Raw genomic sequence first — 72,089 nt, 5'->3', positions numbered from 1 at the left:
TCCCAAGGGGGTAAAATTGAAAGAAGTTTAAAAAAAAATTTTTTTGAACCTAGTCTTTTTTCTGGCATTTATCAGACTTTCAGATAGGGGAAATGTCAGTGAGTATTCCGATTTCAGTTCCAGAGCGTTTCGCCCAATGAGTCCTTGATATTTAGTCGTTTTCAGCCAATTTTCTGGATTTTTGAAAATTTCACTTTTTTGTGAAAATATCCACTAAATGAGGGAATAATATGTGTGAGGGTACCCCAGGAGAGTTACAAATGTGTGTGGGTATAATATATATCCCATGGGGGTAAAATTGAAAGAAGTTGAAAAAAATTTTTTTTTGGACTTAGTCATTTTTCTGCCATTTATCAGACTTTCAGATAGGGGAAATGTCAGTGAGCGTTCCTATTTCAGTTCCAGAGCGATTCGCCCAATGAGTCCTTGATATTTAGTCGTTTTCAGCCAATTTTCTGGATTTTTGAAAATTTCACTTTTTTGTGAAAATATCCACTAAATGAGGGAATAATATGTGTGAGGGTACCCCAGGAGAGTTCCAAATGTGAGTGGGAAGAATATATATCCCACGGGGGTAAAATTGAAAAAAGTTAAAAAATATTTTTTTTGTACTTAGTCATTTTTCTGCCATTTATCAGACTTTCAGATAGGGTAAATGTCAGTGAGCGTTCCGATTTCAGTTCCAGAGCGATTCGCCCAATGCGTCCTTGAAATGTAGTCGTTTTCAGCCAATTTTCGGGATTTTTGAAAATTTCACTTTTTTGTGAAAATATCCACTAAATGAGGGAATAATATCTGTGAGGGTACGCCAGGAGAGTTCCAAATGTGTGTGGGAAGAATATATATCCCACGGGGGTAAAATTTAAAAAAGTTGAACATTTTTTTTTTTGGACTTAATCATTTTTCCAGCGTTTATCAGACTTTCAGATTGGGCAAATGTCAGTGAGCGTTCCGATTTCAGTTCCAGAGCGATTCGCCCAATGAGACCTTGATATTTAGTCGATTTCGGCCAATTTTCTGGATTTTTGAAAATTTCACTTTTTTCATGAAAATATCCACTAAATGAGGGAATAATATGTGTGAGGGTACCCCAGGAGAGTTACAAATGTGTGTGGGTATAATATATATCCCACGGGGGTAAAATTGAAAGAAGTTTAAAAAAAAAATTTTTTGAACCTAGTCTTTTTTCTGGCATTTATCAGACTTTCAGATAGCGGAAATGTCAGTGAGCATTCCGATTTCAGTTCCAGAGCGTTTCGCCCAATGAGTCCTTGATATTTAGTCGTTTTCAGCCAATTTTCTGGATTTTTGAAAATTTCACTTTTTTGTGAAAATATCCACTAAATGAGGGAATAATATGTGTGAGGGTACCCCAGGAGAGTTACAAATGTGTGTGGGTATAATATATATCCCATGGGGGTAAAATTGAAAGAAGTTGAAAAAAAATTTTTTTTGGACTTAGTCATTTTTCTGCCATTTATCAGACTTTCAGATAGGGGAAATGTCAGTGAGCGTTCTGATTTCAGTTCCAGAGCGATTCGCCCAATGCGTCCTTGAAATGTAGTCGTTTTCAGCCAATTTTCGGGATTTTTGAAAATTTCACTTTTTTGTGAAAATATCCACTAAATGAGGGAATAATATGTGTGAGGGTACCCCAGGAGAGTTACAAATGTGTGTGGGTATAATATATATCCCACGGGGGTAAAACTGAAAGAAGTTGAAAAAAAAATTTTTTTTTGGACTTGGTCATTTTTCTGGCATTTATCAGACTTTCAGATAGGGGAAATGTCAGTGAGCATTCCGATTTCAGTTCCAGAGCGATTCGCCCAATGAATCCTTTTTATTTAGTCTTTTTCAGCTAATTTTCTGCATTTTTGAAAATTTCACTTTTTTGGGAAAATATCCCCTAAATGAGGGAATAATATGTGTGAGGGTACCCCAGGAGAGTTACAAATGTGTGTGGGTATAATATATATCCCACGGGGGTAAAATTGAAAGAAGTTGAAAAAAAAATTTTTTTTTGGACTTGGTCATTTTTCTGGCATTTATCAGACTTTCAGATAGGGGAAATGTCAGTGAGCATTCCGATTTCAGTTCCAGAGCGATTCGCCCAATGAATCCTTTTTATTTAGTCTTTTTCAGCTAATTTTCTGGATTTTTGAAAATTTCACTTTTTTGGGAAAATATCCCCTAAATGAGGGAATAATATGTGTGAGGGTACCCCAGGAGAGTTACAAATGTGTGTGGGTATAATATATATCCCATGGGGGTAAAATTGAAAGAAGTTGAAAAAAATTTTTTTTTGGACTTAGTCATTTTTCTGCCATCTATCAGACTTTCAGATAGGGGAAATGTCAGTGAGCGTTCCAATTTCAGTTCCAGAGCGATTCGCCCAATGAGTCCTTGATATTTAGTCGTTTTCAGCCAATTTTCTGGATTTTTGAAAATTTCACTTTTTTGTGAAACTATCCACTAAATGAGGGAATAATATGTGTGAGGGTACCCCAGGAGAGTTACAAATGTGTGTGGGTATAATATATATCCCACGGGGGTAAAATTGAAAGAAGTTGAAAAAAATTTTTTTTTGGACTTGGTCATTTTTCTGGCATTTATCAGACTTTCAGATAGGGGAAATGTCAGTGAGCGTTCCTATTTCAGTTCCAGAGCGATTCGCCCAATGAGTCCTTGATATTTAGTCGTTTTCAGCCAATTTTCTGGATTTTTGAAAATTTTACTTTTTTGTGAAAATATCCACTAAATGAGGGAATAATATGTGTGAGGGTACCCCAGGAGAGTTCCAAATGTGTGTGGGAAGAATATATATCCCACGGGGGTAAAATTTAAAAAAGTTGAAAATTTTTTTTTTGGACTTAATCATTTTTCCAGCGTTTATCAGACTTTCAGATTGGGCAAATGTCAGTGAGCGTTCCGATTTCAGTTCCAGAGCGATTCGCCCAATGAGACCTTGATATTTAGTCGATTTCGGCCAATTTTCTGGATTTTTGAAAATTTCACTTTTTTCATGAAAATATCCACTAAATGAGGGAATAATATGTGTGAGGGTACAACAGGAGAGTTACAAATGTGTGTGGGTATAATATATATCCCACGGGGGTAAAATTGAAAGAAGTTTAAAAAAAAAATTTTTTGAACCTAGTCTTTTTTCTGGCATTTATCAGACTTTCAGATAGCGGAAATGTCAGTGAGCATTCCGATTTCAGTTCCAGAGCGTTTCGCCCAATGAGTCCTTGATATTTAGTCGTTTTCAGCCAATTTTCTGGATTTTTGAAAATTTCACTTTTTTGTGAAAATATCCACTAAATGAGGGAATAATATGTGTGAGGGTACCCCAGGAGAGTTACAAATGTGTGTGGGTATAATATATATCCCATGGGGGTAAAATTGAAAGAAGTTGAAAAAAAATTTTTTTTGGACTTAGTCATTTTTCTGCCATTTATCAGACTTTCAGATAGGGGAAATGTCAGTGAGCGTTCCTATTTCAGTTCCAGAGCGATTCGCCCAATGAGTCCTTGATATTTAGTCGTTTTCAGCCAATTTTCTGGATTTTTGAAAATTTCACTTTTTTGTGAAAATATGTACTAAATGAGGGAATAATATGTGTGAGGGTACCCCAGGAGAGTTCCAAATGTGTGTGGGAAGAATATATATCCCACGGGGGCAAAATTGAAAAAAGTTAAAAAATATATTTTTTTGGACTTAGTCATTTTTCCGGCGTTTATCAGACTTTCAGATAGGGTAAATGTCAGTGAGCGTTCTGATTTCAGTTCCAGAGCGATTCGCCCAATGCGTCCTTGAAATGTAGTCGTTTTCAGCCAATTTTCGGGATTTTTGAAAATTTCACTTTTTTGTGAAAATATCCACTAAATGAGGGAATAATATGTGTGAGGGTACCCCAGGAGAGTTACAAATGTGTGTGGGTATAATATATATCCCACGGGGGTAAAACTGAAAGAAGTTGAAAAAAAAATTTTTTTTTGGACTTGGTCATTTTTCTGGCATTTATCAGACTTTCAGATAGGGGAAATGTCAGTGAGCATTCCGATTTCAGTTCCAGAGCGATTCGCCCAATGAATCCTTTTTATTTAGTCTTTTTCAGCTAATTTTCTGCATTTTTGAAAATTTCACTTTTTTGGGAAAATATCCCCTAAATGAGGGAATAATATGTGTGAGGGTACCCCAGGAGAGTTACAAATGTGTGTGGGTATAATATATATCCCACGGGGGTAAAATTGAAAGAAGTTGAAAAAAAAATTTTTTTTTGGACTTGGTCATTTTTCTGGCATTTATCAGACTTTCAGATAGGGGAAATGTCAGTGAGCATTCCGATTTCAGTTCCAGAGCGATTCGCCCAATGAATCCTTTTTATTTAGTCTTTTTCAGCTAATTTTCTGGATTTTTGAAAATTTCACTTTTTTGGGAAAATATCCCCTAAATGAGGGAATAATATGTGTGAGGGTACCCCAGGAGAGTTACAAATGTGTGTGGGTATAATATATATCCCATGGGGGTAAAATTGAAAGAAGTTGAAAAAAATTTTTTTTTGGACTTAGTCATTTTTCTGCCATCTATCAGACTTTCAGATAGGGGAAATGTCAGTGAGCGTTCCAATTTCAGTTCCAGAGCGATTCGCCCAATGAGTCCTTGATATTTAGTCGTTTTCAGCCAATTTTCTGGATTTTTGAAAATTTCACTTTTTTGTGAAACTATCCACTAAATGAGGGAATAATATGTGTGAGGGTACCCCAGGAGAGTTACAAATGTGTGTGGGTATAATATATATCCCACGGGGGTAAAATTGAAAGAAGTTGAAAAAAATTTTTTTTTTGGACTTGGTCATTTTTCTGGCATTTATCAGACTTTCAGATAGGGGAAATGTCAGTGAGCATTCCGATCTCAGTTCCAGAGCGTTTCGCCCAATGAGTCCTTGATATTTAGTCGTTTTCAGCCAATTTTCTGGATTTTTGAAAATTTCACTTTTTTGTGAAAATATCCACTAAATGAGGGAATAATATGTGTGAGGGTACCACAGGAGAGTTACAAATGTGTGTGGGTATAATATATATCCCATGGGGGTAAAATTGAAAGAAGTTAAAAAAAAATTTTTTTGGACTTGGTCATTTTTCTGGCATTTATCAGACTTTCAGATAGGGGAAATGTCAGTGAGCGTTCCTATTTCAGTTCCAGAGCGATTCGCCCAATGAGTCCTTGATATTTAGTCGTTTTCAGCCAATTTTCTGGATTTTTGAAAATTTTACTTTTTTGTGAAAATATCCACTAAATGAGGGAATAATATGTGTGAGGGTACCCCAGGAGAGTTCCAAATGTGTGTGGGAAGAATATATATCCCACGGGGGTAAAATTTAAAAAAGTTGAAAATTTTTTTTTTGGACTTAGTCATTTTTCCGGCGTTTATCAGACTTTCAGATTGGGCAAATGTCAGTGAGTGTTCCGATTTCAGTTCCAGAGCGATTCGCCCAATGAGTCCTAGATATTTAGTCGTTTTCAGCCAATTTTCTGGATTTTTGAAAATTTCCCTTTTTTTCTGAAAATATCCACTAAATGAGGGAATAATATGTGTGAGGGTACCCCAGGGGAGTTCCAAATGTGTGTGGGTAGAATATATATCCCACTGGTGGAAAATTAAAAAAAGTTGAAAAAAAAATTTTTTTGAACCTAGTCTTTTTTCTGGCATTTATCAGACTTTCAGATAGGGGAAATGTCAGTGAGCATTCCGATTTCAGTTCCAGAGCGTTTCGCCCAATGAGTCCTTGATATTTAGTCGTTTTCAGCCAATTTTCTGGATTTTTGAAAATTTCACTTTTTTGTGAAAATATCCACTAAATGAGGGAATGATATGTGTGAGGGTACCCCAGGAGAGTTACAAATGTGTGTGGGTATAATATATATCCCATGGGGGTAAAATTGAAAGAAGTTGAAAAAATTTTTTTTTTGGACTTAGTCATTTTTCTGCCATTTATCAGACTTTCAGATAGGGGAAATGTCAGTGAGCGTTCCTATTTCAGTTCCAGAGCGATTCGCCCAATGAGTCCTTGATATTTAGTCGTTTTCAGCCAATTTTCTGGATTTTTGAAAATTTCACTTTTTTGTGAAAATATCCACTAAATGAGGGAATAATATGTGTGAGGGTACCCCAGGAGAGTTCCAAATGTGAGTGGGAAGAATATATATCCCACGGGGGTAAAATTGAAAAAAGTTAAAAAATATTTTTTTTGGACTTAGTCATTTTTCTGCCATTTATCAGACTTTCAGATAGGGTAAATGTCAGTGAGCGTTCCGATTTCAGTTCCAGAGCGATTCGCCCAATGCGTCCTTGAAATGTAGTCGTTTTCAGCCAATTTTCGGGATTTTTGAAAATTTCACTTTTTTGTGAAAATATCCACTAAATGAGGGAATAATATCTGTGAGGGTACGCCAGGAGAGTTCCAAATGTGTGTGGGAAGAATATATATCCCACGGGGGTAAAATTTAAAAAAGTTGAACATTTTTTTTTTTGGACTTAATCATTTTTCCGGCGTTTATCAGACTTTCAGATTGGGCAAATGTCAGTGAGCGTTCCGATTTCAGTTCCAGAGCGATTCGCCCAATGAGACCTTGATATTTAGTAGATTTCGGCCAATTTTCTGGATTTTTGAAAATTTCACTTTTTTCATGAAAATATCCACTAATTGAGGGAATAATATGTGTGAGGGTACCCCAGGAGAGTTACAAATGTGTGTGGGTATAATATATATCCCACGGGGGTAAAATTGAAAGAAGTTTAAAAAAAAAATTTTTTGAACCTAGTCTTTTTTCTGGCATTTATCAGACTTTCAGATAGCGGAAATGTCAGTGAGCATTCCGATTTCAGTTCCAGAGCGTTTCACCCAATGAGTCCTTGATATTTAGTCGTTTTCAGCCAGTTTTCTGGATTTTTGAAAATTTCACTTTTTTGTGAAAATATCCACTACATGAGGGAATAATATGTGTGAGGGTACCCCAGGAGAGTTACAAATGTGTGTGGGTATAATATATATCCCATGGGGGTAAAATTGAAAGAAGTTGAGAAAAAAATTTTTTTGGACTTAGTCATTTTTCTGCCATTTATCAGACTTTCAGATAGGGGAAATGTCAGTGAGCGTTCCTATTTCAGTTCCAGAGCGATTCGCCCAATGAGTCCTTGATATTTAGTCGTTTTCAGCCAATTTTCTTGATTTTTGAAAATTTCACTTTTTTGTGAAAATATGTACTAAATGAGGGAATAATATGTGTGAGGGTACCCCAGGAGAGTTCCAAATGTGTGTGGGAAGAATATATATCCCACGGGGGCAAAATTGAAAAAAGTTAAAAAATATATTTTTTTGGACTTAGTCATTTTTCCGGCGTTTATCAGACTTTCAGATAGGGTAAATGTCAGTGAGCGTTCTGATTTCAGTTCCAGAGCGATTCGCCCAATGCGTCCTTGAAATGTAGTCGTTTTCAGCCAATTTTCGGGATTTTTGAAAATTTCACTTTTTTGTGAAAATATCCACTAAATGAGGGAATAATATGTGTGAGGGTACCCCAGGAGAGTTACAAATGTGTGTGGGTATAATATATATCCCACGGGGGTAAAATTGAAAGAAGTTGAAAAAAAAATTTTTTTTTGGACTTGGTCATTTTTCTGGCATTTATCAGACTTTCAGATAGGGGAAATGTCAGTGAGCATTCCGATTTCAGTTCCAGAGCGATTCGCCCAATGAATCCTTTTTATTTAGTCTTTTTCAGCTAATTTTCTGCATTTTTGAAAATTTCACTTTTTTGGGAAAATATCCCCTAAATGAGGGAATAATATGTGTGAGGGTACCCCAGGAGAGTTACAAATGTGTGTGGGTATAATATATATCCCACGGGGGTAAAATTGAAAGAAGTTGAAAAAAAAATTTTTTTTTGGACTTGGTCATTTTTCTGGCATTTATCAGACTTTCAGATAGGGGAAATGTCAGTGAGCGTTCCAATTTCAGTTCCAGAGCGATTCGCCCAATGAGTCCTTGATATTTAGTCGTTTTCAGCCAATTTTCTGGATTTTTGAAAATTTCACTTTTTTCATAAAAATATCCACTAAATGAGGGAATAATATGTGTGAGGGTACCCCAGGAGAGTTCCAAATGTGTGTGGGTAGAATATATATCCCACGGGGATAAAATTAAAAAAAGTTGAAAACATTTTTTTGTTTTACTTAGTCATTTTTCCGACGTTTATCAGACTTTCAGATAGGGGAAATGTCAGTGAGCGTTCCGATTTCAGTTCCAGAGCGATTCGCCCAATGAGTCCTTGATATTTAGTCGTTTTCAGCCAATTTTCTGGATTTTTGAAAATTTCACTTTTTTGTGAAACTATCCACTAAATGAGGGAATAATATGTGTGAGGGTACCCCAGGAGAGTTACAAATGTGTGTGGGTATAATATATATCCCACGGGGGTAAAATTGAAAGAAGTTGAAAAAAATTTTTTTTTTGGACTTGGTCATTTTTCTGGCATTTATCAGACTTTCAGATAGGGGAAATGTCAGTGAGCATTCCGATCTCAGTTCCAGAGCGTTTCGCCCAATGAGTCCTTGATATTTAGTCGTTTTCAGCCAATTTTCTGGATTTTTGAAAATTTCACTTTTTTGTGAAAATATCCACTAAATGAGGGAATAATATGTGTGAGGGTACCACAGGAGAGTTACAAATGTGTGTGGGTATAATATATATCCCATGGGGGTAAAATTGAAAGAAGTTAAAAAAAAATTTTTTTGGACTTGGTCATTTTTCTGGCATTTATCAGACTTTCAGATAGGGGAAATGTCAGTGAGCGTTCCTATTTCAGTTCCAGAGCGATTCGCCCAATGAGTCCTTGATATTTAGTCGTTTTCAGCCAATTTTCTGGATTTTTGAAAATTTTACTTTTTTGTGAAAATATCCACTAAATGAGGGAATAATATGTGTGAGGGTACCCCAGGAGAGTTCCAAATGTGTGTGGGAAGAATATATATCCCACGGGGGTAAAATTTAAAAAAGTTGAAAATTTTTTTTTTGGACTTAGTCATTTTTCCGGCGTTTATCAGACTTTCAGATTGGGCAAATGTCAGTGAGTGTTCCGATTTCAGTTCCAGAGCGATTCGCCCAATGAGTCCTAGATATTTAGTCGTTTTCAGCCAATTTTCTGGATTTTTGAAAATTTCACTTTTTTTGTGAAAATATCCACTAAATGAGGGAATAATATGTGTGAGGGTACCCCAGGGGAGTTCCAAATGTGTGTGGGTAGAATATATATCCCACTGGTGGAAAATTAAAAAAAGTTGAAAAAATTTTTTTTTGGGACTTAGTCATTTTTCCGGCGTTTATCAGACTTTCAGATAGTGGAAATGTCAGTGAGCATTCCGATTTCAGTTCCAGAGCGATTCGCCCAATGAGACCTTGATATTTAGTCGATTTCAGCCAATTTTCTGGATTTTTGAAAATTTCACTTTTTTCATGAAAATATCCACTAAATGAGGGAATAATATATGTGAGGGTACCCCAGGAGAGTTACAAATGTGTGTGGGTATAATATATATCCCACGGGGGTAAAATTGAAAGAAGTTTAAAAAAAAATTTTTTTGAACCTAGTCTTTTTTCTGGCATTTATCAGACTTTCAGATAGGGGAAATGTCATTGAGCATTCCGATTTCAGTTCCACAGCGTTTCGCCCAATGAGTCCTTGATATTTAGTCGTTTTCAGCCAATTTTCTGGATTTTTGAAAATTTCACTTTTTTGTGAAAATATCCACTAAATGAGGGAATAATATGTGTGAGGGTACCCCAGGAGAGTTACAAATGTGTGTGGGTATAATATATATCCCATGGGGGTAAAATTGAAAGAAGTTGAAAAAAATTTTTTTTTGGACTTAGTCATTTTTCTGCCATTTATCAGACTTTCAGATAGGGGAAATGTCAGTGAGCGTTCCTATTTCAGTTCCAGAGCGATTCGCCCAATGAGTCCTTGATATTTAGTCGTTTTCAGCCAATTTTCTGGATTTTTGAAAATTTCACTTTTTTGTGAAAATATCCACTAAATGAGGGAATAATATGTGTGAGGGTACCCCAGGAGAGTTCCAAATGTGAGTGGGAAGAATATATATCCCACGGGGGTAAAATTGAAAAAAGTTAAAAAATATTTTTTTTGGACTTAGTCCTTTTTTCGCCATTTATCAGACTTTCAGATAGGGTAAATGTCAGTGAGCGTTCCGATTTCAGTTCCAGAGCGATTCGCCCAATGCGTCCTTGAAATGTAGTCGTTTTCAGCCAATTTTCGGGATTTTTTAAAATTTCACTTTTTTTTGAAAATATCCACTAAATGAGGGAATAATATGTGTGAGGGTACCCCAGGAGAGTTCCAAATGTGAGTGGGTAGAATATATATCCCACGGGGGTAAAATTGAAAAAAGTTGAAAAATTTTTTTTTTTGGACTTAATCATTTTTCTGGCATTTATCAGACTTTCAGATAGGGGAAATGTCAGTGAGCATTCCGATTTCAGTTCCAGAGCGATTCGCCCAATGAGTCCTAGATATTTAGTCGTTTTCAGCCAATTTTCTGGATTTTTGAAAATTTCACTTTTTTGTGAAAATATCCACTAAATGAGGGAATAATATGTGTGAGGGTACCCTAGGGGAGTTCCAAATGTGTGTGGGTAGAATATAAATCCCACGGGGGTAAAATTGAAAAAAGTTGAAAAAATTTTTTTTTGGGACTTAGTCATTTTTCCGGCGTTTATCAGACTTTCAGATAGTGGAAATGTCAGTGAGCATTCCGATTTCAGTTCCAGAGCGATTCGCCCAATGATTCCTTGATATTTAGTCGTTTTCAGCCAATTTTCTGGATTTTTGAAAATTTTACTTTTTTGTGAAAATATCCACTAAATGAGGGAATAAAATGTGTGAGGGTACCCCAGGAGAGTTCCAAATGTGTGTGGGTAGAATATATATCCCACGGGGGTAAAATTGAAAAAAGTTGAAAAATTTTTTTTTTTGGACTTAATCATTTTTCTGGCATTTATCAGACTTTCAGATAGGGGAAATGTCAGTGAGCATTCCGATTTCAGTACCAGAGCGACTCTCCCAATGAGACCTTGATATTTAGTCGATTTCAGCCAATTTTCTGAATTTTTGAAAATTTCACTTTTTTCGTGAAAATATCCACTAAATGAGGGAATAATATGTGTGAGGGTACCCCAGGAGAGTTACAAATGTGTGTGGGTATAATATATATCCCACGAGGGTAAAATTGAAAAAAGTTGAAACAAATATTTTTTTGGACTTATTCATTTTTCCGGCGCTTATCAGACTTTCAGATAGGGGAAATGTCAGTGAGCTTTGCGATTTCAGTTCCAGAGCGATTCGCCCAATGAGACCTTAATATTTTGTCGATTTCAGCCAATTTTCTGAATTTTTGAAAATTTCACTTTTTTGTGAAAATATCCACTAAATGAGGGAATAATATGTGTGAGGGTACCCCAGGAGAGTTCCAAATGTGTGTGGGTAGAATATAAATCCCACGGGGGTAAAATTGAAAAAAGTTGAAAAAAAAATTTTTTTGGACTTAGTCATTTTTCCGGCGTTTATCAGACTTTCAGATAGGGGAAATGTCAGTGAGCATTCCGATTTCAGTTCCAGAGCGATTCGCCCAATGAGACCTTGATATTTAGTCGATTTCAGCCAATTTTCTGGATTTTTGAAAATTTCATTTTTTCCTGAAATTATCCACTAAATGAGGGAATAATATGTATGAGGGTACCCCAGGAGAGTTACAAATGTGTGTGGGTATAATATATATCCCACGGGGGTAAAATTGAAAAAAGTTGAAAAAAATTTTTTTTGGACTTAGTCATTTTTCTGGCATTTATCTGACTTTCAGATAGGGGAAATGTCAGTGAGCATTGCCATTTCAGTTCCAGAGTGATTCGCCCAACGAGTCCTTGATTTTTAGTCGTTTTCAGGCAATTTTTTGGATTTTTGAAAATTTCACTTTTTTTGTGAAAATATCCACTAAATGAGGGAATAATATGTGTGAGGGTACCCCAGGAGAGTTACAAATGTGTGTGGGTAGAATATATATCCCACGGGGGTAAAATTGAAAAAAGTTGAAAAATTATTTTTTTTGGACTTAGTCATTTTTCCGACGTTTATCTGACTTTCAGATAGGGGAAATGTCAGTGAGCGTTCCGATTTCAGTTACAGAGCGATTCGCCCAATGAGTCCTTGATATTTAGTCGTTTTCAGCCAATTTTCTGGATTTTTGAAAATTTCACTTTTTTGTGAAAATATCCACTAAATGAGGGAATAATATGTGTGAGGGTACCCCAGGAGAGTTACAAATGTGTGTGGATAGAATATATATCCCACGGGGGTAAAATTGAAAGACGTTGAAAAATATTTTTTTTTGGACTTAGTCATTTTTCTGCCATTTATCAGACTTTCAGATAGGGGAAATGTCAGTGAGCATTCCGATTTCAGTTCCAGAGCGATTCGCCCAATGAATCCTTGATATTTAGTCATTTTCAGCCAATTTTCTGGATTTTTGAAAATTTCACTTTTTTGTGAAAATATCCACTAAATGAGGGAATAATATGTGTGAGGGTACCCCAGGAGAGTTACAAATGTGTGTGGGTATAATATATATCCCACGGGGGTAAAATTGAAAGAAGTTGAAAAAAAAATTTTTTTGGACTTAGTCATTTTTCCGGCGTTTATCAGACTTTCAGATAGGGGAAATGTCAGTGAGCATTCCGATTTCAGTTCTAGAGTGATTCGCCCAATGAGACCTTAATATTTAGTCGATTTCAGCCAATTTTCTGAATTTTTGAAAATTTCACTTTTTTGTGAAAATATCCACTAAATGAGGGAATAATATGTGTGAGTGTACCCCAGGAGAGTTCCAAATGTGTGTGGGTAGAATATATATCCCAAGGGTGTAAAATTGAAAAAAGTTGAACATTTTTTTTTTTGGACTTAGTCATTTTTCCGGCGTTTATCAGACTTTCAGATAGGGGAAATGTCAGTGAGCATTGCGATTTCAGTTCCAGAGCGATTCGCCCAACGAGTCCTTGATTTTTAGTCGTTTTCAGGCAATTTTCTGGATTTTTGAAAATTTCACTTTTTTTGTGAAAATATCCACTAAATGAGGGAATAATATGTGTGAGGTACCCCAGGAGAGTTACAAATGTGTGTGGGTATAATATATATCCCACGGGGGTAAAATTGAAAAAAGTTGAAAAAATTTTTTTTGGGGACTTAGTCATTTTTCCGGCGTTTATCAGACTTTCAGATAGTGGAAATGTCAGTGAGCATTCCGATTTCAGTTCCAGAGCGATTCGCCCAATGAGACCTTGATATTTAGTCGATTTCAGCCAATTTTCTGGATTTTTGAAAATTTCACTTTTTTCATGAAAATATCCACTAAATGAGGGAATAATATGTGTGAGGGTACCCCAGGAGAGTTACAAATGTGTGTGGGTATAATATATACCCACGGGGGTAAAATTGAAAGAAGTGGAAAAAAAATTTTTTTTGAACTTAGTCATTTTTCTGGCATTTATCAGACTTTCAGATAGGGGAAATGTCAGTGAGCATTCCGATTTCAGTTCCAGAGCGATTCGCCCAATGAGTCCTTGATATTCAGTCGTTTTCAGCCAATTGTCTGGATTTTTGAAAATTTCACTTTTTTGTGAAAATATCCACTAAATGAGGGAATAATATGTGTGAGGGTACCCCAGGAGAGTTCCAAATGTGTGTGGGTATAATATATATCCCACGGGGGTAAAATTGAAAAGAGTTAAAAAAAATTTTTTTTTGGACTGTCATTTTTCCGGCGTTTATCAGACTTTCAGATAGGGGAAATGTCAGTGAGCATTCCGATTTCAGTTCCAGAGCGACTCTCCCAATGAGACCTTGATATTTAGTCGATTTCAGCCAATTTTCTGGATTTTTTAAAATTTCACTTTTTTCGTGAAAATATCCACTAAATGAGGGAATAATATGTGTGAGGGTACCCCAGGAGAGTTACAAATGTGTGTTGGTATAATATATATCCCACGGGGGTAAAATTGAAAAAAGTTGAACATTTTTTTTTTTGGACTTAGTCATTTTTCCGGCGTTTATCAGACTTTCAGATTGGGCAAATGTCAGTGAGCGTTCCGATTTCAGTTCCAGAGCAATTCTCCCAATGAGTCCTTGATATTTAGTCGTTTTCAGCTAATTTTCTGGATTTTTGAAAATGTCACTTTTTTGTGAAAATATCACTAAATGAGGGAATAATATGTGTGAGGGTACCCCAGGGGATTTCCAAATGTGTGTGGGTAGAATATATATCCCACGGGGGTAAAATTTAAAAAAGTTGAAAAAATTTTTTTTTTGGAATTAGTCATTTTTCCGGCGTTTATCAGACTTTCAGATAGGGTAAATGTCAGTGAGCGTTCCGATTTCAGTTCCAGAGCGATTCGCCCAATGCGTCCTTGAAATGTAGTCGTTTTCAGCCAATTTTCGGGATTTTTGAAAATTTCACTTTTTTGTGAAAATATCCACTAAATGAGGGAATAATATGTGTGAGGGCACCCCAGGAGAGTTCCAAATGTGTGTGGGTAGAATATATATCCCACGGGGGTAAAATTGAAAAAAGTTGAAAAAAATTTTTTTTGGGACTTAGTCATTTTTCCGGCGTTTATCAGACTTTCAGATAGTGGAAATGTCAGTGAGCATTCCGATTTCATTTCCAGAGCGATTCGCCCAATGAGACCTTGATATTTAGTCGATTTCAGCCAATTTTCTGGATTTTTGAAAATTTCACTTTTTTGTGAAAATATCCACTAAATGAGGGAATAATATGTGTGAGGGTATCCCAGGAGAGTTCCAAATGTGTGTGGGTAGAATATATATCCCACACAGGGGTAAAATTGAAAAAAGTTGAAAAAAATTTTTTTTTTGGACTTAGTCATTTTCCGGCGTTTATCAGACTTTCAGATAGTGGAAGTGTCAGTGAGCGTTCAGATTTCAGTTCCAGAGCGATTCGCCCAATGAGACCTTGATATTTAGTCGTTTTCCTCCAATTTTCTGGATTTTTGAAAATTTCACGTTTTTGTGAAAATATCCACTAAATGAGGGAATAATATGTGTGAGGGTACCCCACAAGCGTTCCAAATGTGTGTGGTTAGAATATATATCCCACGGGGGTAAAATTGAAAAAAGTTGAAAAAATTTTTTTTTTGGACTTAGTAATTTTTCCGGCGTTTATCAGACTTTCAGATAGGGGAAATGTCAGTGAGCGTTCCGATTTCAGTTCCAGAGCGATTCGCCCAATGAGTCCTTGATATTAAGTCGTTTTCAGCCAATTTTCTGGATTTTTGAAACTTTTACTTTTTTGTGAAAACATCCACTAAATGAGGGAATAATATGTGTGAGGGTACCCCAGGAAAGTTCCAAATGTGTGTGGGTAGAATATATATCCCACAGGGGTAAAATTGAAAAAGGTTGAAAAAATTTTTGTTTTGGACTTAGTCATTTTTCCGGCGTTCATCAGACTTTCAGATAGGGGAAATGTCAGTGAACATTCCGATTTCAGTTCCAGAGCGATTCCAAAATGAGTCCTTGATATTTAGTCATTTTCAGCCAATATTTTGGATTTTTGAAAATTTCACTTTTTTGTGAAAATATCCACTGAATGAGGGAATAATATGTGTGAGGGTACCCCAGGAGAGTTCCAAATGTGTGTGGGTAGAATATATATCCCACAGGGTAAAATTGAAAAAAGTTTAAAACATTTTTTTTTTGGACTTAGTCATTTTTCTGGCGTTTATCAGACTTTCAGATAGGGGAAATGTCAGTGAGCGTTTCGATTTCAGTTCCAGAGCGATTCGCCCAATGAGTCCTTGATATTTAGTCGTTTCCAGCCAATTTTCTGGATTTTTGAAAATTTCACTTTTTTGTGAAAATATCCACTAAATGAAGGAATAATATGTGTGAGGGTACCCCAGAAGAGTTCCAAATGTGTGTGGGTAGAATATATATCCCACGGGGTAAAATTGAAAAAAGTTTAAAAAAAATTTTTCTTGGACTTAGTCATTTTTCCGGCGTTTATCAGACTTTCAGATAGGGGAAATGTCAGTGAGCCTTCCGATTTCAGTTCCAGAGCGATTTGCCCAATGAGTCCTTGATATTTAGTCGTTTTCAGCCAATTTTCTGGATTTTTGAAAATTTCACTTCTTTGTGAAAATATCCACTAAATGAGGGAATAATATGTGTGAGGGTACCCCAGGAAAGTTCCAAATGTGTGTGGGTAGAATATATATCCCATGGGGGCAAAATTGAAAAAAGTTGAAAAAATTTTTTTTTTTGACTTAATCATTTTTCCGGCGTTTATCAGACTTTTAGATAGGGGAAATGTCAGTGAGAATTCTGATTTCAGTTCCAGAGCGATTTGCCCAATGAGTCCTTGATATTTAGTCGTTTTCAGCCAATTTTCTGGATTTTTGAAAATTTCACTTCTTTGTGAAAATATCCACTAAATGAGGGAATAATATGTGTGAGGGTACCCCACAAGAGTTACAAATGTGTGTGGGTAGAATATATATCCCACGGGGTAAAATTGAAAAAAGTTTAAAAATTTTTTTTTTTGGACTTAATCATTTTTCCGGCGTTTATCAGACTTTTAGATAGGGGAAATGTCAGTGATCATTCCGATTTCAGTTCCAGAGCGATTCGCCCAATTAGGCCTTGATATTTAGTCGTTTTCAGTCAATTTTCTGGATTTTTGAAAATTTCACTTTTTTGTGAAAATATCCACTAAATGAAGGAATAATATGTGTGAGGGTACACCAGAAGAATTCCAAATGTGTGTGGGTAGAATATATATCCCACGGGGTAAAATTGAAAAAAGTTTTAAGAAAAACTTTTTTTTTTGGACTGTCATTTTTCTGGCGTTTATCAGACTTTCAGATAGAAGAAATGTCAGTGAGCATTCCGATTTCAGTTCCAGAGCGATTCGCCCAATGAGTCCTTGATATTTAGTTGTTTTCAGCCAATTTTCTGGATTTTTGAAAATTTCACGTTTTTGTGAAAATATCCACTAAATGAGGGAATAATATGTGTGAGGGTACCCCAGAAGAGTTCCAAATGTGTGTGGGTAGAATATATATCCCACGGGGTAAAATTGAAAAAAGTTTAAAAAAATTTTTTTTTTGGACTGTCATTTTTCTGGCGTTTATCAGACTTTCAGATAGGAGAAATGTCAGTGAGCATTCCGATTTCAGTTCCAGAGCGATTCGCCCAATGAGTCCTTGATATTTAGTCGTTTTCAGCCAATTTTCTGGATTTTTGAAAAATACACTTTTTTGTGAAAATATCCACTAAATGAGGGAATAATATGTGTGAGGGTACCCCAGGAGAGTTCCAAATGTGTGTGGGTAGAATATATATCCCACACAGGGGTAAAAATGAAAAAAGTTGAAAAAAAATTTTTTTTGGACTTAGTCATTTTCCGGCGTTTATCAGACTTTCAGATAGGGGAAATGTCAGTGAGCGTTCTGATTTCAGTTCCAGAGCGATTCGCCCAATGAGTCCTTGATATTAAGTCGCTTTCAGCCAATTTTCTGGATTTTTTAAACTTTTACTTTTTTGTGAAAACATCCACTAAATGAGGGAATAATATGTGTGAGGGTACCCCAGGAAAGTTCCAAATGTGTGTGGGTAGAATATATATCCCACAGGGGTAAAATTGAAAAAGGTTGAAAAAAATTTTATTTTGGACTTAGTCATTTTTCCGGCGTTCATCAGATTTTCAGATAGGGGAAATGTCAGTGAGCATTCCGATTTCAGTTCCAGAGAGATTCCCCAATGAGTCCTTGATATTTAGTCATTTTCAGCCAATATTTTGGATTTTTGAAAATTTTACTTTTTTGTGAAAATATCCACTAAATGAGGGAATAATATGTGTGAGGGTACCCCAGAAGAGTTCCAAATATGTGTGGGTAGAATATATATCCCACGGGGGTAAAATTGAAAAAAGTTGAAAAAAATTTTTTTTTGGACTTAGTTATTTTTCCGGCGTTTATCAGACTTTCAGATAGGGGAAATGTCAGTGAGCGTTCCGATTTCAGTTCCAGAGCGATTCCCCAATGAGTCCTTGATATTTAGTCATTTTCAGCCAATATTTTGGATTTTTGAAAATTTCACTTTTTTGTGAAAATATCCACTGAATGAGGGAATAATATGTGTGAGGGTACCCCAGGAGAGTTCCAAATGTGTGTGGGTAGAATATATATCCCACGGGGGTAAAATTGAAAAAAGTTGAAAAAAATATTTTTTTGGACTGTCATTTTTCTGGCGTTTATCAGACTTTCAGATAGGAGAAATGTCAGTGAGCATTCCGATTTCAGTTCCAGAGCAATTCGCCCAATGAGTCCTTGATATTTAGTCGTTTTCAGCCAATTTTCTGGATTTTTGAAAATTTCACTTTTTTGTGAAAATATCCACTAAATGAAGGAATAATATGTGTGAGGGTACACCAGAAGAGTTCCAAATGTGTGTAGGTAGAATATATATCCCATGGGGTAAAATTGAAAAAAGTTTAAAAAAAAAATTTCTTAGACTGTCATTATTCGGGCGTTTATCAGACTTTCAGATAGGGGAAATGTCAGTGAGTGTTCCGATTTCAGTTCCAGAGCGATTCGCCCAATGAGTCCTTGATATTTAGTTGTTTTCAGCCAATTTTCTGGATTTTTGAAAATTTCACGTTTTTGTGAAAATATCCACTAAATGAGGGAATAATATGTGTGAGGGTACCCCAGAAGAGTTCCAAATATGTGTGGGTAGAATATATATCCCACGGGGTAAAATTGAAAAAAGTTTAAAAAATTTTTTTCTTGGACTTAGTCATTTTTCCGGCATTTATCAGACTTTCAGATAGGGCAGATGTCAGTGTGCGTTCCGATTTCAGTTCCAGAGCGATTCGCCCAATGAGTCTTTGATATTTAGTCGTTTTCAGCCAATTTTCAGGATTTTTGAAAATTTCACTTTTTTGTGAAAATATCCACTAAATGAGGGAATAATATGTGTGAGGGTACCCCAGAAGAGTTCCAAATATGTGTGGGTAGAATATATATCCCACGGGGGTAAAATTGAAAAAAGTTGAAAAAAATTTTTTTTTGGACTTAGTAATTTTTCCGGCGTTTATCAGACTTTCAGATAGGAGAAATGTCAGTGAGCGTTCAGATTTCAGTTCCAGAGCAATTCGCCCATTGAGTCCTTGATATTTAGTCGTTTTCAGCCAATTTTCTGGATTTTTGAAAATTTCACGTTTTTGTGAAAATATCCACTAGGTGAGGGAATAATATGTGTGAGGGTACCCCAGGAGAGTTCCAAATGTGTGTGGGTAGAATATATATCCAACAGGGGTTAAATTGAAAAAAGTTGAAAAAAATTTTTTGGGGGACTTAGTCATTTTTCTGGCGTTTATCAGACTTTCAGATAGGGGAAATGTGAGTGAGCATTCCGATTTCAGTTCCAGAGCGGTTTCTCCAATGAGTTCTTGATATTTAGTAGTTTTCAGCCAATTTTCTGGATTTTTGAAAATTTCACTTTTTTGCGAAAATATCCACTAAATGAGGGAATAATATGTGTGAGGGTACCCCAGGAGAGTTCCAAATGTGTGTTGGTAGAATATATATCCCACGGGGGTAAAATTGAAAAAAATTTTTTTTGGGACTTATTCATTTTTCCGGCATTTATCAGACTTTCAGATAGGGGAAATGTCAGTGAGCGTTACGATTTCAGTTCCAAAGCGATTCGCCCAATGAGTCCTTGATATTTAGTCGTTTTCAGCCAATTTTCTGGATTTTTGAAAATTTCACATTTTTGTGAAAATATCCACAAAATGAGGGAATAATATGTGTGAGGGTACCCCAGGAGAGTTCCAAATGTGTGAGGGTAGAATATATATCCCATGGGGTAAAAATGAAAAAAGTTTAAAAAAGTTTTTTCTTGGACTTAGTCATTTTTCCGGCGTTTATCAGACTTAAAGATAGGGCAGATGTCAGTGAGCGTTCCGATTTCAGTTCCAGAGCGATTCGCCCAATGTGTCCTTGATATTTAGTCGTTTTCAGCCAATTTTCTGGATTTTTTAAAATTTTACTTTTTTGTGAAAATATCCACTAAATGAGGGAATAATATGTGTGAGAGTACCCCAGGAGAGTTCCAAATGTGTGTTGGTAGAATACATATTCCACGGGGGTAAAATTGAAAAAAGTTGAAAAAAAATTTTTTTTTTGGAATTAGTAATTTTTCCGGCGTTTATCAGACTTTCAGATAGGGGAAATGTCAGTGAGCGTTCAGATTTCAGTTCCAGAGCAATTCGCCCAATGAGTCCTTGATATTTAGTCGTTTTCAGCCAATTTTCTGGATTTTTGAAAATTTCACGTTTTTGTGAAAATATCCACTAAATGAGGGAATAATATGTGTGAGGATACCCCAGGAGAGTTCCAAATGTGTGAGGGTAGAATATATATCCCACGGGGTAAAATTGAAAAAAGTTTAAAAATTTTTTTTCTTGGACTTAGTCATTTTTCCGGCGTTTATCAGACTTTCAGATAGGGGAAATGTCAGTGAGCGTTCCGATTTCAGTTCCAGAGCGATTCGCCCAATGAGTCCTTGATATTTAGTCGTTTTCAGCCAATTTTGTGGATTTTTGAAAATTTCACTTTTTTGTGAAAATGTCCACTAAATAAGGGAATAATATGTGTGAGGGTGCCCTAGGAGAGTTCCAAATGTGTGTGGGTAGAATATATATCCCACGGGGTAAAATTGAAAAAAGTTTAAAAATTTTTTTTCTTGGACTTAGTCATTTTTCCGGCGTTTTTCAGACTTTCAGATAGGGCAGATGTCAGTGAGCGTTCCGATTTCAGTTCCAGGCCGATTCGCCCAATGAGTCCTTGATATTTAGTCGTTTTCAGCCTATTTTCAGGATTTTTGAAAATTTCACTTTTTTGTGAAAATATCCACTAAATGAGGGAATAATATGTGTGAGGGTACCCCAGAAGAGTTCCAAATATGTGTGGGTAGAATATATATCCCACCGGGGTAAAATTGAAAAAAGTTTAAAAAATTTTTTTTTGGGACTTAGTAATTTTTCCGGCGTTTATCAGACTTTCAGATAGGGGAAATGTCAGTGAGCGTTCCGATTTCAGTTGCAGAGCGATACGCCCAATGAGTCCTTGATATTTATTCGTTTTCAGCCAATTTTCTGAATTTTTAAAATTTCACTTTTTTGTGAAAATATCCACTAAATGAGGGAATAATATGTGTGGAGAGTACCCCAGGAGAGTTCCAAATGTGTGTTGGTAGAATATATATTCCACGGGGGTAAAATTGAAAAAAGTTGAAAAAATTTTTTTGGGGGACTTAGTCATTTTTCCGGCATTTATCAGACTTTCAGAAAGGGGAAATGTCAGTGAGCATTCCGATTTCAGTTCCAAAGCGATTCGCCCAATGAGTCCTTGATATTTAGCTGTTTTCAGCCAATTTTCTGGATTTTTGAAAATGTCAGTTTTTTGTGAAAATATCCACTAAATGAGGGAATAATATGTGTGAGGGTACCCCAGAAAAGTTCCAAATGTGTGTGGGTAGAATATATATCCCACGGGGTAAAATTGAAAAAAGTTTAAAAAAATTTTTTCTTGGACTTAGTCATTTTTCCGGCGTTTATCAGACTTAAAGATAGGGCAGATGTCAGTGAGCGTTCCGATTTCAGTTCCAGAGCGATTCGCCCAATGTGTCCTTGATATTTAGTCGTTTTCAGCCAATTTTCTGGATTTTTTAAAATTTTACTTTTTTGTGAAAATATCCACTAAATGAGGGAATAATATGTGTGAGAGTACCCCAGGAGAGTTCCAAATGTGTGTTGGTAGAATATATATTCCACGGGGGTAAAATTGAAAAAAGTTGAAAAAATTTTTTTTTTTGGAATTAGTAATTTTTCCGGCGTTTATCAGACTTTCAGATAGGGGAAATGTCAGTGAGCGTTCAGATTTCAGTTCCAGAGCAATTCGCCCAATGAGTCCTTGATATTTAGTCGTTTTCAGTCAATTTTCTGGATTTTTGAAAATTTCACGTTTTTGTGAAAATATCCACTAAATGAGGGAATAATATGTGTGAGGATACCCCAGGACAGTTCCAAATGTGTGAGGGTAGAATATATATCCCACGGGGTAAAATTGAAAAAAGTTTAAAAAAATTTTTTCTTGGACTTAGTCATTTTTCCGGCGTTTATCAGACTTTCAGATAGGGGAAATGTCAGTGAGCGTTCCGATTTCAGTTCCAGAGCGATTCGCCCAATGAGTCCTTGATATTTAGTAGTTTTCAGCCAATTTTCTGGATTTTTGAAAATTTCACTTTTTTGCGAAAATATCCACTAAATGAGGGAATAATATGTGTGAGGGTACCCCAGGAGAGTTCCAAATGTGTGTTGGTAGAATATATATCCCACGGGGGTAAAATTGAAAAAAGTTTAAAAAAAATTTTTTTGGGACTTATTCATTTTTCCGCCATTTATCAGACTTTCAGATAGGGGAAATGTCAGTGAGCGTTACGATTTCAGTTCCAAAGCGATTCGCCCAATGAGTCCTTGATATTTAGTCGTTTTCAGCCAATTTTCTGGATTTTTGAAAATTTCACGTTTTTGTGAAAATATCCACATAATGAAGGAATAATATGTGTGAGGGTACCCCAGGAGAGTTCCAAATTTGTGAGGGTAGAATATATATCCCATGGGGTAAAATTAAAAAAAGTTGAAAAAATTTTTTTTTGGGACTTAGTCATTTTGACGGCGTTTATCAGACTTTCAGATAGTGGAAATGTCAGTGAGCATTCCGATTTCAGTTCCAGAGCGATTCGCCCAATGAGTCCTTGATATTTAGTCGTTTTCAGCCAATTTTCTGGATTTTTGAAAATTTCACTTTTTTCATGAAAATATCCACTAAATGAGGGAATAATATATGTGAGGGTACCCCAGGAGAGTTACAAATGTGTGTGGGTATAATATATATCCCACGGGGGTAAAATTGAAAGAAGTTTAAAAAAAAATTTTTTTGAACCTAGTCTTTTTTCTGGCATTTATCAGACTTTCAGATAGGGGAAATGTCATTGAGCATTCCGATTTCAGTTCCAGAGCGTTTCGCCCAATGAGTCCTTGATATTTAGTCGTTTTCAGCCAATTTTCTGGATTTTTGAAAATTTCACTTTTTTGTGAAAATATCCACTAAATGAGGGAATAATATGTGTGAGGGTACCCCAGGAGAGTTACAAATGTGTGTGGGTATAATATATATCCCATGGGGGTAAAATTGAAAGAAGTTGAAAAAAATTTTTTTTTGGACTTAGTCATTTTTCTGCCATTTATCAGACTTTCAGATAGGGGAAATGTCAGTGAGCGTTCCTATTTCAGTTCCAGAGCGATTCGCCCAATGAGTCCTTGATATTTAGTCGTTTTCAGCCAATTTTCTGGATTTTTGAAAATTTCACTTTTTTGTGAAAATATCCACTAAATGAGGGAATAATATGTGTGAGGGTACCCCAGGAGAGTTCCAAATGTGAGTGGGAAGAATATATATCCCACGGGGGTAAAATTGAAAAAAGTTAAAAAATATTTTTTTTGGACTTAGTCCTTTTTTCGCCATTTATCAGACTTTCAGATAGGGTAAATGTCAGTGAGCGTTCCGATTTCAGTTCCAGAGCGATTCGCCCAATGCGTCCTTGAAATGTAGTCGTTTTCAGCCAATTTTCGGGATTTTTTAAAATTTCACTTTTTTTTGAAAATATCCACTAAATGAGGGAATAATATGTGTGAGGGTACCCCAGGAGAGTTCCAAATGTGAGTGGGTAGAATATATATCCCACGGGGGTAAAATTGAAAAAAGTTGAAAAATTTTTTTTTTTGGACTTAATCATTTTTCTGGCATTTATCAGACTTTCAGATAGGGGAAATGTCAGTGAGCATTCCGATTTCAGTTCCAGAGCGATTCGCCCAATGAGTCCTAGATATTTAGTCGTTTTCAGCCAATTTTCTGGATTTTTGAAAATTTCACTTTTTTGTGAAAATATCCACTAAATGAGGGAATAATATGTGTGAGGGTACCCCAGGGGAGTTCCAAATGTGTGTGGGTAGAATATAAATCCCACGGGGGTAAAATTGAAAAAAGTTGAAAAAAATTTTTTTTGGGACTTAGTCATTTTTCCGGCGTTTATCAGACTTTCAGATAGTGGAAATGTCAGTGAGCATTCCGATTTCAGTTCCAGAGCGATTCGCCCAATGATTCCTTGATATTTAGTCGTTTTCAGCCAATTTTCTGGATTTTTGAAAATTTTACTTTTTTGTGAAAATATCCACTAAATGAGGGAATAAAATGTGTGAGGGTACCCCAGGAGAGTTCCAAATGTGTGTGGGTAGAATATATATCCCACGGGGGTAAAATTGAAAAAAGTTGAAACATTTTTTTTTTTGGACTTAATCATTTTTCTGGCATTTATCAGACTTTCAGATAGGGGAAATGTCAGTGAGCATTCCGATTTCAGTACCAGAGCGACTCTCCCAATGAGACCTTGATATTTAGTCGATTTCAGCCAATTTTCTGAATTTTTGAAAATTTCACTTTTTTCGTGAAAATATCCACTAAATGAGGGAATAATATGTGTGAGGGTACCCCAGGAGAGTTACAAATGTGTGTGGGTATAATATATATCCCACGAGGGTAAAATTGAAAAAAGTTGAAACAAATATTTTTTTGGACTTATTCATTTTTCCGGCGCTTATCAGACTTTCAGATAGGGGAAATGTCAGTGAGCTTTGCGATTTCAGTTCCAGAGCGATTCGCCCAATGAGACCTTAATATTTTGTCGATTTCAGCCAATTTTCTGAATTTTTGAAAATTTCACTTTTTTGTGAAAATATCCACTAAATGAGGGAACAATATGTGTGAGGGTACCCCAGGAGAGTTCCAAATGTGTGTGGGTAGAATATAAATCCCACGGGGGTAAAATTGAAAAAAGTTGAAAAAAAAATTTTTTTGGACTTAGTCATTTTTCCGGCGTTTATCAGACTTTCAGATAGGGGAAATGTCAGTGAGCATTCCGATTTCAGTTCCAGAGCGATTCGCCCAATGAGACCTTGATATTTAGTCGATTTCAGCCAATTTTCTGGATTTTTGAAAATTTCATTTTTTCCTGAAATTATCCACTAAATGAGGGAATAATATGTATGAGGGTACCCCAGGAGAGTTACAAATGTGTGTGGGTATAATATATATCCCACGGGGGTAAAATTGAAAAAAGTTGAAAAAAATTTTTTTTGGACTTAGTCATTTTTCTGGCATTTATCTGACTTTCAGATAGGGGAAATGTCAGTGAGCATTGCCATTTCAGTTCCAGAGTGATTCGCCCAACGAGTCCTTGATTTTTAGTCGTTTTCAGGCAATTTTTTGGATTTTTGAAAATTTCACTTTTTTTGTGAAAATATCCACTAAATGAGGGAATAATATGTGTGAGGGTACCCCAGGAGAGTTACAAATGTGTGTGGGTAGAATATATATCCCACGGGGGTAAAATTGAAAAAAGTTGAAAAATTATTTTTTTTGGACTTAGTCATTTTTCCGACGTTTATCTGACTTTCAGATAGGGGAAATGTCAGTGAGCGTTCCGGTTTCAGTTACAGAGCGATTCGCCCAATGAGTCCTTGATATTTAGTCGTTTTCAGCCAATTTTCTGGATTTTTGAAAATTTCACTTTTTTGTGAAAATATCCACTAAATGAGGGAATAATATGTGTGAGGGTACCCCAGGAGAGTTACAAATGTGTGTGGATAGAATATATATCCCACGGGGGTAAAATTGAAAGACGTTGAAAAATATTTTTTTTTGGACTTAGTCATTTTTCTGCCATTTATCAGACTTTCAGATAGGGGAAATGTCAGTGAGCTTTCCGATTTCAGTTCCAGAGCGATTCGCCCAATGAGTCCTTGATTTTTAGTCGTTTTTAGCCAATTTTCTGGATTTTTGAAAATTTCACTTTTTTTGTGAAAATATCCACTAAATGAGGGAATAATATGTGTGAGGGTACCACAGGAGAGTTCCAAATGTGTGTGGGAAGAATACATATCCCACGGGGGTAAGATTGAAAAAAGTTGTAGAAAATTTTTTTTTGGACTTAGTCATTTTTCTGGCATTTATCAGACTTTCAGATAGGGGAAATGTCAGTGAGCATTCCGATTTCAGTTCCAGAGCGATTCGCCCAATGAATCCTTGATATTTAGTCGTTTTCAGCCAATTTTCTGGATTTTTGAAAATTTCACTTTTTTGTGAAAATATCCACTAAATGAGGGAATAATATGTGTGAGGGTACCCCAGGAGAGTTACAAATGTGTGTGGGTATAATATATATCCCACGGGGGTAAAATTGAAAGAAGTTGAAAAAAAAATTTTTTTGGACTTAGTCATTTTTCCGGCGTTTATCAGACTTTCAGATAGGGGAAATGTCAGTGAGCATTCCGATTTCAGTTCTAGAGTGATTCGCCCAATGAGAACTTAATATTTAGTCGATTTCAGCCAATTTTCTGAATTTTTGAAAATTTCACTTTTTTGTGAAAATATCCACTAAATGAGGGAATAATATGTGTGAGTGTACCCCAGGAGAGTTCCAAATGTGTGTGGGTAGAATATATATCCCAAGGGTGTAAAATTGAAAAAAGTTGAACATTTTTTTTTTTGGACTTAGTCATTTTTCCGGCGTTTATCAGAATTTCAGATAGGGGAAATGTCAGTGAGCATTGCGATTTCAGTTCCAGAGCGATTCGCCCAACGAGTCCTTGATTTTTAGTCGTTTTCAGGCAATTTTCTGGATTTTTGAAAATTTCACTTTTTTTGTGAAAATATCCACTAAATGAGGGAATAATATGTGTGAGGGTACCCCAGGAGAGTTACAAATGTGTGTGGGTATAATATATATCCCACGGGGGTAAAATTGAAAAAAGTTGAAAAAATTTTTTTTGGGGACTTAGTCATTTTTCCGGCGTTTATCAGACTTTCAGATAGTGGAAATGTCAGTGAGCATTCCGATTTCAGTTCCAGAGCGATTCGCCCAATGAGACCTTGATATTTAGTCGATTTCAGCCAATTTTCTGGATTTTTGAAAATTTCACTTTTTTCATGAAAATATCCACTAAATGAGGGAATAATATGTGTGAGGGTACCCCAGGAGAGTTACAAATGTGTGTGGGTATAATATATACCCACGGGGGTAAAATTGAAAGAAGTGGAAAAAAAATTTTTTTTGAACTTAGTCATTTTTCTGGCATTTATCAGACTTTCAGATAGGGGAAATGTCAGTGAGCATTCCGATTTCAGTTCCAGAGCGATTCGCCCAATGAGTCCTTGATATTCAGTCGTTTTCAGCCAATTGTCTGGATTTTTGAAAATTTCACTTTTTTGTGAAAATATCCACTAAATGAGAGAATAATATGTGTGAGGGTACCCCAGGAGAGTTCCAAATGTGTGTGGGTATAATATATATCCCACGGGGGTAAAATTGAAAAGAGTTAAAAAAAATTTTTTTTTGGACTGTCATTTTTCCGGCGTTTATCAGACTTTCAGATAGGGGAAATGTCAGTGAGCATTCCGATTTCAGTTCCAGAGCGACTCTCCCAATGAGACCTTGATATTTAGTCGATTTCAGCCAATTTTCTGGATTTTTTAAAATTTCACTTTTTTCGTGAAAATATCCACTAAATGAGGGAATAATATGTGTGAGGGTACCCCAGGAGAGTTACAAATGTGTGTTGGTATAATATATATCCCACGGGGGTAAAATTGAAAAAAGTTGAACATTTTTTTTTTTGGACTTAGTCATTTTTCCGGCGTTTATCAGACTTTCAGATTGGGCAAATGTCAGTGAGCGTTCCGATTTCAGTTCCAGAGCAATTCTCCCAATGAGTCCTTGATATTTAGTCGTTTTCAGCTAATTTTCTGGATTTTTGAAAATGTCACTTTTTTGTGAAAATATCACTAAATGAGGGAATAATATGTGTGAGGGTACCCCAGGGGATTTCCAAATGTGTGTGGGTAGAATATATATCCCACGGGGGTAAAATTTAAAAAAGTTGAAAAAATTTTTTTTTTGGAATTAGTCATTTTTCCGGCGTTTATCAGACTTTCAGATAGGGTAAATGTCAGTGAGCGTTCCGATTTCAGTTCCAGAGCGATTCGCCCAATGCGTCCTTGAAATGTAGTCGTTTCCAGCCAATTTTTGGGATTTTTGAAAATTTCACTTTTTTGTGAAAATATCCACTAAATGAGGTAATAATATGTGTGAGGGCACCCCAGGAGAGTTCCAAATGTGTGTGGGTAGAATATATATCCCACGGGGGTAAAATTGAAAAAAGTTGAAAAAAATTTTTTTTGGGACTTAGTCATTTTTCCGGCGTTTATCAGACTTTCAGATAGTGGAAATGTCAGTGAGCATTCCGATTTCATTTCCAGAGCGATTCGCCCAATGAGACCTTGATATTTAGTCGATTTCAACCAATTTTCTGGATTTTTGAAAATTTCACTTTTTTCATGAAAAAATCCACTAAATGAGGGAATAATATGTGTGAGGGTACCCCAGGAGAGTTACAAATGTGTGTGGGTATAATATATATCCCACGGGGGTAAAATAGAAAGAAGTTGAAAAAAAAATTTTTTTGGACTTAGTCATTTTTCCAGCGTTTATCAGACTTTCAGATAGGGGAAATGTCAGTGAGCATTCCGAGTTCAGTTCCAGAGTGATTCGCCCAATGAGTCCTTGATATTTAGTCGTTTTCAGCCAATTTTCTGGATTTTTGAAAATTTCACTTTTTTGTGAAAATATCCACTAAATGAGGGAATAATATGTGTGAGGGTACCCCAGGAGAGATCCAAATGTGTGTGGGTAGAATATATATCCCATGGGTGTAAAATTGAAAAAAGTTGAACATTTTTTTTTTTGGACTTAGTCATTTTTCCGTCGTTTATCAGACTTTCAGTTTGGGCAAATGTCAGTGAGCATTCCGATTTCAGTTCCAGAGCGATTCGCCCAATGAGACCTTGATATTTAGTCGATTTCAGCCAATTTTCTGGATTTTTGAAAATTTCACTTTTTTCGTGAAAATATCCACTAAATGAGGGAATAATATGTGTGAGGGTACCCCAGGAGAGATCCAAATGTGTGTGGGTAGAATATATATCCCATGGGTGTAAAATTGAAAAAAGTTGAACATTTTTTTTTTTGGACTTAGTCATTTTTCCGGCGTTTATCAGACTTTCAGATAGGGGAAATGTCAGTGAGCATTGCGATTTCAGTTCCAGAGCGATTCGCCCAACGAGTCCTTGATTTTTAGTCGTTTTCAGCCAATTTTCTGGATTTTTGAAAATTTCACTTTTTTGTGAAAATATCCACTAAATGAGGGAATAATATGTGTGAGGGTAACCCAGGAGAGTTCCAAATGTGTGTGGGTAGAATATATATCCCACGGGGGTAAAATTGAAAAAAGTTGAAAAAAAAAATTTTTTGGACTTAGTCATTTTTCCGACGTTTATCTGACTTTCAGATAGGGGAAATGTCAGTGAGCGTTCCGATTTCAGTTCCAGAGCGATTCGCCCAATGAGTCCTTGATATTTAGTCGTTTTCAGCCAATTTTCTGGATTTTTGAAAATTTCACTTTTTTGTGAAAATATCCACTAAATGAGGGAATAATATGTGTGAGGGTACCCCAGGAGAGTTCCAAATGTGTGTGGGAAGAATATATATATTACACGGGGGTAAAATTGAAAAAAGTTGTAGAAAATTTTTTTTTGGACTTAGTCATTTTTCCGGCGTTTATCAGACTTTCAGATAGGGGAAATGTCAGTGAGCGTTCCGATTTCAGCTCCAGAGCGATTCGCCCAATGAGTGCTTGATTTTTAGTCGTTTTCAGCCAATTTTCTGGATTTTTGAAAATTTCACTTTTTTCGTGAAAATATCCACTAAATGAGGGAATAATATGTGTGAGGGTACCCCAGGAGAGTTACAAATGTGTGTGGGTAGAATATATATCCCATCCGGGTAAAATTGAAAGAAGTTGAAAAAAATTTTTTTTTGAACTTAGTCATTTTTCCAACGTTTATCAGACTTTCAGATAGGGTAAATGTCAGTGAGCATTCCGATTTCAGTTCCAGAGCGATTCGCCCAATGAGAGCTTAATATTTAGTCGATTTCAGCCAATTTTCTGAATTTTTGAAAATTTCACTTTTTTGTGAAAATATCCACTAAATGAGAGAATAATATGTGTGAGTGTACCCCAGGAGAGTTCCAAATGTGTGTGGGTAGAATATATATCCCACGGGTGTAAAATTGAAAAAAGTTGAACATTTTTTTTTTTGGACTTAGTCATTTTTCCGGCGTTTATCAGACTTTCAGATTGGGCAAATGTCAGTGAGCGTTCCGATTTCAGTTCCAGAGCGATTCACCCAATGAGTCCTTGCTATTTAGTCGTTTTCAGCCAATTTTCTGGATTTTTGAAAATTTCACTTTTTTGTGAAAATATCCACTAAATGAGGGAATAATATGCGTGAGGGTACCCCAGGAGAGTTCCAAATGTGTGTGGGAAGAATATATATATTACACGGGGGTAAAATTGAAAAAAGTTGAAAAATATTTTTTTGGGACTTAGTCATTTTTCCGGTATTTATCAGACTTTCAGATAGGGGAAATGTCAGTGAGCGTTCAGATTTCAGTACCAGAGCGATTCGCCCAATGAGTCCTTGATTTTTAGTCGTTTTCAGCCAATTTTCTGGATTTTTGAAAATTTCACTTTTTTCGTGAAAATATCCACTAAATGAGGGAATAATATGTGTGAGGGTACCCCAGGAGAGTTACAAATGTGTGTGGGTAGAATATATATCCCACGGGGGTAAAATTGAAAGAAGTTGAAAAAAATTTTTTTTTGGACTTAGTCATTTTTCTGGCATTTATCAGACTTTCAGATAGGGGAAATGTCAGTGAGCATTCCGATTTCAGTTCCAGAGCGATTCGCCCAATGAATCCTTGATATTTAGTCATTTTCAGCCAATTTTCTGGATTTTTGAAAATTTCATTTTTTTTGAAAATATCCACTAAATGAGGGAATAATATGTGTGAGGGTACCCCAGGAGAGTTACAAATGTGTGTGCGTAGAATATATATCCCACGGGGGTAAAATTGAAAGATGTTGAAAAAAATTTTTTTTTGGACTTAGTCATTTTTCTGCCATTTATCAGACTTTCAGATAGGGGAAATGTCAGTGAGCTTTCCGATTTTAGTTCCAGAGCGATTCGCCCAATGAGTCCTTGATTTTTAGTCGTTTTCAGCCAATTTTCTGGATTTTTGAAAATTTCACTTTTTTTGTGAAAATATCCACTAAATGAGGGAATAATATGTGTGAGGGTACCACAGGAGAGTTCCAAATGTGTGTGGGAAGAATATATATCCCACGGGGGTAAAATTGAAAAAAGTTGTAGAAAATTTTTTTTGGGACTTAGTCATTTTTCCGGCGTTTATCAGACTTTCAGATAGGGGAAATGTCAGTGAGCGTTCCGATTTCAGCTCCAGAGCGATTCGCCCAATGAGTGCTTGATTTTTAGTCGTTTTCAGCCAATTTTCTGGATTTTTGAAAATTTCACTTTTTTCGTGAAAATATCCACTAAATGAGGGAATAATATGTGTGAGGGTACCCCAGGAGAGTTACAAATGTGTGTGGGTAGAATATATATCTCATCCGGGTAAAATTGAAAGAAGTTGAAAAAAAATTTTTTTTGAACTTAGTCATTTTTCCGACGTTTATCAGACTTTCAGATAGGGGAAATGTCAGTGAGCATTCCGATTTCAGCTCCAGAGCCATTCGCCCAATGAGTGCTTGATTTTTAGTCGTTTTTAGCCAATTTTCTGGATTTTTGAAAATTTCACTTTTTTGTGAAAATATCCACTAAAAGATGGAATAATATGTGTGAGGGTACCCCAGGAGAGTTACAAATGTGTGTGGGTATAATATATATCCCACGGGGGTAAAATTGAAAAAAGTTGAAAAAAAAATTTTTTGGGACTTAGTCATTTTTCCGGCGTTTATCGGACTTTCAGATAGGGTAAATGTCAGTGAGCATTCCGATTTCAGTTCCAGAGCGATTCGCCCAATGAGACCTTAATATTTAGTCGATTTCAGCCAATTTTCTGAATTTTTGAAAATTTCACTTTTTTGTGAAAATATCCACTAAATGAGAGAATAATATGTGTGAGTGTACCCCAGGAGAGTTCCAAATGTGTGTGGGTAGAATATATATCCCACGGGGGTAAAATTGAAAAAAGTTGACAAATTAATTTTTTTGGACTTAGTCATTTTTCCGGCGTTTATCAGACTTTCAGATAGGGGAAATGTCAGTGAGCATTCCGATTTCAGTTCCAGAGCGATTCGCCCAATGAGACCTTGATATTTAGTCGATTTCAGCCAATTTTCTGGATTTTTGAAAATTTCTCTTTTTTCGTGAAAATATCCACTAAATGAGGGAATAATATGTGTGAGGGTACCCCAGGAGAGTTACAAATGTGTGTGGGTAGAATATATATCCCACGGGGGTAAAATTGAAAGACGTTGAAAAAAATTTTTTTTTGGACTTAGTCATTTTTCTGCCATTTATCAGACTTTCAGATAGGGGAAATGTCAGTGAGCTTTCCGATTTCAGTTCCAGAGCGATTCGCCCAATGAGTCCTTGATATTTAGTCGTTTTCAGCCAATTTTCTGGATTTTTGAAAATTTCACTTTTTTGTGAAAATATCCACTAAATGAGGGAATAATATGTGTGAGGGTACCCCAGGAGAGTTACAAATGTTTGTGGGTATAATATATATCCCACGGGGGTAAAATTGAAAGAAGTTGAAAAAATTTTTTTTGCTGGACTTAGTCATTTTTCTGCCATTTATCAGACTTTCAGATAGGGGAAATGTCAGTGAGCATTCCGATTTCAGTTCCAGAGCGATTCGTCCAATGAGTCCTTGATATTTAGTCGTTTTCGGCCAATTTTCTGGATTTTTGAAAATTTCACTTTTTTTGTGAAAATATCCACTAAATGAGGGAATAATATGTGTGAGGGTACCCCAGGAGAGTTCCAAATGTGTGTGGGAAGAATATATATCCCACGGGGGTAAAATTGAAAAAAGTTGTAAAAATTTTTTTTTTTGGACTTAGTCATTTTTCCGTCGTTTATCAGACTTTCAGATAGGGGAAATGTCAGTGAGCGTTCCGATTTCAGTTCCAGAGCGATTCGCCCAATGAGTCCTTGATATTTAGTCGTTTTCAGCCAATTTTCTGGATTTTTGAAAATTTCACTTTCTTGTGAAAATATCCACTAAATGAGGGAATAATATGTGTGAGGGTACCCCAGGAGAGTTACAAATGTGTGTGGGTATAATATATCCCACGGGAGTAAAATTGAAAGAAGTTGAAAAAAATTTTTTTTTGGACTTAGTCATTTTTCTGGCATTTATCAGACTTTCAGATAGGGGAAATGTCAGTGAGCATTCCGATTTCAGTTCCAGAGCGATTCACCCAATCAGTCCTTGATTTTTAGTCGTTTTCAGCCAATTTTCTGGATTTTTTAAAATTTCACTTTCTTTGTGAAAATATCCACTAAATGAGTGAATAATTTGTGTGAGGGTACCCCAGGAGAGTTACAAATGTGTGTGGGTATGATATATATCCCACAGGGGTAAAATTGAAAGAAGTTGAAAAAAAAATTTTTTTGGACTTAGTCATTTTTCTGGCATTTATCAGACTTTCAGATAGGGGAAATGTCAGTGAGCATTCCGATTTCAGTTCCAGAGCGATTCGCCCAATGAGTCCTTGATATTTAGTCGTTTTCGGCAAATTTTCTGGATTTTTGAAAATTTCACATTTTTGTGAAAATATCCACTAAATGAGGGAATAATATGTGTGACGGTACCCCAGGAGAGTTACAAATGTGTGTGGGTATAATATATCCCACGGGAGTAAAATTGAAAGAAGTTGAAAAAATTTTTTTTTGGACTTAGTCATTTTTCTGGCATTTATCAGACTTTCAGATAGGGGAAATGTCAGTGAGCATTCCGATTTCGGTTCCAGAGCGATTCACCCAATAAGTCCTTGATTTTTAGTCGTTTTCAGCCAATTTTCTGGATTTTTTAAAATTTCACTTTCTTTGTGAAAATATCCACTAAATGAGTGAATAATTTGTGAGAGGGTACCCCAGGAGAGTTACAAATGTGTGTGGGTATGATATATATCCCACAGGGGTAAAATTGAAAGAAGTTGAAAAAAAAATTTTTTTGGACTTAGTCATTTTTCTGGCATTTATCAGACTTTCAGATAGGGGAAATGTCAGTGAGTATTCCGATTTCAGTTCCAGAGCGATTCGCCCAATGAGTCCTTGATATTTAGTCGTTTTCAGCCAATTTTCTGGATTTTTGAAAATTTCACTTTCTTGTGAAAATATCCACTAAATGAGGGAATAATATGTGTGAGGGTACCCCAGGAGAGTTACAAATGTATGTGGGTATAATATATATCCCACGGGGGTAAAATTGAAAAAAGTTTAAAAAAAATTTTTTTTGGACTTAGTCATTTTTCTGGCATTTATCAGACTTTCAGATAGGGGAAATGTCAGTGATCGTTCAGATTTCAGTTCCAGAGCGATTCGCCCAATGAGTCCTTGATTTTTAGTCGTTTTCAGCCAATTTTTTTGGATTTTTGAAAATTTAACTTTTTTCGTGAAAATATCCACTAAATGAGGGAATAATATGTGTGAGGGTACCCCAGGAGAGTTACAAATGTGTGTGGGTAGAATATATATCCCACGGGGGTAAAATTGAAAGACGTTGAAAAAAATTTTTTTTTGGACTTAGTCATTTTTCTGCCATTTATCAGACTTTCAGATAGGGGAAATGTCAGTGAGCTTTCCGATTTCAGTTCCAGAGCGATTCGCCCAATGAGTCCTTGATATTTAGTCGTTTTCAGCCAATTTTCTGGATTTTTGAAAATTTCACTTTTTTGTGAAAATATCCACTAAATGAGGGAATAATATGTGTGAGGGTACCCCAGGAGAGTTACAAATGTGTGTGGGTATAATATATATCCCACGGGGGTAAAATTGAAAGAAGTTGAAAAAATTTTTTTTTTTGGACTTAGTCATTTTTCCGGCATTTATCAGACTTTCAGATATGGGAAATGTCAGTGAGCTTTCCGATTTCAGTTCCAGAGCGATTCGCCCAATGAGTCCTTGATATTTAGTCGTTTTCAGCCAATTTTCTGGATTTTTGAAAATTTCACTTTTTTGTGAAAATATCCACTAAATGAGGGAATAATATGTGTGAGGGTACCCCAGGAGAGTTACAAATGTGTGTGGGTATAATATATATCCCACGGGGGTAAAATTGAAAGAAGTTGAAAAAAAATTTTTTGCTGGACTTAGTCATTTTTCTACCATTTATCAGACTTTCAGATAGGGGAAATGTCAGTGAGCATTCCGATTTCAGTTCCAGAGCGATTCGTCCAATGAGTCCTTGATATTTAGTCGTTTTCGGCCAATTTTCTGGATTTTTGAAAATTTCACTTTTTTTGTGAAAATATCCACTAAATGAGGGAATAATATGTGTGAGGGTACCCCAGGAGAGTTCCAAATGTGTGTGGGAAGAATATATATCCCACGGGGGTAAAATTGAAAAAAGTTGTAAAAATTTTTTTTTTTGGACTTAGTCATTTTTCCGGCGTTCATCAGACTTTCAGATAGGGGAAATGTCAGTGAGCGTTCCGATTTCAGTTCCAGAGCGATTCGCCCAATGAGTCCTTGATATTTAGTCGTTTTCAGCCAATTTTCTGGATTTTTGAAAATTTCACTTTCTTGTGAAAATATCCACTAAATGAGGGAATAATATGTGTGAGGGTACCCCAGGAGAGTTACAAATGTGTGTGGGTATAATATATCCCACGGGAGTAAAATTGAAAGAAGTTGAAAAAAATTTTTTTTTGGACTTAGTCATTTTTCTGGCATTTATCAGACTTTCAGATAGGGGAAATGTCAGTGAGCATTCCGATTTCAGTTCCAGAGCGATTCACCCAATGAGTCCTTGATTTTTAGTCGTTTTCAGCCAATTTTCTGGATTTTTTAAAATTTCACTTTCTTTGTGAAAATATCCACTAAATGAGTGAATAATTTGTGTGAGGGTACCCCAAGAGAGTTACAAATGTGTGTGGGTATGATATATATCCCACAGGGGTAAAATTGAAAGAAGTTGAAAAAAAAATTTTTTTGGACTTAGTCATTTTTCTGGCATTTATCAGACTTTCAGATAGGGGAAATGTCAGTGAGCATTCCGATTTCAGTTCCAGAGCGATTCGTCCAATGAGTCCTTGATATTTAGTCGTTTTCGGCCAATTTTCTGGATTTTTGAAAATTTCACTTTTTTTGTGAAAATATCCACTAAATGAGGGAATAATATGTGTGAGGGTACCCCAGGAGAGTTCCAAATGTGTGTGGGAAGAATATATATCCCACGGGGGTAAAATTGAAAAAAGTTGTAAAAATTTTTTTTTTTGGACTTAGTCATTTTTCCGGCGTTTATCAGACTTTCAGATAGGGGAAATGTCAGTGAGCGTTCCGATTTCAGTTCCAGAGCGATTCGCCCAATGAGTCCTTGATATTTAGTCGTTTTCAGCCAATTTTCTGGATTTTTGAAAATTTCACTTTCTTGTGAAAATATCCACTAAATGAGGGAATAATATGTGTGAGGGTACCCCAGGAGAGTTACAAATGTGTGTGGGTATAATATATCCCACGGGAGTAAAATTGAAAGAAGTTGAAAAAATTTTTTTTTTGGACTTAGTCATTTTTCTGGCATTTATCAGACTTTCAGATAGGGGAAATGTCAGTGAGCATTCCGATTTCAGTTCCAGAGCGATTCACCCAATGAGTCCTTGATTTTTAGTCGTTTTCAGCCAATTTTCTGGATTTTTTAAAATTTCACTTTCTTTGTGAAAATATCCACTAAATGAGTGAATAATTTGTGTGAGGGTACCCCAAGAGAGTTACAAATGTGTGTGGGTATGATATATATCCCACAGGGGTAAAATTGAAAGAAGTTGAAAAAAAAATTTTTTTGGACTTAGTCATTTTTCTGGCATTTATCAGACTTTCAGATAGGGGAAATGTCAGTGAGCATTCCGATTTCAGTTCCAGAGCGATTCGCCCAATGAGTCCTTGATATTTAGTCGTTTTCGGCAAATTTTCTGGATTTTTGAAAATTTCACATTTTTGTGAAAATATCCACTAAATGAGGGAATAATATGTGTGAGGGTACCCCAGGAGAGTTACAAATGTGTGTGGGTATAATATATCCCACGGGAGTAAAATTGAAAGAAGTTGAAAAAATTTTTTTTTGGACTTAGTCATTTTTCTGGCATTTATCAGACTTTCAGATAGGGGAAATGTCAGTGAGCATTCCGATTTCGGTTCCAGAGCGATTCACCCAATAAGTCCTTGATTTTTAGTCGTTTTCAGCCAATTTTCTGGATTTTTTAAAATTTCACTTTCTTTGTGAAAATATCCACTAAATGAGTGAATAATTTGTGTGAGGGTACCCCAGGAGAGTTACAAATGTGTGTGGGTATGATATATATCCCACAGGGGTAAAATTGAAAGAAGTTGAAAAAAAAATTTTTTTGGACTTAGTCATTTTTCTGGCATTTATCAGACTTTCAGATAGGGGAAATGTCAGTGAGCATTCCGATTTCAGTTCCAGAGCGATTCGCCCAATGAGTCCTTGATATTTAGTCGTTTTCGGCCAATTTTCTGGATTTTTGAAAATTTCACTTTTTTGTGAAAATATCCACTAAATGAGGGAATAATATGTGTGAGGGTACCCCAGGAGAGTTACAAATGTATGTGGGTATAATATATATCCCACGGGGGTAAAGTTGAAAAAAGTTTAAAAAAAATTTTTTTGGGACTTAGTCATTTTTCCGGCATTTATCAGACTTTCAGATAGGGGAAATGTCAGTGAGCGTTCAGATTTCAGTTCCAGAGCGATTCGCCCAATGAGTCCTTGATTTTTAGTCGTTTTCAGCCAATTTTTTTGGATTTTTGAAAATTTCACTTTTTTCGTGAAAATATCCACTAAATGAGGGAATAATATGTGTGAGTCTACCCCAGGAGAGTTACAAATGTGTGTGGGTATAATATATATCCCACGGGGGTAAAATTGAAAGAAGTTGAAAAAAATTTTTTTGCTGGACTTAGTCATTTTTCTGCCATTTATCAGACTTTCAGATAGGGGAAATGTCAGTGAGCATTCCGATTTCAGTTCCAGAGCGATTCGCCCAATGAGTCCTTGATATTTAGTCGTTTTCGGCCAATTTTCTGGATTTTTGAAAATTTCACTTTTTTGTGAAAATATCCACTAAATGAGGGAATAATATGTGTGAGGGTACCCCAGGAGAGTTACAAATGTATGTGGGTATAATATATATCCCACGGGGGTAAAGTTGAAAAAAGTTTAAAAAAAATTTTTTTTGGACTTAGTCATTTTTCCGGCATTTATCAGACTTTCAGATAGGGGAAATGTCAGTGAGCGTTCAGATTTCAGTTCCAGAGCGATTCGCCCAATGAGTCCTTGATTTTTAGTCGTTTTCAGCCAATTTTTTTGGATTTTTGAAAATTTCACTTTTTTCGTGAAAATATCCACTAAATGAGGGAATAATATGTGTGAGTCTACCCCAGGAGAGTTACAAATGTGTGTGGGTATAATATATATCCCACGGGGGTAAAATTGAAAGAAGTTGAAAAAAATTTTTTTGCTGGACTTAGTCATTTTTCTGCCATTTATCAGACTTTCAGATAGGGGAAATGTCAGTGAGCTTTCCGATTTCAGTTCCAGAGCGATTCGCCCAATGAGTCCTTGATATTTAGTCGTTTTCAGCCAATTTTCTGGATTTTTGAAAATTTCACTTTTTTGTGAAAATATCCACTAAATGAGGGAATAATATGTGTGAGGGTACCCCAGGAGAGTTACAAATGTGTGTGGGTATAATATATCCCACGGGAGTAAAATTGAAAGAAGTTGAAAAAAATTTTTTTTTTGGACTTAGTCATTTTTCTGGCACTTATCAGACTTTCAGATAGGGGAAATGTCAGTGAGCATTCCGATTTCAGTTTCAGAGCGATTCAAACAATAAGTCCTTGATTTTTAGTCGTTTTCAGCCAATTTTCTGGATTTTTTAAAATTTCACTTTCTTTGTGAAAATATCCACTAAATGAGTGAATAATTTGTGTGAGGGTACCCCAGGAGAGTTACAAATGTGTGTGGGTATGATATATATCCCACAGGGGTAAAATTGAAAGAAGTTGAAAAAAAAATTTTTTTGGACTTAGTCATTTTTCTGGCATTTATCAGACTTTCAGATAGGGGAAATGTCAGTGAGCATTCCGATTTCAGTTCCAGAGCGATTCGCCCAATGAGTCCTTGATATTTAGTCGTTTTCGGCAATTTTCTGGATTTTTGAAAATTTCACTTTTTTGTGAAAATATCCACTAAATGAGGGAATAATATGTGTGAGGGTACCCCAGGAGAGTTACAAATGTATGTGGGTATAATATATATCCCACGGGGGTAAAATTGAAAAAAGTTTAAAAAAAATTTTTTTTGGACTTAGTCATTTTTCCGGCATTTATCAGACTTTCAGATAGGGGAAATGTCAGTGAGCGTTCAGATTTCAGTTCCAGAGCGATTCGCCCAATGAGTCCTTGATTTTTAGTAGTTTTCAGCCAATTTTTTTGGATTTTTGAAAATTTAACTTTTTTCGTGAAAATATCCACTAAATGAGGGAATAATATGTGTGAGGGTACCCCAGGAGAGTTACAAATGTGTGTGGGTAGAATATATATCCCACGGGGGTAAAATTGAAAGACGTTGAAAAAAATTTTTTTTTGGACTTAGTCATTTTTCTGCCATTTATCAGACTTTCAGATAGGGGAAATGTCAGTGAGCTTTCCGATTTCAGTTCCAGAGCGATTCGCCCAATGAGTCCTTGATATTTAGTCGTTTTCAGCCAATCTTCTGGATTTTTGAAAATTTCACTTTTTTGTGAAAATATCCACTAAATGAGGGAATAATATGTGTGAGGGTACCCCAGGAGAGTTACAAATGTGTGTGGGTATAATATATATCCCACGGGGGTAAAATTGAAAGAAGTTGAAAAAAATTTTTTTTTTGGACTTAGTCATTTTTCTGGCATTTATCAGGCTTTCAGATAGGGGAAATGTCAGTGAGCGTTCCGATTTCAGTTACAGAGCGATTCGCCCAATGAGTCCTTGAAATTTAGTCGTTTTCAGCCAATTTTCTGGATTTTTGAAAATTTCACTTTTTTGTGAAAATATCCACTAAATGAGGGAATAATATGTGTGAGGGTACCCCAGGAGAGTTCCAAATGTGTGTGGGAAGAATATATATCCCACGGGGGTAAAATTAAAAAAAGTTGAAAAAAAATTTTTTTTTGGACTTAGTCATTTTTCCGGCGTTTATCAGACTTTCAGATAGGGGAAATGTCAGTGAGCATTCCGATTTCAGTTCCAGAGCGATTCACGTATTGAGTCCTTGATTTTTACTCGTTTTCAGCCAATTTTCTGGATTTTTGAAAATTTCACTTTTTTGTGAAAATATCCACTAAATGAGGGAATAATATGTGTGAGGGCACCCCAGGAGAGTTGCAAATGTGTGTGGGTAGAATATATATCCCACGGGGGTAAAATTGAAAGAAGTTGAAATTTTTTTTTTTCTGGACTTAGTCATTTTTCTGGCATTTATCAGACTTTCAGATAGGGGAAATGTCAGTGAGCATTCCGATTTCAGTTCCAGAGCGATTCACGTATTGAGTCCTTGATTTTTACTCGTTTTCAGCCAATTTTCTGGATTTTTGAAAATTTCACTTTTTTTGTGAAAATATCCACTAAATGAGGGGATAATAGGTGTGAGGGTACCCCAGGAGAGTTCCAAATGTGTGTGGGTAGAATATATATCCCACGGGGGAAATATTGAAAAAAGTTGAAAAAAAATTTTTTTTGGACTTAGTCGTTTTTCCGGCGTTTATCAGACTTTCAGATAGGGGAAATGTCAGTGAGCATTCCGATTTCACTTCCAGAGCGATTCGCCCAATGAGTCCTTGATTTTTAGTCGTTTTCAGCCAATTTTCTGGATTTTTGAAAATTTCACTTTTTTTGTGAAAATATCCACTAAATGAGGGAATAATATGTGTGAGGGTACCCCAGGAGAGTTCCAAATGTGTGTGGGAAGAATATATATCCCACGGGGTAAAATTGAAAAAAGTTGTAGAAAATTTTTATTTGGACTTTGTCATTTTTCCGGCGTTTATCAGACTTTCAGATAGGGGAAATGTCAGTGAGCGTTCCGATTTCAGTTCCAGAGCGATTCGCCCAATGAGTCCTTGATTTTTAGTCGTTTTCGGCCAATTTTCTGGATTTTTGAAAATTTCACTTTTTTTGTGAAAATATCCACTAAATGAGGGAATAATATGTGTGAGGGTACCCCAGGAGAGTTCCAAATGTGTGTGGGAAGAATATATATCCCACAGGGGTAAAATTGAAAGAAGTTGTAGAAAATTTTTTATTTGGACTTAGTCATTTTTCCGGCGTTTATCAGACTTTCAGATAGGGGAAATGTCAGTGAGCGCTCTGATTTCAGTTCCAGAGCGATTCGTAAAATGAGTCCTTGATATTTAGTCCTTTTCAGCTAATTTTCTGGATTTTTGAAAATGTCACTTTTTTGTGAAAATATCCACTAAATGAGTGAATAATTTGTGTGAGGGTACCCCAGGAGAGTTACAAATGTGTGTGGGTATGATATATATCCCACGGGAGTAAAATTGAAAGAAGTTGAAAAAAAAATTTTTTTGGACTTAGTCATTTTTCTGGCATTTATCAGACTTTCAGATAGGGGAAATGTCAGTGAGCATTCCGATTTCAGTTCCAGAGCGATTCGCCAAATGAGTCCTTGATATTTAGTCGTTTTCAGCCAATTTTCTGGATTTTTGACAATTTCACTTTTTTGTGAAAATATCCACTAAATGAGGGAATAATATGTGTGAGGGTACCCCAGGAGAGTTACAAATGTGTGTGGGTATAATATATATCCCACGGGGGTAAAATTGAAAGAAGTTGAAAAAAATTTATTTTTTGGACTTAGTCATTTTTCTGGCATTTATCCGACTTTCAGATAGGGGAAATGTCAGTGAGCATTCCGATTTCAGTTCCAGAGCGATTCATCCAATGAGTCCTTGATTTTTAGTCGTTTTCAGCCTATTTTCTGGATTTTTGAAAATTTCACTTTTTTTGTGAAAATATCCACTAAATGAGGGAATAATATGTGTGAGGGTACCCCAGGAGAGTTCCAAATTTGTGTGGGAAGAATATATATCCCACGGGGGTAAAATTGAAAAAAGTTGTAAAAAATTTTTTTTTGGACTTAGTCATTTTTCCGGCGTTTATCAGACTTTCAGATAGGGGAAATGTCAGTGAGCGTTCCGATTTCAGTTCCAGAGCGATTCGTAAAATGAGTCCTTGATATTTAGTCCTTTTCAGCCAATTTTCTGGATTTTTGAAAATTTCACTTTTTTGTGAAAATATCCACTAAATGAGTGAATAATTTGTGTGAGGGTACCCCAGGAGAATTACAAATGTGTGTGGGTATGATATATATCCCACGGGGGTAAAATTGAAAGAAGTTGAAAAAAAAATTTTTTTGGACTTAGTCATTTTTCTGGCATTTATCAGACTTTCAGATAGGGGAAATGTCAGTGAGCATTCCGATTTCAGTTCCAGAGCGATTCGCCAAATGAGTCCTTGATATTTAGTCGTTTTCAGCCAATTTTCTGGATTTTTGAAAATTTCACTTTTTTGTGAAAATATCCACTAAATGAGGGAATAATACGTGTGAGGGTACCCCAGGAGAGTTACAAATGTGTGTGGGTATAATATATATCCCACGGGTTTAAAATTGAAAAAAGTTGAAAAATATTTTTTTTGGACTTAGTCATTTTTCCGGCGTTTATCAAACTTTCAGATAGTGTAAATGTCAGTGAGCATTCCGATTTCATTTCCAGAGCGATTCGCCAAATGAGTCCTTGATATTTAGTCGTTTTCAGCCAATTTTCTGGATTTTTGACAATTTCACTTTTTTATGAAAATATCCACTAAATGAGTGAATAATATGTGTGAGGGCACCCCAGGAGAGTTGCAAATGTGTGTGGGTAGAATAAATATCCCACGGGGGTAAAATTGAAAGAAATTGAAATTTTTTTTTTCTGGACTTAGTCATTTTTCTGGCATTTATCAGACTTTCAGATAGGGGAAATGTCAGTGAGCATTCCGATTTCAGTTCCAGAGCGATTCACGTATTGAGTCCTTGATTTTTACTCGTTTTCAGCCAATTTTCTGGATTTTTGAAAATTTCACTTTTTTTGTGAAAATATCCACTAAATGAGGGGATAATAGGTGTGAGGGTACCCCAGGAGAGTTCCAAATGTGTGTGGGTAGAATATATATCCCACGGGGGAAATATTGAAAAAAGTTGAAAAAAAATTTTTTTTGGACTTAGTCGTTTTTCCGGCGTTTATCAGACTTTCAGATAGGGGAAATGTCAGTGAGCATTCCGATTTCACTTCCAGAGCGATTCGCCCAATGAGTCCTTGATTTTTAGTCGTTTTCAGCCAATTTTCTGGATTTTTGAAAATTTCACTTTTTTTGTGAAAATATCCACTAAATGAGGGAGTAATATGTGTGAGGGTACCCCAGGAGAGTTCCAAATGTGTGTGGGAAGAATATATATCCCACGGGGGTAAAATTGAAAAAAGTTGTAGAAAATTTTTATTTGGACTTTGTCATTTTTCCGGCGTTTATCAGACTTTCAGATAGGGGAAATGTCAGTGAGCGTTCCGATTTCAGTTCCAGAGCGATTCGTCCAATGAGTCCTTGATATTTAGTCGATTTCAGCCAATTTTCTGGATTTTTGAAAATTTCACTTTTTTGTGGAAATATCCACTAAATGAGGGAATAATATGTGTGAGAGTACCCCAGGAGAGTTACAAATGTGTGTGGGTATAATATATATCCCACGGGAGTAAAATTGAAAGAAGTTGAAAAAAATTTTTTTTGGACTTAGTCATTTTTCTGGCATTTATCCGACTTTCAGATAGGGGAAATGTCAGTGAGCATTCCGATTTCAGTTCCAGAGCGATTCATCCAATGAGTCCTTGATTTTTAGTCGTTTTCAGCCAATTTTCTGGATTTTTGAAAATTTCACTTTTTTGTGAAAATATCTGCTAAATGAGGGAATAATATGTGTGAGGGTACCCCTGGAGAGTTCCAAATGTGTGTGGGAAGAATATATATCCCACGGGGGTAAAATTGAAAAAAGTTGAAATATATTTTTTTTGGACTTAGTCATTTTTCTGGCATTTATCAGACTTTCAGATAGGGGAAATGTCAGTGAGCATTCCGATTTCAGTTCCAGAGCGATTCGCGCAATGAGTCCTTGATTTTTACTCGTTTTCAGTCAATTTTCTGGATTTTTGAAAATTTCACTTTTTTGTGAAAATATCCACTAAATGAGGGGATAATATGTGTGAGGGTACCCCAGGAGAGTTCCAAATGTGTTTGGGTAGAATACATATCCCACGGGGGAAATATTGAAAAAAGTTGAAAAAAAATTTTTTTTTGGACTTAGTCATTTTTCCGGCGTTTATCAGAGTTTCAGATAGGGGAAATGTCAGTGAGCATTCCGATTTCAGTTCCAGAGCGATTCGCCCAATGAGTCCTTGATTTTTAGTCGTTTTCAGCCAATTTTCTGGATTTTTGAAAATGTCACTTTTTTCATGAAAATATCCACTAAATGAGGGAATAATATGTGTGAGGGTACCCCAGGAGAGTTACAAATGTGTGTGGGTATGATATATATCTCACGGGGGTAAAATTGAAAGATGTTGAAAAAAAAATTTTTTTGGACTTAGTCATTTTTCCTGCGTTTATCAGACTTTCAGATAGGGGAAATGTCAGTGAGCGTTCCGATTTCAGTTCCAGAGCGATTCGTCCAATGAGTCCTTGATATTTAGTCGATTTCAGCCAATTTTCTGGATTTTTGAAAATTTCACTTTTTTGTCGAAATATCCACTAAATGAGGGAATAATATGTGTGAGAGTACCCCATGAGAGTTCCAAATGTGTGTGGGAAGAATATATATCCCACGTGGGTAAAATTGAAAAAAGTTGTAGAAAATTTTTATTTGGACTTTGTCATTTTTCCGGCGTTTATCAGACTTTCAGATAGGGGAAATGTCAGTGAGCGTTCCGATTTCAGTTCCAGAGCGATTCGTCCAATGAGTCCTTGATATTTAGTCGATTTCAGCCAATTTTCTGGATTTTTCAAAAATTTCACTTTTTTGTCGAAATATCCACTAAATGAGGGAATAATATGTGTGAGAGTACCCCATGAGAGTTCCAAATGTGTGTGGGAAGAATATATATCCCACGGGGGTAAAATTGAAAGAAGTTGAAAAAAAATTTTTTTTTGGACTGTCATTTTTCTGGCATTTATCAGACTTTCAGATAGGGGAAATGTCAGAGAGCATTCCGATTTCAGTTCCAGAGCGATTCGCGTATTGAGTCCTTGATTTTTACTCGTTTTCAGCCAATTTTCTGGATTTTTGAAAATTTCACTTTTTTGTGAAAATATCCACTAAATGAGGGGATAATATGTGTGAGGGTACCACAGCAGAGTTCCAAATGTGTGTGGGTAGAATATATATCCCACGGGGGAAATATTGAAAAAAGTTGAAAAAAAATTTTTTTTGGACTTAGTCGTTTTTCCGGCGTTTATCATACTTTCAGATAGGGGAAATGTCAGTGAGCATTCCGATTTCACTTCCAGAGCGATTCGCCCAATGAGTCCTTGATTTTTAGTTGTTTTCGGCCAATTTTCTGGATTTTTGAAAATTTCACTTTTTTTGTGAAAATATCCACTAAATGAGGGAATAATATGTGTGAGGGTACCCCAGGAGAGTTCCAAATGTGTGTGGGAAGAATATATATCCCACAGGGGTAAAATTGAAAGAAGTTGTAGAAAATTTTTTTTTTGGACTTAGTCATTTTTCCGGCGTTTATCAGACTTTCAGATAGGGGAAATGTCAGTGAGCGCTCTGATTTCAGTTCCAGAGCGATTCGTAAAATGAGTCCTTGATATTTAGTCCTTTTCAGCTAATTTTCTGGATTTTTGAAAATGTCACTTTTTTGTGAAAATATCCACTAAATGAGTGAATAATTTGTGTGAGGGTACCCCAGGAGAGTTACAAATGTGTGTGGGTATGATATATATCCCACGGGAGTAAAATTGAAAGAAGTTGAAAAAAAAATTTTTTTGGACTTAGTCATTTTTCTGGCATTTATCAGACTTTCAGATAGGGGAAATGTCAGTGAGCATTCCGATTTCAGTTCCAGAGCGATTCGCCAAATGAGTCCTTGATATTTAGTCGTTTTCAGCCAATTTTCTGGATTTTTGACAATTTCACTTTTTTGTGAAAATATCCACTAAATGAGGGAATAATATGTGTGAGGGTACCCCAGGAGAGTTACAAATGTGTGTGGGTATAATATATATCCCACGGGGGTAAAATTGAAAGAAGTTGAAAAAAATTTATTTTTTGGACTTAGTCATTTTTCTGGCATTTATCAGACTTTCAGATAGGGGAAATGTCAGTGAGCATTCCGATTTCAGTTCCAGAGCGATTCGCGTATTGAGTCCTTGATTTTTACTCGTTTTCAGCCAATTTTCTGGATTTTTGAAAATTTCACTTTTTTGTGAAAATATCCACTAAATGAGGGGATAATATGTGTGAGGGTACCCCAGGAGAGTTACAAATGTGTGTGGGTAGAATATATATCCCACGGGGGAAATATTGAAAAAAGTTGAAAAAAAATTTTTTTTGGACTTAGTCGTTTTTCCGGCGTTTATCAGACTTTCAGATAGGGGAAATGTCAGTGAGCATTCCGATTTCACTTCCAGAGCGATTCGCCCAATGAGTCCTTGATTTTTAGTCGTTTTCAGCCAATTTTCTGGATTTTTGAAAATTTCACTTTTATTGTGAAAATATCCACTAAATGAGGGAATAATATGTGTGAGGGTACCCCAGGAGAGTTACAAATGTGTGTGGGTATAATATATATCCCACGGGGGTAAAATTGAAAGAAGTTGAAAAAAATTTATTTTTTGGACTTAGTCATTGGCATTTATCAGACTTTCAGATAGGGGAAATGTCAGTGAGCATTCCGATTTCAGTTCCAGAGCGATTCGCCCAATGAGTCCTTGATATTTAGTCGTTTTCAGCCAATTTTTTGGATTTTTGAAAATTTCACTTTTTTGTGAAAATATCCACTAAATGAGGGAATAATATGTGTAAGGGTACCCCAGGAGAGTTCCAAATGTGTGTGGGTATAATATATATCCCACGGGGGTAAAATTGAAAGAAGGTGAAAATTTTTTTTTTCTGGACTTCGTCATTTTTCTGGCATTTATCAGACTTTCAGATAGGGGAAATGTCAGTGAGCATTCCGATTTCAGTTCCAGAGCGATTCGCGTATTGAGTCCTTGATTTTTACTCGTTTTCAGCCAATTTTCTGGATTTTTGAAAATTTCACTTTTTTGTGAAAATATCCACTAAATGAGGGGATAATATGTGTGAGGGTACCCCAGGAGAGTTCCAAATGTGTGTGGGAAGAATATATATCCCACGGGGGTAAAATTGAAAAAAGTTGTAGAAAATTTTTATTTGGACTTAGTCATTTTTCCGGCGTTTATCAGACTTTCAGATGGGGGAAATGTCAGTGAGCATTCCGATTTCACTTCCAGAGCAATTCGCCCAATGAGTCCTTGATTTTTAGTCGTTTTCAGCCAATTTTCTCGATTTTTGAAAATTTCAGTTTTTTTTTGAAAATATCCACTAAATGAGGGATATGTGTGAGGGTACCACAGGAGAGTTCCAAATGTGTGTGGGAAGAATATATATCCCACGGGGGTAAAATTGAAAAAAGTTGTAGAAAATTTTTATTTGGACTTAGTCATTTTTCCGGCGTTTATCAAACTTTCAGATAGGGGAAATGTCAGTGAGCGTTCAGATTTCAGTTCCAGAGCGATTCGTCCAATGAGTCCTTGATATTTAGTCGATTTCAGCCAATTTTCGGGATTTTTGAAAATTTCACTTTTTTGTGGAAATATCCACTAAATGAGGGAATAATATGTGTGAGGGTACCCCAGGAGAGTTCCAAATGTGTGTGGGAAGAATATATATCCCACGGGGGTAAAATTGAAAGAAGTTGAAAAAAATTTATTTTTTGGACTTAGTCATTTTTCTGGCATTTATCAGACTTTCAGATAGGGGAAATGTCAGTGAGCATTCCGATTTCAGTTCCAGAGCGATTCGCGTATTGAGTCCTTGATTTTTACTCGTTTTCAGCCAATTTTCTGGATTTTTGAAAATTTCACTTTTTTGTGAAAATATAAACTAAATGAGGGGATAATATGTGTGAGGGTACCCAGGAGAGTTACAAATGTGTGTGGGTAGAATATATATCCCACGGGGGAAATATTGAAAAAAGTTGAAAAAAAATTTTTTTTGGACTTAGTCATTTTTCCGGCGTTTATCAGACTTTCAGATAGGGGAAATGTCAGTGAGCATTCCGATTTCACTTCCAGAGCGATTCGCCCAATGAGTCCTTGATTTTTAGTCGTTTTCAGCCAATTTTCTGGATTTTTGAAAATTTCACTTTTATTGTGAAAATATCCACTAAATGAGGGAATAATATGTGTGAGGGTACCCCAGGAGAGTTACAAATGTGTGTGGGTATAATATATATCCCACGGGGGTAAAATTGAAAGAAGTTGAAAAAAAATTATTTTTTGGACTTAGTCATTGGCATTTATCAGACTTTCAGATAGGGGAAATGTCAGTGAGCATTCCGATTTCAGTTACAGAGCGATTCGCCCAATGAGTCCTTGATATTTAGTCGTTTTCAGCCAATTTTTTGGATTTTTGAAAATTTCACTTTTTTGTGAAAATATCCACTAAATGAGGGAATAATGTGTAAGGGTACCCCAGGAGACTTACAAATGTGTGTGGGTATAATATATATCCCACGGGGGTAAAATTGAAAGAAGTTGAAAATTTTTTTTTTCTGGACTTAGTCATTTTTCTGGCATTTATCAGACTTTCAGATAGGGGAAATGTCAGTGAGCATTCCGATTTCACTTCCAGAGCAATTCGCCCAATGAGTCCTTGATTTTTAGTCGTTTTCAGCCAATTTTCTCGATTTTTGAAAATTTCAGTTTTTTTTTGAAAATATCCACTAAATGAGGGGATAATATGTGTGAGGGTACCACAGGAGAGTTCCAAATGTGTGTGGGAAGAATATATATCCCACGGGGGTAAAATTGAAAAAAGTTGTAGAAAATTTTTATTTGGACTTAGTCATTTTTCCGGCGTTTATCAAACTTTCAGATAGGGGAAATGTCAGTGAGCGTTCCGATTTCAGTTCCAGACCGATTCGTCCAATGAGTCCTTGATATTTAGTCGATTTCAGCCAATTTTCGGGATTTTTGAAAATTTCACTTTTTTGTGAAAATATCCACTAAATGAGGGGATAATATGTGTTAGGGTACCCCAGGAGAGTTCCAAATGTGTGTGGGTAGAATATATATCCCACGGGGGAAATATTGAAAAAAGTTGAAAAAAAATTTTTTTTGGACTTAGTCATTTTTCTGCCATTTATCAGACTTTCAGATAGGGGAAATGTCAGTGAGCGTTCCGATTTCAGTTCCAGAGCGATTCGCCCAATGAGTCCTTGATGTTTAGTCGTTTTCAGCCAATTTTCTGGATTTTTGAAAATTTCACTTTTTTTGTGAAAATATCCACTAAATGAGGGGATAATATGTGTGAGGGTACCCCAGGAGAGTTCCAAATGTGTGTGGGAAGAATATATATTCCACGGGGATAAAATTGAAAAAAGTTGTAAAAATTTTTTTTTTGGACTTAGTAATTTTTCCGGCGTTTATCAGACTTTCAGATAGGGGAAATGTCAGTGAGCGTTCCGATTTCAGTTCCAGAGCGATTCGTAAAATGAGTCCTTGATATTTAGTCCTTTTCAGCCAATTTTCTGGATTTTTGAAAATTTCACTTTTTTGTGAAAATATCCACTAAATGAGTGAATAATTTGTGTGAGGGTACCCCAGGAGAGTTACAAATGTGTGTGGGTATGATATATATCCCACAGGGGTAAAATTGAAAGAAGTTGAAAAAAGAATTTTTTTGGACTTAGTCATTTTTCTTGCATTTATCAGACTTTCAGATAGGGGAAATTTCAGTGAGCATTCCGATTTCAGTTCCAGAGCGATTCGCCCAATGAGTCCTTGATTTTTAGTCGTTTTCAGCCAATTTTCTGGATTTTTGAAAATTTCACTTTTTTGTGAAAATATCCACTAAATGAGGGAATAATATGTGTGAGGGTACCCCAGGAGAGTTACAAATGTGTGTGGGAAGAATATATATCCCACGGGGGTAAAATTGAAAAAAGTTGAAAAATATTTTTTTTTGACTTAGTCATTTTTCCGGCGTTTATCAGACTTTCAGATAGGGGAAATGTCAGTGAGCATTCCGATTTCAGTTCCAGAGCGATTCGCCCAATGAGACCTTGATATTTAGTCGATTTCAGCCAATTTTCTGGATTTTTGAAAATTTCACTTTTTTCATGAAATTATCCACTAAATGAGGGAATAATATGTGTGAGGGTACTCCAGGAGAGTTACAAATGTGTGTGCGTATAATATATATCCCACGGGGGTAAAATTGAGAGAAGTTGAAAAAAATTTTTTTTTCGACTTAGTCATTTTTCTGCCATTTATCAGACTTTCAGATAGGGGAAATGTCAGTGAGCATTCCGATTTCAGTTCCAGAGCGATTCGCCCAATGAGTCCTTGAAATTGAGTCGTTTTCAGCCAATTTTCTGGATTTTTGAAAATTTCACTTTTTTGTGAAAATATCAACTAAATGAGGGAATAATATGTGTGAGGGTACCCCTGGAGAGTTCCAAATGTGTGTGGGAAGAATATATATCCCACGGGGGTAAAATTGAAAAAAGTTAAAAAATATTTTTTTTGGACTTAGTCATTTTTCCGGCGTTTATCAGACTTTCAGATAGGGTAAATGTCAGTGAGCGTTCCGATTTCAGTTCCAGAGCGATTCGCCCAATGAGTACTTGAAATTGAGTCGTTTTCAGCCAATTTTCTGGATTTTTGAAAATTTCACTTTTTTGTGAAAATATCAACTAAATGAGGGAATAATATGTGTGAAAGTACCCCAGGAGAGTTACAAATGTGTGTGGTTCTAATATATATCCCACGGGAGTAAAACTGAAAGAAGTTGAAAAAAAAATTTTTTTGGACTTAGTCATTTTTCTGGCATTTATCAGACTTTCAGATAGGGGAAATGTCAGTGAGCATTCCGATTTCAGTTCCAGAGCGATTCACCCAATGTGTCCTTGTTATTGAGTCGATTTCATCCAATTTTCTGGATTTTTGAAAATTTCACCTTTTTCGTGAAAATATCCACTAAATGAGGGAATAATATGTGTGAGGGTACCCCAGGAGAGTTCCAAATGTGTGTGGGTATAATATATATCCCACGGGGGTAAAATTGAAAAAAGTTGTAGAAAATTTTTTTTTGGACTTAGTCATTTTTCCGACATTTATCAGACTTTCAGATAGGGGAAATGTCAGTGAGCGTTCCGATTTCAGTTCCAGAGCGATTCGCCCAATGTGTCCTTGTTATTGAGTCGATTTCATCCAATTTTCTTGATTTTTGAAAATTTCACCTTTTTCGTGAAAATATCCACTAAATGAGGGAATAATATGTGTGAGGGTACCCCAGGAGAGTTCCAAATGTGTGTGGGTAAAATATATATCCCACGGGGGTAAAATTGAAAGAAGTTGAAAAAATAATTTTTTTGGACTTAGTCATTTTTCTGGCATTTATCAGACTTTCAGATAGGGGAAATGTCAGTGAGCATTCCGATTTCAGTTCCAGAGCGAGTTGCCCAATGAGTCCTTGATATTTAGTCATTTTTAGCCAATTTTCTGGATTTTTGAAAATTTCACTTTTTTGTGAAAATATCCACTAAATGAGGGAATAATATGTGTGAGGGTACCCCTGGAGAGTTTCAAATGTGTGTGGGAAGAATATATATCCCACGGGGGTAAAATTGAAAAAAGTTGAAAAAAAATTTTTTTTTGGACTTAGTCATTTTTCCGGCGTTTATCAGACTTTCAGATAGGGGAAATGTCAGTGAGCGTTCCGATTTCAGTTCCAGAGCGATTCGTCCAATGAGTCCTTGATATTTAGTCGATTTCAGCCAATTTTCTGGATTTTTGAAAATTTCACTTTTTTGTGGAAATATCCACTAAATGAGGGAATAACATGTGTGAGAGTACCCCAGGAGAGTTACAAATGTGTGTGGGTAGAATATATATCCCACGGGGGAAATATTGAAAAAAGTTGAAAAAAAATTTTTTTTGGACTTAGTCGTTTTTCCGGCGTTTATCAGACTTTCAGATAGGGGAAATGTCAGTGAGCATTCCGATTTCACTTCCAGAGCGATTCGCCCAATGAGTCCTTGATTTTTAGTCGTTTTCAGCCAATTTTTTGGATTTTTGAAAATTTCACTTTTTTGTGAAAATATCCACTAAATGAGGGAATAATATGTGTGAGGGTACCCCAGGAGAGTTACAAATGTGTGTGGGTATAATATATATCCCACGGGGGTAAAATTGAAAGAAGTTGAAATTTTTTTTTTCTGGACTTAGTCATTTTTCTGGCATTTATCAGACTTTCAGATAGGGGAAATGTCAGTGAGCATTCCGATTTCAGTTCCAGAGCGATTCGCGTATTGAGTCCTTGATTTTTACTCGTTTTCAGACAATTTTCTGGATTTTTGAAAATTTCACTTTTTTGTGAAAATATCCACTAAATGAGGGGATAATATGTGTGAGGGTACCCCAGGAGAGTTCCAAATGTGTGTGGGAAGAATATATATCCCACGGGGGTAAAATTGAAAAAAGTTGTAGAAAATTTTTATTTGGACTTAGTCATTTTTCCGGCGATTATCAGACTTTCAGATAGGGGAAATGTCAGTGAGCATTCCGATTTCACTTCCAGAGCAATTCGCCCAATGAGTCCTTGATTTTTAGTCGTTTTCAGCCAATTTTCTCGATTTTTGAAAATTTCAGTTTTTTTGTGAAAATATCCACTAAATGAGGGATATGTGTGAGGGTACCACAGGAGAGTTCCAAATGTGTTTGGAAGAATATATATCCCACGGGGGTAAAATTGAAAAAAGTTGTAGAAAATTTTTTTTTGGACTTAGTCATTTTTCCGGCGCTTATCAGACTTTCAGATAGGGGAAATGTCAGTGAGCATTCTGATTTCAGTTCCAGAGCGATTCGCCCAATGAGTCCTTGATATTTAGTCATTTTCAGACAATTTTCGGGATTTTTGAAAATTTCACTTTTTTTGTGAAAATATCCACTAAATGAGGGAATAATATGTGTGAGGGTACCCCAGGAGAGCTCCAAATGTGTGTGGGAAGAATATATATCCCACGGGGGTAAAATTGAAAGAAGTTGAAAAAAAAATTTTTTTTTGGACTGTCATTTTTCTGGCATTTATCAGACTTTCAGATAGGGGAAATGTCAGTGAGCATTCCGATTTCAGTTCCAGAGCGATTCGCCCAATGAATCCTTGATATTTAGTCGTTTTCAGCCAATTTTTTGGATTTTTGAAAATTTCACTTTTTTGTGAAAATATCCACTAAATGAGGGAATAATATGTGTGAGGGTACCCCAGGAGAGTTCCAAATGTGTGTGGGTAGAATATATATCCCACGGGGGAAATATTGAAAAAAGTTGAAAAAAAATTTTTTTTGGACTTAGTCGTTTTTCCGGCGTTTATCAGACTTTCAGATAGGGGAAATGTCAGTGAGCATTCCGATTTCACTTCCAGAGCGATTCGCCCAATGAGTCCTTGATTTTTAGTCGTTTTCAGCCAATTTTCTGGATTTTTGAAAATTTCACTTTTTTTGTGAAAATATCCACTAAATGAGGGAATAATATGTGTGAGGGTACCCCAGGAGAGTTCCAAATGTGTGTGGGAAGAATATATATCCCACAGGGGTAAAATTGAAAAAAGTTGTAGAAAATTTTTTTTTTGGACTTAGTCATTTTTCCGGCGTTTATCAGACTTTCAGATAGGGGAAATGTCAGTGAGCGCTCTGATTTCAGTTCCAGAGCGATTCGTAAAATGAGTCCTTGATATTTAGTCCTTTTCAGCCAATTTTCTGGATTTTTGAAAATGTCACTTTTTTGTGAAAATATCCACTAAATGAGTGAATAATTTGTGTGAGGGTACCCCAGGAGAGTTACAAATGTGTGTGGGTATGATATATATCCCACGGGAGTAAAATTGAAAGAAGTTGAAAAAAAAATATTTTTGGACTTAGTCATTTTTCTGGCATTTATCAGACTTTCAGATAGGGGAAATGTCAGTGAGCATTCCGATTTCAGTTCCAGAGCGATTCGCCAAATGAGTACTTGATATTTAGTCGTTTTCAGCCAATTTTCTGGATTTTTGACAATTTCACTTTTTTGTGAAAATATCCACTAAATGAGGGAATAATATGTGTGAGGGTACCCCAGGAGAGTTCCAAATGTGTGTGGGTATAATATATATCCCACGGGGGTAAAATTGAAAGAAGTTGAAAAAAAATTATTTTTTGGACTTAGTCATTTTTCTGGCATTTATCAGACTTTCAGATAGGGGAAATGTCAGTGAGCATTCCGATTTCAGTTCCAGAGCGATTCGCGTATTGAGTCCTTGATTTTTACTCGTTTTCAGCCAATTTTCTGGATTTTTGAAAATTTCACTTTTTTGTGAAAATATCCACTAAATGAGGGGATAATATGTGTGAGGGTACCCCAGGAGAGTTACAAATGTGTGTGGGTAGAATATATATCCCACGGGGGAAATATTGAAAAAAGTTGAAAAAAAATTTTTTTGGGACTTAGTCGTTTTTCCGGCGTTTATCAGACTTTCAGATAGGGGAAATGTCAGTGAGCATTCCGATTTCACTTCCAGAGCGATTCGCCAATGAGTCCTTGATTTTTAGTCGTTTTCAGCCAATTTTCTGGATTTTTGAAAATTTCACTTTTATTGTGAAAATATCCACTAAATGAGGGAATAATATGTGTGAGGGTACCCCAGGAGAGTTACAAATGTGTGTGGGTATAATATATATCCCACGGGGGTAAAATTGAAAGAAGTTGAAAAAAAATTATTTTTTGGACTTAGTCATTGGCATTTATCAGACTTTCAGATAGGGGAAATGTCAGTGAGCATTCCGATTTCAGTTCCAGAGCGATTCGCCCAATGAGTCCTTGATATTTAGTCGTTTTCAGCCAATTTTTTGGATTTTTGAAAATTTCACTTTTTTGTGAAAATATCCACTAAATGAGGGAATAATATGTGTAAGGGTACCCCAGGAGAGTTACAAATGTGTGTGGGTATAATATATATCCCACGGGGGTAAAATTGAAAGAAGTTGAAAATTTTTTTTTTCTGGACTTAGTCATTTTTCTGGCATTTATCAGACTTTCAGATAGGGGAAATGTCAGTGAGCATTCCGATTTCAGTTCCAGAGCGATTCGCGTATTGAGTCCTTGATTTTTACTCGTTTTCAGCCAATTTTCTGGATTTTTGAAAATTTCACTTTTTTGTGAAAATATCCACTAAATGAGGGGATAATATGTGTGAGGGTACCCCAGGAGAGTTCCAAATGTGTGTGGGAAGAATATATATCCCACGGGGGTAAAATTGAAAAAAGTTGTAGAAAATTTTTATTTGGACTTAGTCATTTTTCCGGCGTTTATCAGACTTTCAGATAGGGGAAATGTCAGTGAGCATTCCGATTTCACTTCCAGAGCAATTCGCCCAATGAGTCCTTGATTTTTAGTCGTTTTCAGCCAATTTTCTCGATTTTTGAAAATTTCAGTTTTTTTTTGAAAATATCCACTAAATGAGGGATATGTGTGAGGGTACCACAGGAGAGTTCCAAATGTGTGTGGGAAGAATATATATCCCACGGGGGTAAAATTGAAAAAAGTTGTAGAAAATTTTTATTTGGACTTAGTCATTTTTCTGGCATTTATCAGACTTTCAGATAGGGGAAATGTCAGTGAGCATTCCGATTTCAGTTCCAGAGCGATTCGTGTATTGAGTCCTTGATTTTTACTCGTTTTCAGCCAATTTTCTGGATTTTTGAAAATTTCACTTTTTTTGTGAAAATATCCACTAAATGAGGGAATAATATGTGTGAGGGTACCCCAGGAGAGTTCCAAATGTGTGTGGGAAGAATATATATCCCACGGGGGTAAAATTAAAAAAAGTTGAAAAAAAATTTTTTTTTGGACTTAGTCATTTTTCCGGCGTTTATCAGACTTTCAGATAGGGGAAATGTCAGTGAGCATTCCGATTTCAGTTCCAGAGCGATTCGCCCAATGAGACCTTGATATTTAGTCGATTTCAGCCAATTTTCTGGATTTTTGAAAATTTCACTTTTTTCATGACAATATCCACTAAATGAGGGAATAATATGTGTGAGGGTACTCCAGGAGAGGTACAAATGTGTGTGGGTATAATATATATCCCACGGGGGTAAAATTGAAAGAAGTTGAAGAAAAAAATTTTTTGGACTTAGTCATTTTTCTGGCATTTATCAGACTTTCAGATAGGGGAAATGTAAGTGACCATTCCAATTTCAGTTTCAGAGCGATTCGCCCAATGAGTCCTTGATTTTTAGCAGTTTTCAGCCAATTTTCTGGATTTTTGAAAATTTCACTTTTTTGTGAAAATATCCACTAAATGAGGGGATAACATGTGTGAGGGTACCCAAGGAGATTTCCAAATGTGTGTGGGTAGAATATATATCCCACGGGGGAAATATTGAAAAAAGTTGAAAAAAAATTTTTTTTGGACTTAGTCGTTTTTCCGGCGATTATCAGACTTTCAGATAGGGGAAATGTCAGTGAGCATTCCGATTTCACTTCCAGAGCGATTCGTCCAATGAGTCCTTGATATTTAGTCGATTTCAGCCAATTTTCGGGATTTTTGAAAATTTCACTTTTTTGTGGAAATATCCACTAAATGAGGGAATAATATGTGTGAGGGTACCCCAGGAGAGTTCCAAATGTGTGTGGGAAGAATATATATCCCACGGGGGTAAAATTGAAAGAAGTTGAAAAAAATTTATTTTTTGGACTTAGTCATTTTTCTGGCATTTATCAGACTTTCAGATAGGGGAAATGTCAGTGAGCATTCCGATTTCAGTTCCAGAGCGATTCGCGTATTGAGTCCTTGATTTTTACTCGTTTTCAGACAATTTTCTGGATTTTTGAAAATTTCACTTTTTTGTGAAAATATCCACTAAATGAGGGGATAATATGTGTGAGGGTACCCCAGGAGAGTTCCAAATGTGTGTGGGAAGAATATATATCCCACGGGGGTAAAATTGAAAAAAGTTGTAGAAAATTTTTATTTGGACTTAGTCATTTTTCCGGCGATTATCAGACTTTCAGATAGGGGAAATGTCAGTGAGCATTCCGATTTCACTTCCAGAGCAATTCGCCCAATGAGTCCTTGATTTTTAGTCGTTTTCAGCCAATTTTCTCGATTTTTGAAAATTTCAGTTTTTTTGTGAAAATATCCACTAAATGAGGGATATGTGTGAGGGTACCACAGGAGAGTTCCAAATGTGTTTGGAAGAATATATATCCCACGGGGGTAAAATTGAAAAAAGTTGTAGAAAATTTTTTTTTGGACTTAGTCATTTTTCCGGCGCTTATCAGACTTTCAGATAGGGGAAATGTCAGTGAGCATTCTGATTTCAGTTCCAGAGCGATTCGCCCAATGAGTCCTTGATATTTAGTCATTTTCAGACAATTTTCGGGATTTTTGAAAATTTCACTTTTTTTGTGAAAATATCCACTAAATGAGGGAATAATATGTGTGAGGGTACCCCAGGAGAGCTCCAAACGTGTGTGGGAAGAATATATATCCCACGGGGGTAAAATTGAAAGAAGTTGAAAAAAAAATTTTTTTTTGGACTGTCATTTTTCTGGCATTTATCAGACTTTCAGATAGGGGAAATGTCAGTGAGCATTCCGATTTCAGTTCCAGAGCGATTCGCCCAATGAATCCTTGATATTTAGTCGTTTTCAGCCAATTTTTTGGATTTTTGAAAATTTCACTTTTTTGTGAAAATATCCACTAAATGAGGGAATAATATGTGTGAGGGTACCCCAGGAGAGTTCCAAATGTGTGTGGGTAGAATATATATCCCACGGGGGAAATATTGAAAAAAGTTGAAAAAAAATTTTTTTTGGACTTAGTCGTTTTTCCGGCGTTTATCAGACTTTCAGATAGGGGAAATGTCAGTGAGCATTCCGATTTCACTTCCAGAGCGATTCGCCCAATGAGTCCTTGATTTTTAGTCGTTTTCAGCCAATTTTCTGGATTTTTGAAAATTTCACTTTTTTTGTGAAAATATCCACTAAATGAGGGAATAATATGTGTGAGGGTACCCCAGGAGAGTTCCAAATGTGTGTGGGAAGAATATATATCCCACAGGGGTAAAATTGAAAAAAGTTGTAGAAAATTTTTTTTTTGGACTTAGTCATTTTTCCGGCGTTTATCAGACTTTCAGATAGGGGAAATGTCAGTGAGCGCTCTGATTTCAGTTCCAGAGCGATTCGTAAAATGAGTCCTTGATATTTAGTCCTTTTCAGCCAATTTTCTGGATTTTTGAAAATGTCACTTTTTTGTGAAAATATCCACTAAATGAGTGAATAATTTGTGTGAGGGTACCCCAGGAGAGTTACAAATGTGTGTGGGTATGATATATATCCCACGGGAGTAAAATTGAAAGAAGTTGAAAAAAAAATATTTTTGGACTTAGTCATTTTTCTGGCATTTATCAGACTTTCAGATAGGGGAAATGTCAGTGAGCATTCCGATTTCAGTTCCAGAGCGATTCGCCAAATGAGTACTTGATATTTAGTCGTTTTCAGCCAATTTTCTGGATTTTTGACAATTTCACTTTTTTGTGAAAATATCCACTAAATGAGGGAATAATATGTGTGAGGGTACCCCAGGAGAGTTCCAAATGTGTGTGGGTATAATATATATCCCACGGGGGTAAAATTGAAAGAAGTTGAAAAAAATTTATTTTTTGGACTTAGTCATTTTTCTGGCATTTATCAGACTTTCAGATAGGGGAAATGTCAGTGAGCATTCCGATTTCAGTTCCAGAGCGATTCGCGTATTGAGTCCTTGATTTTTACTCGTTTTCAGCCAATTTTCTGGATTTTTGAAAATTTCACTTTTTTGTGAAAATATCCACTAAATGAGGGGATAATATGTGTGAGGGTACCCCAGGAGAGTTACAAATGTGTGTGGGTAGAATATATATCCCACGGGGGAAATATTGAAAAAAGTTGAAAAAAAATTTTTTTGGGACTTAGTCGTTTTTCCGGCGTTTATCAGACTTTCAGATAGGGGAAATGTCAGTGAGCATTCCGATTTCACTTCCAGAGCGATTCGCCCAATGAGTCCTTGATTTTTAGTCGTTTTCAGCCAATTTTCTGGATTTTTGAAAATTTCACTTTTATTGTGAAAATATCCACTAAATGAGGGAATAATATGTGTGAGGGTACCCCAGGAGAGTTACAAATGTGTGTGGGTATAATATATATCCCACGGGGGTAAAATTGAAAGAAGTTGAAAAAAAATTATTTTTTGGACTTAGTCATTGGCATTTATCAGACTTTCAGATAGGGGAAATGTCAGTGAGCATTCCGATTTCAGTTCCAGAGCGATTCACCCAATGAGTCCTTGATATTTAGTCGTTTTCAGCCAATTTTTTGGATTTTTGAAAATTTCACTTTGTTGTGAAAATATCCACTAAATGAGGGAACAATATGTGTAAGGGTACCCCAGGAGAGTTACAAATGTGTGTGGGTATAATATATATCCCACGGGGGTAAAATTGAAAGAAGTTGAAGAAAAAATTTTTTTGGACTTAGTCATTTTTCTGGCATTTATCAGACTTTCAGATAGGGGAAATGTCAGTGACCATTCCAATTTCAGTTTCAGAGCGATTCGCCCAATCAGTCCTTGATTTTTAGCGGTTTTCAGCCAATTTTCTGGATTTTTGAAAATTTCACTTTTTTGTGAAAATATCCACTAAATGAGGGGATAATATGTGTGAGGGTACCCCAGGAGAGTTCCAAATGTGTGTGGGAAGAATATATATCCCACGGGGGTAAAATTGAAAAAAGTTGAAAAATATTTTTTTTGGACTTAGTCATTTTTCTGCCATTTATCAGACTTTCAGATAGGGGAAATGTCAGTGAGCATTCCGATTTCAGTTCCAGAGCGATTCGCCCAATGAGTCCTTGAAATTGAGTCGTTTTCAGCCAATTTTCTGGATTTTTGAAAATTTCACTTTTTTGTGAAAATATCAACTAAATGAGGGAATAATATGTGTGAAAGTACCCCAGGAGAGTTACAAATGTGTGTGGTTATAATATATATCCCACGGGAGTAAAACTGAAAGAAGTTGAAAAAAAAATTTTTTTGGACTTAGTCATTTTTCTGGCATTTATCAGACTTTCAGAAAGGGGAAATGTCAGTGAGCATTCCGATTTCAGTTCCAGAGCGATTCGCCCAATGAGTCCTTGATATTTAGTCATTTTTAGCCAATTTTCTGGATTTTTGAAAATTTCACTTTTTTGTGAAAATATCCACTAAATGAGGGAATAATATGTGTGAGGGTACCCCTGGAGAGTTTCAAATGTGTGTGGGAAGAATATATATCCCACGGGGGTAAAATTGAAAAAAGTTGAAAAAAAATTTTTTTTTGGACTTAGTCATTTTTCCGGCGTTTATCAGACTTTCAGATAGGGGAAATGTCAGTGAGCATTCCGATTTCAGTTCCAGAGCGATTCGCCCAATGAGTCCTTGATTTTTAATCGTTTTCAGCCAATTTTCTGGATTTTTGAAAATTTCACTTTTTTTGTGAAAATATCCACTAAATGAGGGAATAATATGTGTGAGGGTACCCCAGGAGAGTTCCAAATGTGTGTGGGAAGAATATATATCCCACGGGGGTAAAATTGAAAAAAGTTGTAGAAAATTTTTTTTTGGACTTAGTCATTTTTCCGACGTTTATCAGACTTTCAGATAGGGGAAATGTCAGTGAGCGTTCCGATTTCAGTTCCAGAGCGATTCGCCCAATGTGTCCTTGTTATTGAGTCGATTTCATCCAATTTTCTGGATTTTTGAAAATTTCACCTTTTTCGTGAAAATATCCACTAAATGAGGGAATAATATGTGTGAGGGTACCCCAGGAGAGTTCCAAATGTGTGTGGGAAGAATATATATCCCACGGGGGTAAAATTGAAAAAAGTTGAAAAATATTTTTTTTGGACTTAGTCATTTTTCCGGCGTTTATCAGACTTTCAGATAGGGGAAATGTCAGTGAGCATTCCGATTTCAGTTCCAGAGCGATTCGCCCAATGAGTCCTTCAAATTGAGTCGTTTTCAGCCAATTTTCTGGATTTTTGAAAATTTCACTTTTTTGTGAAAATATCAACTAAATGAGGGAATAATATGTGTGAAAGTACCCCAGGAGAGTTACAAATGTGTGTGGTTATAATATATATCCCACGGGAGTAAAACTGAAAGAAGTTGAAAAAAAAATTTTTTTGGACTTAGTCATTTTTCTGGCATTTATCAGACTTTCAGATAGGGGAAATGTCAGTGAGCATTCCGATTTCAGTTCCAGAGCGATTCGCCCAATGTGTCCTTGTTATTGAGTCGATTTCATCCAATTTTCTGGATTTTTGAAAATTTCACCTTTTTGTGAAAATCTCCACTAAATGAGGGAATAATATGAGTGAGGGTACCCCAGGAGAGTTCCAAATGTGTGTGGGAAGAATATATATCCCACGGGGGTAAAATTGAAAAAAGTTGTAAAAATTTTTTTTTTGGACTTAGTCATTTTTCCGGCGTTTATCAGACTTTCAGATAGGGGAAATGTCAGTGAGCGTTCCGATTTCAGTTCCAGAGCGATTCGTAAAATGAGTCCTTGATATTTAGTCCTTTTCAGCCAATTTTCTGGATTTTTGAAAATTTCACTTTTTTGTGAAAATATCCACTAAATGAGTGAATAATTTGTGTGAGGGTACCCCAGGAGAGTTACAAATGTGTGTGGGAAGAATATATATCCCACGGGGGTAAAATTGAAAAAAGTTGAAAAATATTTTTTTTGGACTTAGTCATTTTTCCGGCGTTTATCAGACTTTCAGATAGGGGAAATGTCAGTGAGCATTCCGATTTCAGTTCCAGAGCGATTCGCCCAATGAGTCCTTGATTTTTAGTCGTTTTCAGCCAATTTTCTGGATTTTTGAAAATTTCACTTTTTTGTGAAAATATCCACTAAATGAGGGAATAATATGTGTGAGGGTACCCCAGGAGAGTTACAAATGTGTGTGGGAAGAATATATATCCCACGGGGGTAAAATTGAAAAAAGTTGAAAAATATTTTTTTTGGACTTAGTCATTTTTCCGACGTTTATCAGACTTTCAGATAGGGTAAATGTCAGTGAGCGTTCCGATTTCAGTTCCAGAGCGATTCGCCCAATGAGTCCTTGAAATTTAGTCGTTTTCAGCCAATTTTCTGGATTTTTGAAAATTTCACTTTTTTGTGAAAATATCCTCTAAATGAGGGAATAATATGTGTGAGAGCACCCCAGGAGAATTTCAAATGTGTGTGGTTAAAATATATATCCCACGGGGGTAAAATTGAAAAAAGTTGAAAAAAATTTTTTTTGGGACTTATTCATTTTTCCGGCGTTTATCAGACTTTCAGATAGGGGAAATGTCAGTGAGCATTCCGATTTCAGTTCCAGAGCGATTCGCCCAATGAGACCTTGATATTTAGTCGATTTCAGCCAATTTTCTGGATTTTTGAAAATTTCACTTTTTTCATGAAATTATCCACTAAATGAGGTAATAATATGTGTGAGGGTACTCCAGGAGAGTTACAAATGTGTGTGTGTATAATATATATCCCACGGGGGTAAAATTGAGAGAAGTTGAAAAAAAATTTTTTTTGGACTTAGTCATTTTTCTGCCATTTATCAGACTTTCAGATAGGGGAAATGTCAGTGAGCGTTCCGATTTCAGTTCCAGAGCGATTCGCCCAATGAGTCCTTGAAATTGAGTCGTTTTCAGCCAATTTTCTGGATTTTTGAAAATTTCACTTTTTTGTGAAAATATCAACTAAATGAGGGAATAATATGTGTGAAAGTACCCCAGGAGAGTTACAAATGTGTGTGGTTATAATATATATCCCACGGGAGTAAAACTGAAAGAAGTTGAAAAAAAATTTTTTTTGGACTTAGTCATTTTTCCGGCGTTTATCAGACTTTCAGATAGGGGAAATGTCAGTGAGCGTTCCGATTTCAGTTCCAGAGCGATTCGTAAAATGAATCCTTGATATTTAGTCCTTTTCAGCCAATTTTCTGGATTTTTGAAAATTTCACTTTTTTGTGAAAATATCCACTAAATGAGTGAATAATTTGTGTGAGGGTACCCCAGGAGAGTTACAAATGTGTGTGGGAAGAATATATATCCCACGGGGGTAAAATTGAAAAAAGTTGAAAAATATTTTTTTTGGACTTAGTCATTTTTCCGGCGTTTATCAGACTTTCAGATAGGGGAAATGTCAGTGAGCATTCCGATTTCAGTTCCAGAGCGATTCGCCCAATGAGTCCTTGATTTTTAGTCGTTTTCAGCCAATTTTCTTGATTTTTGAAAATTTCACTTTTTTGTGAAAATATCCACTAAATGAGGGAATAATATGTGTGAGGGTACCCCAGGAGAGTTACAAATGTGTGTGGGAAGAATATATATCCCACGGGGGTAAAATTGAAAAAAGTTGAAAAATATTTTTTTTGGACTTAGTCATTTTTCCGACGTTTATCAGACTTTCAGATAGGGTAAATGTCAGTGAGCGTTCCGATTTCAGTTCCAGAGCGATTCGCCCAATGAGTCCTTGAAATTTAGTCGTTTTCAGCCAATTTTCTGGATTTTTGAAAATTTCACTTTTTTGTGAAAATATCCTCTAAATGAGGGAATAATATGTGTGAGAGCACCCCAGGAGAGTTTCAAATGTGTGTGGTTAAAATATATATCCCACGGGGGTAAAATTGAAAAAAGTTGAAAAAAATTTTTTTTGGGACTTATTCATTTTTCCGGCGTTTATCAGACTTTCAGATAGGGGAAATGTCAGTGAGCATTCCGATTTCAGTTCCAGAGCGATTCGTCCAATGAGACCTTGATATTTAGTCGATTTCAGCCAATTTTCTGGATTTTTGAAAATTTCACTTTTTTCATGAAATTATCCACTAAATGAGGTAATAATATGTGTGAGGGTACTCCAGGAGAGTTACAAATGTGTGTGTGTATAATATATATCCCACGGGGGTAAAATTGAGAGAAGTTGAAAAAAAATTTTTTTTGGACTTAGTCATTTTTCTGCCATTTATCAGACTTTCAGATAGGGGAAATGTCAGTGAGCGTTCCGATTTCAGTTCCAGAGCGATTCGCCCAATGAGTCCTTGAAATTGAGTCGTTTTCAGCCAATTTTCTGGATTTTTGAAAATTTCACTTTTTTGTGAAAATATCAACTAAATGAGGGAATAATATGTGTGAAAGTACCCCAGGAGAGTTACAAATGTGTGTGGTTATAATATATATCCCACGGGAGTAAAACTGAAAGAAGTTGAAAAAAAATTTTTTTTGGACTTAGTCATTTTTCTGGCATTTATCAGACTTTCAGAAAGGGGAAATGTCAGTGAGCATTCCGATTTCAGTTCCAGAGCGATTCGCCCAATGAGTCCTTGATATTTAGTCATTTTTAGCCAATTTTCTGGATTTTTGAAAATTTCACTTTTTTGTGAAAATATCCACTAAATGAGGGAATAATATGTGTGAGGGTACCCCTGGAGAGTTTCAAATGTGTGTGGGAAGAATATATATCCCACGGGGGTAAAATTGAAAAAAGTTGAAAAAAAAATTTTTTTTGGACTTAGTCATTTTTCCGGCGTTTATCAGACTTTCAGATAGGGGAAATGTCAGTGAGCATTCCGATTTCAGTTCCAGAGCGATTCGCCCAATGAGTCCTTGATTTTTAATCGTTTTCAGCCAATTTTCTGGATTTTTGAAAATTTCACTTTTTTTGTGAAAATATCCACTAAATGAGGGAATAATATGTGTGAGGGTACCCCAGGAGAGTTCCAAATGTGTGTGGGTATAATATATATCCCACGGGGGTAAAATTGAAAAAAGTTGAAAAAAAATTTTTTTTGGACTTAGTCATTTTTCCGGCGTTTATCAGACTTTCAGATAGGGGAAATGTCAGTGAGCATTGCGATTTCACTTCCAGAGCAATTCGCCCAATGAGTCCTTGATTTTTAGTCGTTTTCAGCCAATTTTCTCGATTTTTGAAAATTTCAGTTTTTTTGTGAAAATATCCACTAAATGAGGGATATGTGTGAGGGTACCACAGGAGAGTTCCAAATGTGTGTGGGAAGAATATATATCCCACGGGGGTAAAATTGAAAAAAGTTGTAGAAAATTTTTTTTTGGACTTAGTCATTTTTCCGGCGCTTATCAGACTTTCAGATAGGGGAAATGTCAGTGAGCATTCTAATTTCAGTTCCAGAGCGATTCGCCCAATGAGTCCTTGATATTTAGTCATTTTCAGCCAATTTTCGGGATTTTTGAAAATTTCACTTTTTTTGTGAAAATATCCACTAAATGAGGGAATAATATGTGTGAGGGTACCCCAGGAGAGTTCCAAATGTGTGTGGAAGAATATATATCCCACGGGGGTAAAATTGAAAGAAGTTGAAAAAAAATTTTTTTTTAGACTGTCATTTTTCTGGCATTTATCAGACTTTCAGATAGGGGAAATGTCAGTGAGCATTCCGATTTCAGTTCCAGAGCGATTCGCCCAATGAGTCCTTGATATTTAGTCGTTTTCAGCCAATTTTTTGGATTTTTGAAAATTTCACTTTTTTGTGAAAATATCCACTAAATGAGGGAATAATATGTGTGAGGGTACCCCAGGAGAGTTCCAAATGTGTGTGGGTAGAATATATATCCCACGGGGGAAATATTGAAAAAAGTTGAAAAAAAAATTTTTTTGGACTTAGTCGTTTTTCCGGCGTTTATCAGACTTTCAGATAGGGGAAATGTCAGTGAGCATTCCGATTTCACTTCCAGAGCGATTCGCCCAATGAGTCCTTGATTTTTAGTCGTTTTCAACCAATTTTCTGGATTTTTGAAAATTTCACTTTTTTGTGAAAATATCCACTAAATGAGGGAATAATATGTGTGAGGGTACCCCAGGAGAGTTACAAATGTGTGTGGGTATAATATATATCCCACGGGGGTAAAATTGAAAGAAGTTGAAAAAAATTTATTTTTTGGACTTAGTCATTTTTCTGGCATTTATCAGACTTTCAGATAGGGGAAATGTCAGTGAGCATTCCGATTTCAGTTCCAGAGCGATTCGCGTATTGAGTCCTTGATTTTTACTCGTTTTCAGCCAATTTTCTGGATTTTTGAAAATTTCACTTTTTTGTGAAAATATCCACTAAATGAGGGGATAATATGTGTGAGGGTACCCCAGGAGAGTTACAAATGTGTGTGGGTAGAATATATATCCCACGGGGGAAATATTGAAAAAAGTTGAAAAAAAATTTTTTTTGGACTTAGTCGTTTTTCCGGTGTTTATCAGACTTTCAGATAGGGGAAATGTCAGTGAGCATTCCGATTTCACTTCCAGAGCGATTCGCCCAATGAGTCCTTGATTTTTAGTCGTTTTCAGCCAATTTTCTGGATTTTTGAAAATTTCACTTTTATTGTGAAAATATCCACTAAATGAGGGAATAATATGTGTGAGGGTACCCCAGGAGAGTTACAAATGTGTGTGGGTATAATATATATCCCACGGGGGTAAAATTGAAAGAAGTTGAAAAAAAATTATTTTTTGGACTTAGTCATTGGCATTTATCAGACTTTCAGATAGGGGAAATGTCAGTGAGCATTCCGATTTCAGTTCCAGAGCGATTCGCCCAATGAGTCCTTGATATTTAGTCGTTTTCAGCCAATTTTTTGGATTTTTGAAAATTTCACTTTTTTGTGAAAATATCCACTAAATGAGGGAATAATATGTGTAAGGGTACCCCAGGAGAGTTACAAATGTGTGTGGGTATAATATATATCCCACGGGGGTAAAATTGAAAGAAGTTGAAATTTTTTTTTTTCTGGACTTAGTCATTTTTCTGGCATTTATCAGACTTTCAGATAGGGGAAATGTCAGTGAGCATTCCGATTTCAGTTCCAGAGCGATTCGCGTATTGAGTCCTTGATTTTTACTCGTTTTCAGCCAATTTTCTGGATTTTTGAAAATTTCACTTTTTTGTGAAAATATCCACTAAATGAGGGGATAATATGTGTGAGGGTACCCCAGGAGAGTTCCAAATGTGTGTGGGAAGAATATATATCCCACGGGGGTAAAATTGAAAAAAGTTGTAGAAAATTTTTATTTGGACTTAGTCATTTTTCCGGCGTTTATCAGACTTTCAGATAGGGGAAATGTCAGTGAGCATTCCGATTTCACTTCCAGAGCAATTCGCCCAATGAGTCCTTGATTTTTAGTCGTTTTCAGCCAATTTTCTCGATTTTTGAAAATTTCAGGTTTTTTTTGAAAATATCCACTAAATGAGGGATATGTGTGAGGGTACCACAGGAGAGTTCCAAATGTGTGTGGGAAGAATATATATCCCACGGGGGTAAAATTGAAAAAAGTTGTAGAAAATTTTTATTTGGACTTAGTCATTTTTCCGGCGTTTATCAAACTTTCAGATAGGGGAAATGTCAGTGAGCGTTCCGATTTCAGTTCCAGAGCGATTCGTCCAATGAGTCCTTGATATTTAGTCGATTTCAGCCAATTTTTTGGATTTTTGAAAATTTCACTTTTTTGTGAAAATATCCACTAAATGAGGGAATAATATGTGTGAGGGTACCCCAGGAGAGTTCCAAATGTGTGTGGGTAGAATATATATCCCACGGGGGAAATATTGAAAAAAGTTGAAAAAAAAATTTTTTTGGACTTAGTCGTTTTTCCGGCGTTTATCAGACTTTCAGATAGGGGAAATGTCAGTGAGCATTCCGATTTCACTTCCAGAGCGATTCGCCCAATGAGTCCTTGATTTTTAGTCGTTTTCAACCAATTTTCTGGATTTTTGAAAATTTCACTTTTTTGTGAAAATATCCACTAAATGAGGGAATAATATGTGTGAGGGTACCCCAGGAGAGTTACAAATGTGTGTGGGTATAATATATATCCCACGGGGGTAAAATTGAAAGAAGTTGAAAAAAATTTATTTTTTGGACTTAGTCATTTTTCTGGCATTTATCAGACTTTCAGATAGGGGAAATGTCAGTGAGCATTCCGATTTCAGTTCCAGAGCGATTCGCGTATTGAGTCCTTGAATTTTACTCGTTTTCAGCCAATTTTCTGGATTTTTGAAAATTTCACTTTTTTGTGAAAATATCCACTAAATGAGGGGATAATATGTGTGAGGGTACCCCAGGAGAGTTACAAATGTGTGTGGGTAGAATATATATCCCACGGGGGAAATATTGAAAAAAGTTGAAAAAAAATTTTTTTTGGACTTAGTCGTTTTTCCGGTGTTTATCAGACTTTCAGATAGGGGAAATGTCAGTGAGCATTCCGATTTCACTTCCAGAGCGATTCGCCCAATGAGTCCTTGATTTTTAGTCGTTTTCAGCCAATTTTCTGGATTTTTGAAAATTTCACTTTTATTGTGAAAATATCCACTAAATGAGGGAATAATATGTGTGAGGGTACCCCAGGAGAGTTACAAATGTGTGTGGGTATAATATATATCCCACGGGGGTAAAATTGAAAGAAGTTGAAAAAAAATTATTTTTTGGACTTAGTCATTGGCATTTATCAGACTTTCAGATAGGGGAAATGTCAGTGAGCATTCCGATTTCAGTTCCAGAGCGATTCGCCCAATGAGTCCTTGATATTTAGTCGTTTTCAGCCAATTTTTTGGATTTTTGAAAATTTCACTTTTTTGTGAAAATATCCACTAAATGAGGGAATAATATGTGTAAGGGTACCCCAGGAGAGTTACAAATGTGTGTGGGTATAATATATATCCCACGGGGGTAAAATTGAAAGAAGTTGAAAATTTTTTTTTCTGGACTTAGTCATTTTTCTGGCATTTATCAGACTTTCAGATAGGGGAAATGTCAGTGAGCATTCCGATTTCAGTTCCAGAGCGATTCGCGTATTGAGTCCTTGATTTTTACTCGTTTTCAGCCAATTTTCTGGATTTTTGAAAATTTCACTTTTTTGTGAAAATATCCACTAAATGAGGGGATAATATGTGTGAGGGTACCCCAGGAGAGTTCCAAATGTGTGTGGGAAGAATATATATCCCACGGGGGTAAAATTGAAAAAAGTTGTAGAAAATTTTTATTTGGACTTAGTCATTTTTCCGGCGTTTATCAGACTTTCAGATAGGGGAAATGTCAGTGAGCATTCCGATTTCACTTCCAGAGCAATTCGCCCAATGAGTCCTTGATTTTTAGTCGTTTTCAGCCAATTTTCTCGATTTTTGAAAATTTCAGGGTTTTTTTGAAAATATCCACTAAATGAGGGATATGTGTGAGGGTACCACAGGAGAGTTCCAAATGTGTGTGGGAAGAATATATATCCCACGGGGGTAAAATTGAAAAAAGTTGTAGAAAATTTTTATTTGGACTTAGTCATTTTTCCGGCGTTTATCAAACTTTCAGATAGGGGAAATGTCAGTGAGCGTTCCGATTTCAGTTCCAGAGCGATTCGTCCAATGAGTCCTTGATATTTAGTCGATTTCAGCCAATTTTTTGGATTTTTGAAAATTTCACTTTTTTGTGAAAATATCCACTAAATGAGGGAATAATATGTGTGAGGGTACCCCAGGAGAGTTCCAAATGTGTGTGGGTAGAATATATATCCCACGGGGGAAATATTGAAAAAAGTTGAAAAAAAAATTTTTTTGGACTTAGTCGTTTTTCCGGCGTTTATCAGACTTTCAGATAGGGGAAATGTCAGTGAGCATTCCGATTTCACTTCCAGAGCGATTCGCCCAATGAGTCCTTGATTTTTAGTCGTTTTCAACCAATTTTCTGGATTTTTGAAAATTTCACTTTTTTGTGAAAATATCCACTAAATGAGGGAATAATATGTGTGAGGGTACCCCAGGAGAGTTACAAATGTGTGTGGGTATAATATATATCCCACGGGGGTAAAATTGAAAGAAGTTGAAAAAAATTTATTTTTTGGACTTAGTCATTTTTCTGGCATTTATCAGACTTTCAGATAGGGGAAATGTCAGTGAGCATTCCGATTTCAGTTCCAGAGCGATTCGCGTATTGAGTCCTTGATTTTTACTCGTTTTCAGCCAATTTTCTGGATTTTTGAAAATTTCACTTTTTTGTGAAAATATCCACTAAATGAGGGGATAATATGTGTGAGGGTACCCCAGGAGAGTTACAAATGTGTGTGGGTAGAATATATATCCCACGGGGGAAATATTGAAAAAAGTTGAAAAAAAATTTTTTTTGGACTTAGTCGTTTTTCCGGTGTTTATCAGACTTTCAGATAGGGGAAATGTCAGTGAGCATTCCGATTTCACTTCCAGAGCGATTCGCCCAATGAGTCCTTGATTTTTAGTCGTTTTCAGCCAATTTTCTGGATTTTTGAAAATTTCACTTTTATTGTGAAAATATCCACTAAATGAGGGAATAATATGTGTGAGGGTACCCCAGGAGAGTTACAAATGTGTGTGGGTATAATATATATCCCACGGGGGTAAAATTGAAAGAAGTTGAAAAAAAATTATTTTTTGGACTTAGTCATTGGCATTTATCAGACTTTCAGATAGGGGAAATGTCAGTGAGCATTCCGATTTCAGTTCCAGAGCGATTCGCCCAATGAGTCCTTGATATTTAGTCGTTTTCAGCCAATTTTTTGGATTTTTGAAAATTTCACTTTTTTGTGAAAATATCCACTAAATGAGGGAATAATATGTGTAAGGGTACCCCAGGAGAGTTACAAATGTGTGTGGGTATAATATATATCCCGCGGGGGTAAAATTGAAAGAAGTTGAAAAATTTTTTTTTCTGGACTTAGTCATTTTTCTGGCATTTATCAGACTTTCAGATAGGGGAAATGTCAGTGAGCATTCCGATTTCAGTTCCAGAGCGATTCGCGTATTGAGTCCTTGATTTTTACTCGTTTTCAGCCAATTTTCTGGATTTTTGAAAATTTCACTTTTTTGTGAAAATATCCACTAAATGAGGGGATAATATGTGTGAGGGTACCCCAGGAGAGTTCCAAATGTGTGTGGGAAGAATATATATCCCACGGGGGTAAAATTGAAAAAAGTTGTAGAAAATTTTTATTTGGACTTAGTCATTTTTCCGGCGTTTATCAGACTTTCAGATAGGGGAAATGTCAGTGAGCATTCCGATTTCACTTCCAGAGCAATTCGCCCAATGAGTCCTTGATTTTTAGTCGTTTTCAGCCAATTTTCTCGATTTTTGAAAATTTCAGGTTTTTT

This window comes from Phyllobates terribilis, unplaced genomic scaffold (assembly GCF_046119375.1).
Source record: "Phyllobates terribilis strain yellow unplaced genomic scaffold, ASM4611937v1 Scaffold_2__4_contigs__length_985480577, whole genome shotgun sequence".
NCBI lineage: Eukaryota > Metazoa > Chordata > Amphibia > Anura > Dendrobatidae > Phyllobates > Phyllobates terribilis.
This window is presented reverse-complemented; position numbering follows the sequence as displayed.